A 60,948-nucleotide genomic window follows, 5' to 3' on the forward strand; every position below is an offset into this window, starting at 1 on the left:
AAGCCCTTCAATAAATGCATGAAAGAAGGTTTATGCATGTATGCATGATCACATTCAAGTACGGAGAAAACATGGAGGGTTGAGATTCAAAGTCAAGGAGTCATGGGTGGACACGGTGTCCGGTGAAACTAAGGCTTTGGATAATAGTAACCGGGTTCTACAAAAGGTTCCCAAGTCACAACCTCTCCGACGTATATCATGGTGCCACGAGACAAACACTCGCTCCATGATTATCCGTAAGAAGGTTTAACTTGAGTGTAGTATCGCGTAACGACTAAAACTCGAGACAAACACTCGATTTAGCCTCCGCACTACATCCTAGAAAATGGCCATGGATGGGTTCGGTTATCTACAGTTCATAGCGTCATAGAACAATTGGAAGCAAAGTGCCTAAACGCGACAACACGCGCCGACAACATCACTCCCAAAATGCCTCAACTATGTGGGATTGATCGCATAATCCAATACACGAGGCAACCCTCGGAATGAATTGTCGATTATATCCCCCCTAAATCCTAAGTTCACTCAGCTCGGGTGTAGGACTTTTGATATTCTCACCCCTACACGTTTGCAAGAATTTAAACATTTATTCACATAAGAAAGCAAAAAGAAGCAAGTAAAAACAAAAGCGCAAGTGTGAAAATAAAGACTAAGCATAACTCTCGAATGTCCCCAGTGAAGTCGCCAACTGTTTTATCTTGGTTTTTCGGGTGTCAAACATTGATTAAGTTTGAACCTTTTTAACCTTTGATATCTCATTTTTTCTTGGGAAGGGAAAAATAAGAAAAACCCTTGAGAATCGAGGTCCGGGAGTTGTTTTCGTTATGGGAAGGTGTTAGGCACCCATAACAACTATAGTATCCTATAGGAACCGTCTTTACTTTCTACGCGCGCGCTTTATTTTTAAATGCTATTTGAAAGTGTTATTTACACCTAAGGGTTTTGCTAGGTTAAGAATTGGAGGGAGAAGAATGTGTTTGAATTTTGTTTTATTGGAATTGGAGAAGTTTTGACTTCTTGCCTACATACCCTTTTAAGGGATCAAAATCCATGTAGTTCTCTTCCAAAAAATGTTTTTTGTTTTTTGTTGGTTGATTTTAATTTTGAAAATGGAATTTTGAAGAATAAGAGGGAGAGGCCTCAAGGGCATAAGATTTGGAAAAAGTGAGGTTGGTCAATTTATTTACAAAACTTTAGTCAAAGTATTTAGCAATTGTTTTATCATTTATTAAGAAAATAAAAGGGAAAATTCAATGGGATTTTGATCCCAAGGTTTCTTTAGAAAAATTATTTGAGTGAAGTTGTTCACATTTTTTTTGAAAAGAGGATTTTTCTAAGTATTAAGATTCCTAAGCATACATCTAAAGCATACACTCCCTAAGCATACATCTAAAGCATACATGTGATGTGTGTGCATGTGTCGGTGAGTGTCGGTGTACATCTTTAGAGTCCATTGTCCTTTACATAGGCCCTAGTTTACATTCTATGGTCTTGCAAGAAATTAAAGCACAAGGAAAATTACAAAATCCTTAAGTCTTTACATGCTAAGTCTTGGCAAAATTTAAAGTGCAAGAGACAAAAGCTAAGAACATAAGATGGAGGATGAGATGCTTATGGAATGAATGAAACATGAAGTAGAAGATTAGTAGCACAAGGTGTAATATGGTGAAAAACATAAGCAAGTAAACATCACAAAAAGACTTCAAAATACACCAAAAACAAAGGTAAAATATACCTAAAATTTAGTCACAAAAGCAAAGCCAATACATGGCTTCTAATCCTCACATCATGATGATTTTCAAAGGTTTTATTTCAATCATAATCATGAGAATTAGGAGAAAGTATCAAGCCAAGAATTATGACACATTCATAGACACATTTTACACTTTATTTTCATAAACAATATCCACCTAACTTGTAACACAAGAAATTAACAAATTGCATTCACAAACAGTAAAAAAAGACACAAATCAGAGGTAAACATATCACAAGATTGTATATCAAGTATCAATATCAAATTGACAAAATATCATAGCAAAACATAGCAAGAATTCACAAGAATTTAGCAAAGAAAGCAAACAAATCACAAGAGACATCCTGTATACTTTTTATCAATTTTTAACATGTAAAACATTCACAAAAATATCAAGAAACGCATCAAAAGCACATAGGAAATTTTTAGGAATTTTATCATGCATTTTGAGACAAACAAGGGTGTAGTTAACAAGAAACAGTGTCAAAATAGCAAAAAAAAAAAGAGCAAAACGAAATTTAACAGCAAAATAAGGCCAAGGCCCAAGCATATGGGTTCTGGATCACAGGGAGGTTCTGGAGCGTTGGATTGATCCATACGGATCAAAACCTAGATCTATCGGTGGAGGATGAAGGGAAGGTGAACCAAAGCTGAACCAGACCGGTTCAAGTGTCTATAAAACCCTAAGCCTACCAGTTCAATTCATTTCCTTCGTTCACTTCTCTCTCTAACTCCTCTCCTAGTGAGAGAAGCTCTCACCTCTCTCTTCTTCTCCGACGAACACAACGGCGGAGGTACGGTGGTCCGCCGGCGGCGCCACCGTACCTGAACGTTTTCTGAAAAAAATTACATCGTTGTGTTCGTCTTTGTCTCCTCTTTATGGTTCTGAAAGTAGTTTTTTGAAACGAAGCTTAGATAGGAGCAGATCTATACTTGAACCTTTCTGTTTCAACGTTTTCGAATCTTTTCAAAGCTTCTTGAAACGAAACCCTAATCTAACCTATTTTTCACATTGATTACGAATATGAACTTAGATTTTGCAAATAAACGGTGAATCTTCATAGATCTACATTTTAGGGTTCGGTTTTCATTTTTTGCAAAGTTTTTTGAAAGAACAAGTCCTGAGACTTGTTTATCTACCTTGATTCACCGTTTATCTGTTCCTATGAACCTTCGTTGAGCCTTTGGGATGAAAATGAGAAGGTTTTTTTGTGATTACCTGAATTTTGAATTGGAGATTCGAACAAAAGATCCGTAAAAGCTTCTGGTAAGTTTGAACCGAAAATAAATCTGTGTTCTTCTCTTCTTCTTCTTCACTGGTTCAATTCTGGCTTCGATCCCTCTTCTTCTCTCTCAAACTCTCTGTGATCGTACGAATTCACACCTCCGGTGGAGAATTTGTGCTTGAATTACAGAGGAGCATCGTTCAATGATGAAGATTCATCTTTGAATCACTGAGAATGGTGAAGAAATAGCTTCAATTTGGTTCAATTTTGCTTCTGGAAAAGTTAGGGTTTCAATGTGTTCTTCGTGTTCTTGAGCTTTTCTGAATTTTTGATCTAACTGCCAAGAGAGAGAAACTCTGACTTTGTTAATGAGGTGGCGTGAATGATTTGTGATTGGTACTGTGCATTGATGAGTTGGCTTGTATTTATAAGCCAAGTGTGACATCTGAACCAATGAGCTTGTGACATGTGTACTTGGACTAAATGGCTCGGCCTAAACCTGGACCTGTTGACTTGAGGACCTTTCTGCCATTATTGAAACTAAAGGGACTAATCTGCAATTTAGTAAAAGGACTCAAAGACAAACTTTAAAACAACAAGGGACTGGACTGCAATTTGACAAACTGGACTAAAATGCAATTTTTAAACTTTGAAGGACTGAAATGCAATTTTGAAAAAAAGACTAAAAACAAAGACTGGAAACTTAAAGGGCTAAAATGCAAATAACAAGAAATAGGGACTAAAATGAAAATAACACTAAAATTGAATTAAAATTGGTAATTTGAAAATAACGTAAAGTGAAACAAAAAATAAAATCAACAAAATGACTAAAATGAACCAACTACCAAATGAGGTACTTCAAAGTAACCTCTCTCTGTCAAAATTTTATGTGAAATGACCAAAATGCCCCTAGGGACTAAACTGACTCAAAATGACTCAAATGCAATTTTTGAAATGGATTTTAACATGGAATTAAAGCAAGGATTTATACAAACTAATTGTAAAGACTCAGAGACAATTTTCAAAGATTAAAAGGAGTTTTAACACAGGAAATGACTAAAATGCCCTTTTTCATGAATTTTTGCAAATAAAAATGCAGAAAAATATGCAATTGATCAGAGACAATTTCAAATGACTTGGAATGTAAGAAAACCCTTTTGGATGGCTTGAAATGCAAGAAAACACAGACAAATACACAGTTGAAAATATTTTCAAGACAAAGACAGTAAAGTATGGTAAAATATCAGGGTAAAACAATAGCAAATTGACAATCTCTCGAAAGTCAAAGACACATATCAGAGATGGAAAAACATTTCGAGCAAGTATTTTTAGGTCCAAAATTAGGGTATAACATCTTTATTCCTTTCTCTCTATTATTATATACTTTACAATATCTTACAATGTTAAGGATCAATTTCATAACACGTTATCAGCACGAAAGCTCTAAGAATCAGAGATAATATTGATCCTTACGAAAGCTCTAAGAATCAGAGATAATATTGATCCTTGTATGCTTATATATATGTGTTCCTAATATTGATTTTTAATATCTTGCTTGTATTGATAAGTATGGTTACTGTGTTCATTTTCGTTTTGATGAGTGTCTAACTATATACAATATACATTGCTATGATAAGTCTCGGATTCCTATAACCATTTTCTTCTTACCTGATTATATTTGTTTATTTAACTACACACTACCATGTATATAAGGTATAATCATATATATTGCTTATGTAGTGAAATTAAAGGCATTATGAAAGAGTTGTAGATTAATGCATAATTTTCTTTTGTTATTTGATAATAGCATCAACGCATTGTAACTTAATATAATTTGATTATTATTTTGAAATGCATGTAGAATTATCATTTTTCTTAGTTGTTGTTTCAATCGCTCCATCAACGGGACAATTTGATATTACTTGTTGTACTTTTGTGTTTATTTGTTTTTTTTTATTATTGTGTTTATCTCTGCACAATTATATATTTTATCACAATTCCTTATTTAGTCTTGAATCATATGTGAAATTATTTTTCCAGTTTAACTTGATTGTATTTGTTTAGCCAAATTTTCTTTCTTCATAATTATGGTTAACTTGATTGATCTGTATTTATATTTTTGCATATAATTTTTGTTGAGAAATTTCTATAACTTATATGGTTATCATATATTTCTTTGTTTATTCTTCTCAAATTTTGGAAGAAATTGAATTAAGGCATCCCTGAAGGATTGCAAACAACCAAAAGAATTTGCATTGAAGCATCTCTGAAGGATTACAAACAAACATCCTCGAGGATTAGAAACAAACAAAAGTAAATTATCGTTATCATTGTTTGAAGATCATGTGTAATATAATTCCTGAAGAACTAAATATATATGAAGATCAAAGGAATTGTCCCTGAAGGATTGCAAACAATCAATTTTATTTGTTTATGATGGTTTGAGATATATATATATATATATATATATATATATATATATATATATATATATATATATATATATATATATTTCTTGAAGAACTAAATATTTAATTTAATATCAAGCATCCTCGAAGGATGGCAAAAAATATGATCTTACTTGGTGTTGATAGATTTATGGCTGAAAATAAGATATATTTTATCTTTAAAAAAAAGGTATTGAAGAGTTACACGTTAAGAATGTAATGTAGTTCTCGAAGAATTAATTTGCTCAAATAAAGAAGTTTTTTTTTATCATTGTTTATGAAGATTTAAATATAGTTCTAGAAAAACTAAAATTTAATATTAAATCATCCTTGATGGAATGGAAAATTGTGATTTTACTTGCTCATTGTTCATAGAGGTTTGTGGAGTTCTTGACCACAATTCAAATATACAAGATCTATTTGATCTTAGCATAAGTTCTATCAAAATAATTAAAAATAAAATTATTTATGCCTCTTGAATGTTCTCCTGAAGTAGCAACATTGAGAAAATAATATCAAGAAAATTTTGAAATATAAATCACATTTGTGATTGAACATAAGAGTAGTCATTGATTGAAAAGATGAAGTCTCGCATGATAAATTATTGAATCATGCATACTATTTGTTTCGTATAATTTGTGCTCTACATATTATTATTTTTGGGTAGAATGCTCCACATAATTGCTTTTCTAATAAAATAGTAATGGATTTGATATTATTTTTACTTTTGAAACAATTAAGATTTACGTACTATATTGTTTTGAAACGAGAATCTTGTTAATTTACAGAATAACTATAAATTAGATTTGTATTATTGATTCCTTCTAAAAAGTATGCATAAACTATTTCGAGGTTTCGAGCAAGTATTGCTCCTAGAACTTGGATTCACTAAAAAGCACAATAATTTATGTATTTTTTGTTGGATATTGTTTATAAATGAAAGATTTTTTATGCAAAAGAGCAAATATATTGTTATATGGAGTAATAGAATTACACATCGAGAATGCATTATATGATATCCAGAAGAGCATTATATGAAACTAATTTCATAGAAATTTATTACGTTTCAAGCATATCATTCTAATTTGATATAATATTGAAGAAGAAAAAATGTTAAATATCTCCATATTACGAGATATACTCTGAAGAACATAAGTGTAGTGAAAAAAAATTATCTCAGATTTATACTATACTTATATTAGTGCAATGGAAGCACATATTATTATATACCGGAAGTTTACATATTATATTATTAGTGCAATAGAATCACATATTATTGTAAACCAGAAGTTTACAAATCGTTGGCAAGACCGGTTGGGTTATCCCGGATCTATTATGATGTAGAAACTAGTTGGGAAAAAAAATTAGATGTATATTGAAGAGTTAGAAGATTCTTCAATCTAGTAATTATTGTGTGTTACTAGCTCCCAAAGAAAGTTGACAATTTAAAAGATCACATGTATATTCACAATCACAAAAACTATTTATATTCACAATCAGAAAAACTATTTACTGTTTGGTGCCTTTTAATTGATGTTATATGTTGTTTAAAAGAAAAACTTTTTTTTTTAAATTTGATGTTACGATACATACATGTTACTAAAAAGAATATATTTACTGTTTTATAATAAAAAGAATATATTTACTGTTTTATAAACCTAAAAAATATAGATTTGGTAATAATTTTTTCTTAAAAAAAATGTACTTTTTTCAGAGAAGAAATAAAATATATTTTGTTCTCTTGTCACCTATAGACGTGTTGAGATTGATTCAATATTTTCCTCCTAATTTTTGTCGTTAGTTCAATTTTAGTTAAATTCAATTTGTTATTTTTTAATATGTTTAGCCTAATCTGAAAAAATATTTAGCCTGTATTTGTCACCTAAAATTTCTTTCGCGTCGGGACTCATTGCACAGCTGGTTAAAATTGACGTGAGTATACTTGACATTATCAATATGGACTAGGCATGACAATGGGGTGGGGTGGGGACGGGTTTTACCTTCCCCATCCTCATCCCTTACTCACATATACTTACCTGCTACCCTACCCTTACTCAACGGAAATGAGAAATTGAATCTCATCCCCGTATCCAATGGGTTCGGGTATTCTTGCCCCATCCCCGTAGTGAATCAATTTTTTTAAATAAAAAAGAGTTTTTTTAAGCTTCAATGGTAATGTTGTAGTACATTATCCAACAATTTGCACTCATTTTAACTATTTGGCTGCTCCTTTAACTATCAATGAAAGTTCTTATATCTTGACAATTATCAAACCAAATAACAAGGCATATTATTATCAACCCCCTCAGCAAACAAAAAATGACCTTTCTACATTCGGGTAGGGTTTGGGTATGGGTTCGGGGTGGATACATATATCCCTGTTACCCATCCCGTATCCGTATTTTAAAATCGGGAAAAACCCAAACTCATACCCAAACACAGTCAAATCGGGGTTGGTTTGGGCGGGTATCCATGGGCACGGGTTTTGTTGTCGTGCCTAATATGAACTGAGATCATAATCAATCTAAATATATATATAATGTTTTATTGATATTGTCATTAGATAAAAATATAATGCGTCATTGATATTTAAAATAAGATATAATTAGATAACTAAAAATTTCAAATAATATGAAATTTAATATATGAGATTACATGAGTATTTTTTAGGATAATCTTTCATGAACATCATTCTCTCCATACACACATTGTACCACCCCGTGTGAAAGTGTGTGAGAGACAATAAGTGTGAGTTTTTTGTGTATGTGGGGACCACATAGACACATGTCACAATTGTGTATGGGTATACAAGTGGTACATGCCACCTAAGGTGGTCTATGTATCACCACTCTATTTTTTATAGACAAATGTACGTGGTTAATTTGTTGGGGAGAGAATTCGTTAGCATAGAAAGGAAAGAGTATTGATTTTTTTTTTTTTTTTGACAGAGATTGATTAATGCATCATGTGGAGAGTGATTTGTATGAAACTCAGTTTTGAGCATCATGGACCTTTTAGTGAGTCTATTTGATAAGGTACGATCACATCTCTAGTAAAGTTTCTTTTGTTGAGTCGTCTCTCTCACCTTAGTTTTCATGTCTTATTGACTTGTTCAACTGGATTGTTTCCAGCTTTTAATCAGTTGCTTTTTGTTTTTTTTTTTCCTTTCTTAATCTCCCTTATACTCCATTTGTTATTTATATAAATTCATTTAGCCTTTAAAAAGAAAATGAAGTAGACCTTTATACTTTGTTTTTTACCGTTTGTACTTCCTTGATAATGTTTCCTTGTTGCCTTATAAAATAAAAACTCTTTTCCTTCTCCAAAAGTTGCGGTTCTGGAGGCTGAAACAAGCTAAGCCTTTTAAGCTTTGTAAAGCTTTTAAGCTAGATAAAGTTATACAAATCTTTAAAGTAATAAAGTCATTATAACCTCAATATTTTATAGTAACTTTTGCTCGATTGATTAACACTACATATACACATACACTCATGCATTTTTTCAAAGTTAGTAACATAAAAGATTAGAGTAAGAATTTTGTTCCAAGAGAGGAAGCAGCATGCTTCCAATACTGTCAAAAATTCGTAGAAAAAAAGCATGTGCTTCAAACCAAACAGAAACAACCAAATATTCCAAAATAGGGAAGGCAAACCTATATATTATATCGTCAGGCTATATTTCCTTTTAGATTTTTATTATTGATATTAAATAAATATAGCTTAATTTGATTACCCTACTATAGGCTACACGTAATTAAATTTCTTTATGTGTTGTCTAATTTTTACTCTCTCCGTTCCATAATATTTGACACAGTGACCATATAACGCATGTCAATGCATAATTTTGAGATTAAATATCTTGAATAATATATTAGAAAAAATTATGAAAATTTGATATTTTGAAAATACTCATCGAGACAAATCTAACGACATCTTATATGATATTATTTATCTTTGTATATTAGTAGAAAAATATGGTCAAAGTAAGTTAGGTCAAAATTACACATTTTCAAATGGGTCATCTATTGCGGGACGGATGGAGTATTTGTTATCTTTCAGTTCAAAGTTGGAACCCAATACTCAAACTCAAAGTGCATGCATGCCAGGCTCAAGTGTATATGTCTCATGCTAAACACCAAAAGGGAAAAATAATAATTTGTTGTTGTTCAATAAATTTAATACATAAGTGAGTGGATATAAAGGTAGAAACAAACGCAATATTTTTATTTGAACATAAACTATTTTTTATAAGCATAACACACCCATAGATGAAATTATAAGATACACATGTCGACTCCCAAACATGCCTAAAAGTATATTTCGAAGATGGAAAAACATCTCCCCACCAAGTTGATTAATTTAGCACTGTTATTATCAATAGAACCATTAATTTAAAAGAAACTTCCAACCAAAAAATAATAATAATTAAGGGACGTTTAGACACAACTGGCACTCGCTAGTCGCTAGAATGCTTCAAATTAAGTACTATAATAGATAGATACGTTGAAAATGAAGAGGGCTACTTAACAATCAATTCCATTCCATGCATTGAGATTAATTAATTATTCTTAATTTGTTAATGTGTACTACTACCATATGTATGACATTAAGGAAATTATTTTGTTTGCATCTCTTGAGGGTGTATACACCTTAAAACAAATAGATGAAAGAAAAAAAGAAAGTGATAGATGCAATGTGTGTTTGGTTCAGCTTTGAATATAATTGATTCTGACAGAATTGATTCTGATAGAATTGATTCTGACAGAATTGATTCTGAGAGAATTGATTTATGTTTGGATACAATTATGTAGAATTGATTAAACAAACTGATTTATGTTTGGATACAATTATGTAGAATTGCTTTTGAATGTATAATTACTAAAATAGACATAGCTAAAGGAGAATTGATAAAGAAGGAGAATTGATAAAGGGCAATAAAGGAAAATAATAGGTTGTAATAATAAAATATAATATTTACTGTTTATAATTGATTCTAAAAAAGCTAGAAGCTAGGATTTGTAGCTTCATGGAGAATTGCTTTTGGAGGATAAAAGCAATTCTGAAAAGCCAAACCAAACACGTTGTTTTTGGCTATAATTGCTTTTGACACTGTAGAGAATTGCTTTTGGCTGGGCAGAAGCTGAACCAAACAGGTCCGCAATAGATATGATAATTTGATGATGTGATAAAGAGGATAGAGATAAAGAGAAAATGAGGTGTTGAACGTGTATAGCAAAATAAAATATGTATATTTATCATTGTTGTCACATTAACTAGTTTATATTATTATACATAAGCATCTTGTCAGTTGTTATAGATCACAAATAGATTAATATATATCATATGGTTATTAGACTAATTAAGATGCTCCTAAGCCTAACAAACGGTACTGTAGGCTGTAGCAGACAAGAAATTAGACAATATTTTTGTCATTTTAGTGGGGCCCATGTTACTTCAGTGTGGATTTCTTAATTGTTGTTGGAAAATAATTCATACTCATAGTAACTATTAGTAGACATGCAGCACAGGACGTTTGTGGCTTGTTGTGGTTGTTTTTATGCGTAAATAATACAATTAAAGCATATATATGTTTATATACACAACAAGTAGTGTGTCTTCTTCTGCATGTGTATGTGAACTGAACATGTATTATATCTTCATGATATTAGAAAATGTAAATAAATAAATAAAGCTGCGATGTCGATCGAAATCTACATTAGAGGCCAATGACTAGATACAAAGAACTACTTATTCTATTAATATGAAATCATAATGAATAAACCAAATATTATTTTTGACGGTAAAGATTAATTATGTTAACAGTGTTTGTCTCACATCACATTTGAATTGACATCACCTTAGGATCTCCGACAACATTTCTTAGATAGTTCTTATATGTTCAAAAAATGTGTCTTTAACAAGTTTCACCATTATTGGAAGAGATTGTCGTGGAAGAAACTTTCAATGCAATTGCTTAACGAATCAACTCGTTTAAATTGCAATATCTTGAGTAAATTAATGGTGGAAACATCATTAGGTTTTAAAAGTTACACCTTTAAGTAAGTAAAACAAGAATAAGCTTCTTTAAAATAATTCACACTATAAAGTCCACTTAAACTATTAATAATTAATGGGGTTGCACCATTAGAAGTGTTCAAGTTTCAAACTCCTAATTAGTTAATTTCTCCCACTAAAACGTATCATTCACTGAATCAATTATGAATAGGACAAGTATTTAATTAAGATTATACTTTAAACTACATTTATTTCTATATATATATGAACTCGATGACAAAATCAAGGGAACTAATAAATTTATTATAGTATTAAATTTATTAATAACTAATACTACTTTTTCAATAAAATATTACACATCTTTCCATTTTTTTATAATGATATTCACTATTTTATTAAAAATGACAAGCGTTTACCTTTATATTTTTTTGGGTCTATAGTATAATTAACCCTTTCAAACGTACAAGTTTTTTTTTCTTATTAACACCTTTCAAAAACGTACAAATTGTTTCCTTCAACAACAAAAAAAAGTACAAATTGTTGTACCGCAAAGGCGGATACACAACCGTACAAAATCTCCAAAAAATTAAATTCATATATCATTGATCACATAATAGTCATTTTGATCAAGCAAACATACAAAAAATTAGTGGGTCAGTCTAGCTAGTAACCATACTTGTCTTGTAGAAAGGTGCTGAGGATTAAATTCATTCATGTTTTAAAATGAAAAGAAGTGGCAATATTTTTTGGGATAATGGAATCCATAGTTGTACCTAATTAACCTCTTCGCCAAATCCTTTGCCAATAATTTAAAAGACTACCCAACAAGAAAATAGATCTAAATTTGGATATAGGTAGTATTGATTGATTTTGTGTATTAAGTATGAAGAGTATTGATTTTATTGCAAGGCACAAATCCGAAATATCAGTAGATGGAATACCATTGACTATGTGTGATCAATGGCAACCCACACACTTAAGGCACATACATATAGTCTAGACTAGACTCTAGAGAATAGTTTGGTACGTAGCAATTGTATTCTAGCCTTTTTTTAATTTTTAGGGGAATTGTATTGTTGTAGCCTTGTTAGGAGGAAATCTGAGTTATATGCTTTTTACGTCCCTACATGCAAAAGCTGTCTAATAGAAATTCAACCCAATGATCGCAGAAATGATAATGATTAGGTAAAATCCACACTAAATTACAACCATTATTAGTTAAAAGTGGATGTGCATGGTAAGGGCTATTAAAGATTGGTATTGGTTATATATTAATAGGCCGGTTGATTTTAGAGTCGGAGGCTTGGTTTACAGAAGCCAATTGCTAGTAGTTATGATTAGCCGTTACCATATGGAAGCAAAGGGTGCTGTGGACGTGTGGTTAATTAATTTCGATAGGCGTCCTATAGAGATTAATCTCTTCGAAGTAACTAATATCTATGTAAGTGATTGACCTCATAAACATGTGTGGTTGATTAATTTAAAAGAGTGATAGGAATACTAGCTTAATATGAATTTTTTAACAAAACATGAATTTAATATGAATTTTTTCACACCAAAAACATCCAAATTCATATTTAATTCATGTTTTGTTAAAAAATTCTATTTTTAGAGATTGTCATGATATTCTACCCATTTCTAAAAAATCTCATTAAAATATTGTTTACACTTATTTTTGGTAATACAAACAATATTATCCAAAAGACTAAATTAAAGTCTTTTTTGGGTTCTTTGGGTTTAGTGATTTATGGTCTCTTTCCTTATGTGTTTGTTGCGAATAAATCAAATTGTTCTTATTAGTGTTAGAATTGCTTCCAACGGCTTTAATAAAACAAGTTATCAAATGACAACTTAAAAGAAATAACACTTAAATGAGCATTCAAAAGAAGAAGAAAGAAAATGAAAGGAAAAGTGTAGAATGTAGTAAAGAAAAGGGAAAATAAAGCATTAATAAAGCAATTAAATTACAGGGAATCCGTCTACATGTCCACTCTTAAACCTGTTTGCTCCTATGACGTGGGTGTTACAGAGTTTTCAGAAATCAAGAATCCGCCTCTTGTTCTTATTATATAGACTGATTTATATATATATACCTTGCATGAAAAACTACCACTAAATCCTACGGTCTAAATTAAAAGTAGCAATAACTTCCTATACTTAGAGCCTTACACTTGGTATAATTACAAGACACTAGAAAATGACTTTCATGCACTCCAAATGTAACTTCAAATTATTTCTCCTTGTCTCTGGTCGAAAACCATTTGCATGCAACACATTAAAGCATTTGGCCAAAAATGCGGTATGTCGAAATATATATGCTCTTGGTCGAAATCTCTTTGCACTTTGCAACATGTCAAAATATTTTCTTTTTGGTATTAACAAATATATGATGGTTAGACATGAGTTTACTAAAAATTAGGGACTAATTTTATAGATGAAAAATTTTGGAGGACCAAAAACCTAAAAAATATTTTTGGAGAACTAAAATCAAATGTTGTTATATTTAGAAAAACCATTTACTTATTTAACCCAAATAAAAATGACACTTAGGTAATTTTGTCATATCATTGCTAAATCAAACCAAATACAATTTGTACTAATCTTTAAAAAAAAAAAAAAGAACTTGTACTAAAGTTGTGTTGGTTAGTCTCTCAATTTTCTGCAAACACACTCGTAATCATTAACTGACACGTGTATTATTTTGTTTAATTTAATCTTAATATCATTAGTTAGATAAAAAAATTGCAATCTCAAGCAAGACAGCAATTAAGCTGTCATGCGTACGTATATGTTGGCCGGTTACCTCGCAGAGATGCTGAAGTCTTGGTTTGGTTCACTAGCTAGGGTTCTGTTGGGATATTATTTATATATATACGATATGATATGATGTACTACAAGATTAATTTTAAGCAAATGCATGCATGCTGCTGAGTCTACTACACGATGGAGTTGGTAAGATATATCAAATTTCGGCTCGGTTAATTCAAATTAAATCTCACTCTTGATTACCCTAATTGGGCTCACAATCACCTAGATATATAGAGTGAAGAATCAATGAAATGTTTGGAATTGGCTCAATATTAGTTGTATCTAGCTGAACTTACCGGAAAATTTGTCTGTATCAGGTTATATATTGAACGGAAACAAACAAATTAGGTTTAATTTCAAGGATTTGAGATTTTGTTGTTTCCTCTATAGTACTTATTAATTATATATGCATAATCTATAGTTGCATGCATGGTCGTCTATATATAAATTAATTAATAGCAAATCTCGTATATGTAGTATATCTTAATCATCACTGTTACCATTTTTCTATTGGTGTATAACAGCTCATCCAGTCATCCTTATGTCATGGCTTATGAGATAGGACCATGGTATTTGAACACTCAATTTTTTTATACATTCATTCAACACTTCATTTTATTTTTATATGTCTCTTCCTATTCATCATCAAATTATCACATTTATCATATGAGTCTCTTTTTCTCTTCATTTCAAGGTCTATACACTCGCATGTGGTGTACACTAAACATTTTCATCGATATATATTTGCTCAAAAAAAAAATATATATAATAAAAAAATTGAACATTGCCAGAAAAAAGGACGTAGATTAAACCAAAACACAACATGTATTAATTATGGAAAATGCGACTTTTCAAGAAAAATAGCTTCAAGAATTTTTCAAGACACAGTTGGCAAATTTTAATTGGATGATTTATTTGTCCACTTCCTATTTTTCAGCCACACCTCCTTGAATTGTGGCAAATAGTGCATTGTGATTGGCTACTCTTTATTCTTGAAGAATTCTTGATGTTATTTTTCTAGAGATATAGCATTGCTCATTAATTATATTTGAGATTTGAGATACATTGATCTAAGTTTTTCTATCAATTAGTACTTAAATCAAACTTATGATTGAATTGTTTTCCAGGATTTTGGGATCTAGTCGGTACAATTTTCTCTTTGAATAATTAGTGTGACAACTACATTGCCTCTAACACTTTGGGGATAACTCCACACATATATATTACCACATTAATTAAAAAGCACAAGATGTGCCCGGCTAGCTAGAGACCTCTATGACAGGGAGTACTAATTAAAAAGTATAACCGATGCAGATAAGGTTTATTTACGAAATGAATTCCAATATTAATGCATTCAATATTTAATTTCCTAGAGTTGTAATTTGGGATATCGTACGTTGAAGATTGGATTATTATGATTTTAAGTGTATTGTAAATCATAATTTAGAAATTTAAACACAAAATGTCTAATCTTTCTATTAGAGACCAACTTCCTATTTCAATGACATATTATAATGTTGGGTCTAATAAATATTATAATTGATAAGAAAATTTATCGATAATCGGAGCATTAGTTCCATCAAGAAAGAAAGAAAAAAAAACGGAGCATTAATTACTTTAGCATCATCACTATATAAGGTGTATTCCATACATATTGTAATGGCTCATCAATTTCTATCTATCTATTCTGAAATCAATATTTCTCTCGTTTTATTTTGTCTTTTGTTGGATATTGAAGTGAATTCCCTCTTAATTTGTCCAATAGCTAGCTGTCAATATTTTTGCATAGAATAAAGTGAAGGGTGCCTCCAAAATAACAACTTATTATAATTGAAAGTCATTAGGGCTTTATTCTCATTTCACTAACTAGTTACTGTGTCGGTGTGAAATGTGAACCAGTACTGTGAAGGGTGAATGCAGAAAAGCTAAAATTTGATAGAGTTGATTATACAGGACAATAACTTATTATCGCTTTCATCATGTTATATCACACCTTTGTGGGTCCTAAAATCTGGAGATCTGCAGCAGTTCTTATGCACCATTGATAGAGAGATCCAAGAAGGATATATGTAATTTTTGACACGATAGTACATTAGTTATGGAAAGAGAACAAAGGGGGGAAAAAATAGTGAAGTGAGAGTGAAAAAGTTAAGAAAATAATTGAAGGTTATGTTAACTAATGTCATTAGTTACGGAAACACTATATGATTACACAAGTTTTAAAAAAAAAATTATTATACTTATTTTTTAACTAGTGTCCTAATATTTTTCAAAAAACTATTTTTAACTAGTATCCTAATATTTTTCAAAAAACTATGATTCGGCAAATGACTTCATTTTATTTTTCTTGCAAAAGAGGGCATAAGCTCAAAGAAAGAGAAAAGTAATTGTAAAACTAAACGAACACTCTTAGGCATACAAGTCCCTAAAAACATCATCAAACAACAAGCATTGAAACTCTCTAGTCAGAGACTCCATAATAGAACAAGTCAAGGAACTCGAATAAAAACTATAATCAACAAGTCAAGTCAACACTTATGTTTCCCTCACGCTAAATACATTATTGAGTAATAATGTATTGATTTAGATTGTTTATTACTAACGTGTATATATCCTTCAAGGCTACAACACTTGAATTTTCAACTTTTACGTTTCGGTTACCTTAAATTCTAAACAATGTGTGGTAGACATCTCAATATGTGTATACATCTTGAGAGAAAAAGAGATGATAAATCAATGATGTGATGAGAAGAGAAAGATAGAAGAAAAAAAATGAGTTGTTGAATGAGTGTTAGAGAATGTGGATGTCTAAATATCATTATTGTAAATTTATCTTAAATATAATTTTAAAAAAGTTTAGAGAACACTCATACACTCAATTAACGCCTTGAGAGAGAAAAAAGTAGAGAGGGTAGTGTAATAGATGTGATATGTTACTGACATGATAAGAAGGGAGAAAATGAGATGTTGAATATGTGTTGAAAAATTTGGGATGTCCAAATATAATTCTTGATAATTTCAACGCCTTGAAATCAAATATTTTGGAAGTGAAAATGTTAGCTAAAGGTTGTCTAAACAATGATATGTATACACCATATATTTATCTACACTCATTTAACATCTCATATTTTTACTATCTCTTTTATTATTACATCATCAACTTATCACATCTATCACATCATTCGTTCTTATCTCTTTCTTCTTCAAGATGTATACAATCAATATAACATGTGTCCACCAAACATTGTTACAATCAGTGGCGTCTCCAGGACCCTGGGTCAGGAGGTTCAAAATTTTAAACTTTAATTTATAATAATATAATAATATATATATATATATATATATATATATATATATATATATATATATCCAAAAAATTACATTGTATTCAATTTACAATGTACTCAAAAAAAGCTCCATCCATTCTTTGAGGAAAATTATGTTGATTAGGTTGGCATGGTATGATTTTACAATTTACATGAAACATGTTGAGAACTAGATCCTTGCTCATGGGATGATTTTTGTCTTTTAAAAAAATTCTCCATAACTTCTACAACAACCAACACAATAACAAACTTATTGAATGAAAGAGTAAAACATTTTCACCTAGTGTTGCTACTCCTTTCTTACTATCCATCCCCATTAGAGTAAAACAATGTTTTACTACTCTTTTCTTATCATAAATTACAATAGCTCAACAAGAAAGCAAATGAGTTGGATATAGAATCACAGTCTTTTATAGATAAATACTTCCACGTTTCTTGGCATATACTACAAGGTAATATACTATAAGGCAATTGTTAAGTGATCATGATTCAGGACATGTCTATTGTTTTAGTTCCAGTTTCAACATTCTGAGATTAGAAACACATATTATGTACTTGTAAGAGATTAGAAACATATATTGTGTATTGTAGTAAGGTTTCAATTGAAAGAAATCTCTTTCAAAGGCATCTTGATCGTCAATTTTTACACTAAGGACAACAGCATGTTATCCCCTGGAAATTTTCAACATGAAAAAAAAAAAAAATTCAGACAGAACTAATAGCTAGCAACTTTTTCCTCTTCACCTCATAAGCAAGATTGAGTGTCAAATTGTCCCTTTAAAACAATTCTCCAATCAATTTAACAACACAAACATATCATTAGGACCCTCAATTGCACATTCAATCAACCAATTTATCACAATTGAAGCTATGTCAAAAAATCCCAAATTTCAAAACCCTAAACCAAAGATTTTTAATTGATTACCTTGGTAATTCAGTGTTTTGAAGGTTTCTGAATGTCCCTTTCTGGTTGCACGATGGCGGAGGACGGCGAAATAGGGTGGAGCCCGTGGTGATTTGCTGCAACAGGTTTTTGAGATGGAGAAAGAGAACACAAACGTGACTGTAGTTTGTAGATGTAGGTCGCGAAAGTGAAGATGGAATGGGATAGGTGGTAGCGCGACGGAGTTTGGTGGTGGTTCGGCCACCGGAGTTGATGAGAGTGGTGGTAGTGGAGGAAGAAGGGTTTCCTAAGCGAAGAGAGGATAGTTTAGAGAGATTTTTTTTTTTGAGAGGAGTTTAGAGAGAAGTTGAAATGTGTAAATGAGTGAAGTGAGAGTTTGGGTCTTTGGCAGCTGGTGCAAAAAAAAAAAATATGAGGAGGTTCAAGATGCAAAAAGCATGCAAAAAGCATAGGGATATATGTGAAAAAAATAAATTTTGAGGGTTGGCGGGTGCATCCCCTCGGCACTACGTGGCACCGCCTACAATCTACATATATATATATATATATATATATATATATATATATATATATATATATATATATATATATATATATGGGTTATGATAGAAGACACCTTTTGTGAAGGTGTCTTTTATCAAGTTACTCTATGAGCTTTTGCGAAAAGACACCAACTTACTTTTATGAAGGTGTCTTTTAGCAAAGTTATAACTAAAAAGTGAAAATCACACCTTAAGGTGTTGCTTGATAAAAGACACCACCAAAGGGTGTCTTGTAACATAACCCTATATATATATATATATATATATATATATATATATATATATATATATATATATGGCATATCAAGTGAGAGGACTTTTAAAATGAGAGGATGAGAGGAAAGAATTTGGACTGTTGGATCTAAATCAACGCTTCAGATTTAATTGCACTTTAAAAAGGGTCATGTACTGCAACCTTCACCTTTCCTTTCCTCTTCTCAATTTGTCGTTCTCTCTCACGATAACCTCATGCCACCAGTTTTATAGAAAGAACAAAGAAAGGAAAGATCCGAGGCCTTCACCGTCGCCGTGACAGTTTCCAGATCTTTTGTTGTCACCGCCGTAACTGGTTCTCATATCTGTTGTTGTCACCGCCGTAATAGGTTCTCAAATCTGTTGTTTTCTCCGTAATCCTTTGTTTCATTTTAATGATTAAATTTTTATTCTGAAAAAACAAACTCACAAGATTCTTAAACGTGAGTGTGACTCAAGTGTAGATATGCAGGTGGATGTCTTTTAATTGAATTTTGTAAACCCAGTGAAAGCATGTTTTAATTTTCCCCTGACCTGCTTTCAAAAAAATAAAATGAAAATTAGGAATTTTGATTAAGATGATTGTGATAGTGAATTTCTGTTTAGACCAATTTGTGAAATTAAAACCATTAGAAGAAGAAGAAGAAACACAGAAAGAGATTCCTGATAAGAGGGAGAGAACAACGACAAAGGGGAGAAGAGAAAGGAAAGGTGAAGGTTGCGGTACATGACATTTTTTAAAGTGCAATTAAATCTGAAGCGTTGATTTAGATCCAACGGTCCAAATTCATTCCTCTCATCCTCTCATTTTAAAAGTCCTCTCACTTGATATGTCTTATATATATATATATATATATATATATATATATATATATATATATATATATATATATATATATATATAGGGTTTTGCTAGACACCTTTTATAAGGTGTTTTCTAGCAAGTTATTCTATGAGCATTTGTTAAAAGACACCAACTAATTTTTATGAAGGTGTCTTTTAGCAAAGTTATAACTAAAAAGTAGAAATCACACCTTTAGGTGTGACTTGCTAAAAGACACCTCCTTGGGTGGCTTCTAGCAAAACCCACACACACACACACACACACACAGATATATATATATATATATATATATATATATATATATATATATATATATATATATATATATATATATATATATATATATATATATAGGGTTATGATGGAAGACACCCTTTGGTGGTGTCTTTTATCAAGTCACACCTTAAGGTGTGATTTTCACTTTTTAGTTATAATTTTGCTAAAAGACACCTTTCTAAAAGTAAGTTGGTGTCTTTTCGCAAATGCTCATAGAGTAACTTGATAAAAGACACCTTCATAAAAGGTGTCTTCTATCATAACCCATATATATATGTTATTTGAACGATCATTTTCTGACAACTTTTGTGATAATTTTCGTCAAAAAGAACTTTACTCAAATCTATCATTACCCTGTTAAGTATAGGCAAAATCAAATTCTGGCTCTCGTCTAAATCTATCATTACCCTGTTAAGTATAGGCAAAATCAACTTCGATCATTTTCGTCAAAAAGAACTTTACTCAAATTCTTTGGACCGCCCAGGCGCCCACAATGCTTACCTACCTTCTTTACGTCTCCATCCAAAATACCTTTAAATAATTATCATGATTCTTATAGTGAAAAGATCATTTGCATCCAATCAAATTCTTCTCAAGGCTTTTGGTGCATGTCTCCAGGTAATAGGAAGCTTACCCTTGCAAGTTTCTAAGACATGCATGATTGATGATTACACAGTATAATAAGGTTCTTAATAAATTATATGCACATATCACTCACACTACTATTAGCACATGTGGCACAAAACAAAAAACATGGTTGGTAACTTGCTAATTTACGTACCTAACATTACTTATAAATTGTGCTCTATAGCTATGGAACTAGCTAGCTAATAGCTATATTTGTGTTACTATCAAAATTTAGTGCGAAGAGAACAAAACTATAGGAATAGGAATGAAACAAATTAATTATGAGATTATTAATGAAATTACCCTTCAACTAAGGGAAATGTATAGTTATTATCTACCCTTTAATTTGAAGAAATTAATATATAATTATTTATTCATATAAATATATACCCCAGTCCCCAAACCAACATATATGTTCCATTATATAAGTGTTCCATTATATAAGTGTGACAGCTTCACACATTATTGAATTTTTAGGCCATATATGTATCATATCTGATATGCTAGCTATTACCTTGTGTTGGATTGGACATAAAGATAACTAGAACTAATTTGGCATCATGGATGATTGGATATTGAATAGCAACATGATGGATTCTGGATCCATCCATTAATATTCCCTCTTTGTAATGCAGCTGCACTACCCTACTAAATTAAGTTAGGGTTCCGTTATCAACTGATCAGCAAGGGCACTGCAGAGGAACAACCATCAAAACAATGGGCTGCCAAGAAACAAAGGAAGAACAAAAACTACTTTGTGCATGTGGAAAGCAGTTTAGACTACGGATATGGAACAACATTAATCAAGACAAACAAACACGTTCTCTCCTTTTCTTTCCTTTTGACATTGACATTGACAAGGATGTTTCAGAAAGTTTATTGAGATGTCGTTGAATTTATAGAAACAACCATACCAATGGCAATGCCAACAAGATAGATATACATGTATAATTTTAAAAACAAAACAAAAATCAATAGCTATACATGTACACCATTGATTTTAAATATGTATAGAACCACGTCCAATTGGCAAGAAGACACATGACCGTATAGAAGCTACAAAATATAGCTTCACAAAATCACGGTCAGACCTTACAAACGCAAATCCAAACAGGCTATTAGTGTGTTAGGGGGACTTTGGTGCGCTGGTTCGAGGTTGTTTGACTAAGGATCTAACGATCTACAACCGACTACACGGTAAAGTCAATAAAAGGATTCACTTTTGTATATACTAGGTAAATTCACGCATTATCGCACAAATTTATTATATATATATATATATATATATATCATTGTTATATGTTAACTTTTAACAAAATATGAAATTGATAATTTTTTTTTTGGTACAATATAATATTTTTTTTATTAATTAAAAAAAATGTAACATTAGGCTTAAATGATTAAGTTGAAATTAAATAACATAAATAGTAGAAATCATATTTGTCAAAAAAAAAAAAAACTAGACACTTTGTATCTATCTATCTATATAATTAATTTGAATGAAATGAGTATGGTTATCATATTTTGGTTTTGAATAGGTACATCAATTGTCATGATTAATGGAATATCGGATTGTTCTACTTTGTTAGGGAGATTAGTCACTTTAGTCCCTGAATAGGAAAGGAGTCGTCACTTTAGTCCTTGAATGCAGATAAATTGCAAAATAGCCCCTGAATATAGACCATGTTAGTCATTTTAGTCCTTGAATGCAGACTACGTTAGTCAATTTAGTCCCTGAATGTAGACTCCGTTAGTCACTTTAGTCCCTGAAATTGACCAACAGAGTCTACATTTATGGACTGTTTTGCAATTTCTCTACATTCAGGGACTAAAGTGACTACTCTTTTCCCATTCAGGGACTAATGTGACTAATTCTCCCTCTTTTATTGAAGGAAGATTGGGTTGTTCTACTTAATTTTTTAACGGGTTGTAAATGAAGTAATTAACAGCTTCAATACATCCATTATAGTGCAAGTTAAATTATACTCCCTTGGTCCCTAGTTTCTTAGTTTATCATCATAATTATTCTGATAATAATTGTTGCTTTGAACCTAAACAAAATTCCAAACTACGTGCGTAAGGCTAGAAAAAGAAAAGGCCTAGAGGAAGCATTTTGCGATACTCATGTCCATTTCATGTTGCACCTTTACTGCTAATTAAGGGGTCCATAATGAAGTTGACAATTCAATTATATCTTACACTTTCTATTCCCATCTTATTGATTTCTCGCGCGTCTTATACATACAGTTCAGACTATAGAATCCGAAGGACGTAAATATCTCGAAAAAACCTTCAAAACATGTCAAAACATTTTGAATTTTAGAATCTGAATAGGGCGTGCGGGAAACTCATAGATGGAAAAAAAACAATAGCCTTATATTTTACTTTTCTTTCACAGCTCAACACTTTCATTCAGCTGCATGCATATTGTTCATTAAAGTAAAAGGCATTTCGTGATTACAAATAGGAGTAAGGGTAACCCTTAGGATTTAATTTGTGCATACTAGTATAAGGGTAACCAGCTTCTTCTTTTTTTGTCGAAGAAACCGGCTTATCACGCAGTGATAGGCAGAGAACCACTTGAACAAAGCCTAAGTTACATTGGAGATGCAATAATCAATTGTTACACCCTATATAACAACTAGATCACAAGTTATCAAGCATTTTTCCTCCAAAAAAAAAAAATTATCAAGCATTCAGCAAACATTATGTCATCAATAATCAAATAGCGTAATTATTCACTCTAAGTTAAAGATCAACTTGTCAAAAAAAAGTTAAAATCAAGAACTTGTAAGAAAAAAGTTCAAGATCAAGAAAATAAAAATGAAATGAACGTATTTTATTGTTGTGATCATGATGGGCTTGATCTAGCAAAAGTGCGTGGCCCATTTATGACATTTATCAAGTGAAATTGCTTAAAAACATACTTCATCGACAGCTAACTACCGTTGGACACTTTTTAGAGCGGTTTAATCACTTTTTAAGTTGTTTCAACCAATCATAAAAATGTTCAATGATAGTTAACTTTCGCTGAAATGACGAACGGCAATTAATTGTCACTAGGCAAACGGTAATTGAAAAAAAGAGCAATTTGAAAAGAAAAGTGAGATGAACAATTTCCTTTATCAAGATGAGCCTTATCAAGATGAGCCTAGTTGCAGGCAATTCAGCCAGCCCACATCCCTTGTGGCTCATAAGCAATTCATCTTCCAAGTAAGCATTGAGGTTAGACAGTAATTTAGCTTTAAGACAGAAAATGTTAATGGATAAATTTGATATTTTTTTCAAAAAAAAAAAATTGATAATGAATAGATCGGATTGTTCTACTTAATTTTTAAAGGATTGTAAATGAAGTAATTAATAGCTTTAATCCATCCATAATAGTGCAAGTTGAATTATATTTAATCCTTTCATATACTAGATATAGGATGTTATTATTGCCAAATTGCATTGTTCCTTTTGTAAGATCTCCTTCGAATTTCAATTGTATCAATTAGTTTTTAATTAATATACTCCTAATTGTTTTATAAAGGTCATGAGTTCAATTCTTAAGTGTGACATTATTTAGAAATAATTTTTTAAGTAATTTTCTATAGCCACTTAAAGCTCGATATATGACAGCCAAATAAATGACATGTCAGTTTCATGTCATCATTCCCGTTAAAAAATTAGATGGCAATTTTTTTTTTTTGGTGGTGGTCGGGGTTCGAACCCCGAACCTTGCATATTTTTATGCATCGTCCATACCAACTGAGCTAAGCTCACGAGGACAAATTAGATGGCAATTGAACAAAGACCAAAATTGTATGATTTAAAATAAAGAGGAACTAAAATTGTGAGATAAAAATGTGAAGATTGAAATTGCGGATTGTTCATAATAGGGGATCAAATTGTATTCAAGGCATATATTAGGCTAACATCGTGTAGTATTGTGTTGGAAAATATGCATGCTTTAAGACACTAATTTTGCTTTAAAGCATCTATAATTATCTTCAACGACAAACTTCAAACTTCAGATGCTTCACCACACATAGCTTGGATTATGCCCAAAACGAAAACTTAGAAAATTACTCTTTGGATGTTATTTATCTTTGAACGATATGGTGATAAGAGAATTTTTTTTCTGCCCCTATCACACAAAAAAAATGATATATCTGCCCCTAGTTGAAAATTATTGTTGTAAATGCCCTTGTTCTTCATTTGAAATGGCGAGCATCACATTTTTTCAACCCTCCTCTGCAAGCTTGCAGGCTTTCTCAGAACAACTCTGTGTGTTCCTAATTTCATTTGGCGAGTATGAATATTTAAGGTATTTTTCTTGTTCTTTCTTTCAAATGGCGAGCATGGTAAAAAAAAATTTCCCATGTTCCACACATGAAATGGCGAGCATGCCATTGTTGTTTTTTTTTCAATTTTTTTTATGCTTGCCCTTTGAAATGGCGAGCAAACAAAGACCATTTTTAAAAAAAAATGCGAAGGTTGCGAGATTTAAAATAAACGAGCCACAAGGCACCCATCTAATTTGGTAATTCAACAGTTCTCTTGCTCAAAGAAGTGCTGCCAACAAATCAATTAGTATAAGTTAAGTTAGAACAGATTTAAAAAACCACAAAAATAATAAATAAATTGTTCAGAGAAAAACGAACATGCACTTTCAGTGTAAACTAGTTTGGCACTGACATCAATTGAAAACCAGTATTTTGCTATTATTTTTAAATCGAAGATACAAAATGGGCTTACGTGTCAATATCATGAGTTCTTTATTGGATTTCAGTGCAACATTATTTTATAAACTGAATATTTCTCCATAAAACTCAATCGTTAAAGCATTTAATGAATTCACATACCAGAGACTGCACGGTGCAGAGAATCAGATGGCTGAAAGATATAAGATTTTTTTCTTTTCTCGCAACCATTCAACGAAATTATCCAGGATTAAAGGCCACGCAAGTTCGGGATCATAGTCACTAAGCGAAGGAAAACTTATCTGTTAAAAAAAGTTATAAATTGAAATGAAGTGGTTAACAATTTATCGGAAACAAAAGAAAAACAGTAAAGAATACAACATGTGTGTTCATCTTCTTATGTGCTTCTGTAAAAAGCAAACAGTGCCATAAGAGATGAATGCATAGGTAGCCAGAGATTAATTAAACAAGATATGAATACTACGGATTAATATATATCACTTCATTGATTCTATAAGTATCATCATAAAAGCAATCTATAACTAGCAGAAAAAGATTGTTTACCTCGTTGCAAAACCGGAAAAATCCCATTTCAAAGGCCTTTGTTTGCTCGCCATTTCAAAGGGCAAAGCATAAAAAAAATTGAAAAAAAAAAAAAGCAATGGCATGCTCGCCATTTCATGTGTGGAACATGGGAAAAAAAAATTTTACCATGCTCGCCATTTGAAAGAAAGAACAAGAAAAATACCTTAAATATTCATGCTCGCCAAATGAAATTAGGAACACACAGAGTTGTTCTGAGAAAGCCTGCAAGCTTGCAGAGAAGGGTTGAAAAAATGTGATGCTCGCCATTTCAAATGAAGAACAAGGGCATTTACAACAATAATTTTCAACTAGGGGCAGATATATCATTTTTTTTTGTGATAGGGGCAGAAAAAAAAATTCTGTGATAAGACTACCTTGGTTTGACAGTAATTTTCAAAAAAAAATTTAGAGCATAGCATAATTGAAAGCATAATGGTTTTTGATACCCCATCATTCTTACAAATACTTAACCTCTTCCAGGACATCCACCTAATATCTTTAGATTGGGTTCTATTATTTCCCCACCAATAAGCATTAAGCATCTTTTCAATATCTTCAACAACATATGCATGAATGAGGGAATAAATTGGAGAAAAAATTAATAAAAATTTTTCTACTGCCTTTAGATAAACATGTGTTGCTCCACGAATCGATTTTCTTTCTGATCCTATCTTTGATAAATTTAATGGTGCCTTTTCTATCTCTGCCAATCATAGAAGGGAAGTCAGGGTATTTTCATGTCTCCCAAAACTTGTTGGACGCCCAGTATATTAGCTATGGAATTTTTCGAAGGGATTGCTTCATTTTGGCTACGATAATTTTTTTACTTTTGAAGATTAATGGATTATCTAGAAGCGCCTTAATAAGTTGAGAGAATATTTGCCATCAATGTTGCTTCATCCTGTTAACCTGTAAATTTAACAGGCTCATTTAATATGGTCGACGTTTGTTTGACCTTTTTACTTTGCAGGAATCGAAGAGCTTTCTCATTTCAATTAAAGAATCTCGACGAAACATCAAGCCTAAGGCGCGTAGTCGGAGTTTCGACGAAACAAGGCTGAAAGAGCAATCTCGCATCGAAGTCAAGCAAAAGAGTGGGAAAGCACGATTTCAAGCATTGAAACGGTTTCCATGTAGTGGAGACGTGGGATAGGCAGTTATCCAAGATGGAGGAAGTGCTGATCATGGAGTTAGTGGTTCACCATCTAGGTTTTAGTATAAATTAGAGTTTCCAAGCCGGAAATTGTAACATCCCGATTTTCGCTAGATTTATTTTATTATTTATTTATGTGTGTTATATGTGCTCTTATGTGATTATTTGTCTCTGTGTGTATTTTTGGTTGGGAATTGTAGAATTCGGTGTTAGAAGGGTATTTTGGTCATTTTGAAAGTAGGGGTAATTTTGTAATTTTGTTGAAGATTATTTTTAGAGCTTAGTAAGAGTTGTTATTTTACTAAGTGCTAGAGAGTTGTCGTAATTTATTTTATTACCGGTAAGTGATCGTTAGTATTACATTTTACCGTTAAGTGAGTAATAACATTTTGGTTAGAATAGAAATGGGTTAGGCCCATTAAGGTGTTGTGAGTTAAGCCCAAATAGGTGAACCTATATAAGCTCTAGTTGGTAGAGAAAATAGGGTTTACCAACATTTTCATTTTCAATTAAGAAGAGATAGAGAGAGAATAAGGGTTTGAAGAGAAAGATCTAGAGAAAGCTAGAGGGAGGTCAAGCTTCAAGGATTTGAACTAGGTTTGGAGCTAAAGTGAAACCCTAGTGTTAATTTTGAAGATTTGAGGTAAGGAGGTTAGACTTTAATCATAATTAATAGTTGTAGATTCTACCATAATTCCTTAATTAAGTGGTTAATTTGATTTTAGGTGTAGAAATTCGTGCTTAATTGTGATGATATGATTATATGCATGAATTGAATGTTAATTGTGTTGTTGTTGTTGAATTTGTATGTTAAAATGGGTAGATATGAACATGAAGAGTTTTTGTATGAATTGATGATGAATGATGTTGTGGTTGTTGAATTGTGAATTAATTCATGTTCAAATGTTGTTGTTGTTGTTGTTGTTAGATATGTTGTTGTTGGATTGATGCATTGGGTATCATGAATGTGGTGAATTGGTGATGAAATTGTTGTTGTTGTTGAAAGTTGAGAATGTTTGGTGAATTGGTGAATTATTGATGAATTGATGTTGTAATCTCAAAAGTTGTTGATGTTTAAGTGTTTTATAGTGTATATGACATGTAAACACGTTTTGGGTTAAGTTTTGGGGTTTGGGAGAATCAAAATGGGGATTTTGGATGAAAATGGGTTGGAACCCGTCACTGATTTTTGACAGTCTGAAGGAGGACGCTTAAGCGTGCTCACCACGCTTAAGCGAGCAGCAAGCGTGCTGCCAGCGTACTGAAAGCGTGCGGCGGACGCTTAAGCGTACTACCCTCTGTACATCCACTTTTGATTTTTCGTTTCGTGCACTTGGGAACCAATCCGGGCTGTCTAAAATGTTTCTTTTGACTTGTTTAACCTCTGTTTGTACATCTAATCCTACTGGAACTTCACTTGGATCAAATTGGACTTGATTTTGTAAAATTCACTTAACTTTTGAAAAATGGTCCAAAACGCCGATTTTCCGAAAACTCGTTTTTCTCCGGGAATTGAAGTAGGGTTAAAGTTGTATAATGTTTATATGATTTCTAAAAATGGTTGTGATTGGTTTCATCAAGTCTTAACATGTTTTGCTTGGAAAATGGAAATTTTCTTGAAAAATGATAAAGAGAGACGAACTTTGGAAATTTCATGATTTCGTCGTGTTTAGCCGGTGAAACGTAATTGTATACTCTACTGCACTTATATGTGGTCTAGGGGTATACTTAGTTGAGGCATTGAATCTTGTTTACTTGATTTTGGTTCGAAAGCTTCAATTATTTTATAATGGTGAAGTTAGAGACGAACTTTGATGAAAATGGTTTTATGAGCCGAATGCTTTATACACCCTTTATGAATAGTTTGATATGATTGTAAGATGATGTTTGAATGATTGTTGTGTGAGGAGTATGACGTTTGTTATCATGTGTTGTATTGAATGGAGTTGTTGAACTTTATGATGAAGTTGAATGTTGATGATAGCCGTTGAATATAGCCGTTGAATTGTTGTGAACATATGCATAGTGGATTGAGTCATATGTTCATGCATCATGTGTTGTGTCGGATGTTATATCCATATTGCCGTTGACTATAGCCGTTGATAATGATGTTTTTGTTGCATCATGGGTGACCTTGAGAAGATATGGTACCACATGCATGTATGTGTCGAGTTTAGGCATACCACATTGCATAAGTCTTGATTATTGTATTGAATGATGATGATGAGTGTGCTAAATGATTATACACTTGCAATAGTTGAAGTTGTTATATGAATGTGGATGTGGAGGTTAAATGTCCATGATGAGTAATTGAGAATTGAACTATTTATTTATGTTAAGTTAATTATATTGATTATGATTAATGTAATGCTAACCTCCAGTGGTTTTGACCGCCTACCTGTCTGTATGGATGGGTAGACGCTGTGCAGGAGTAGTCCTCTTGCGGTGAGTGATTGGATAGCTGGAGTTAGCCTCCACTTTCATTTTGGAGTTTAGTTTAGGGCTCTGATTAGGTCGAGTCGGTGTCCTTTTATTTTGTTGGATTGGATTTTATTTATGTTGAGATGTACTCTTTGTTGAGACTTTGGAGGATTTTATGTTGGTGTTGATTATTGACCATGGCAGATGTATTGTTTCTGATTTGGAGATGTATGATTATATCCGCTGTGACTGATGAGATATTATATATATATATGTGTGTGTGTGTGTTCGACTGTTGTTATTTGATGAGACGTAGCATTTATTTCTTGAATATTTGTTATATTCGCGTGTTTTATAGCTTTAATAGAAATAGGGCGTTACAGAAATTGGGTCGCTAATCATATACAGAATTCTACAACACTCAAACTACCGGCGTCTAGGGAAACAAGTTATACAGAATTTATGTAAACTGATTTGTAGACCACCCCTTTTATTTTAATGCAATGCATTTTACCTTTTCTTTGAGTTTACGTGCCTAAACTTACTTTTTATCTTTTCTTTTATCTGCTTTGTTTTAAGCTTTTAATTGCAATCTCAAACCTGTTGAGAGTCAGTGCCTTTTACTATCAAACCCGTTCTGCTCTCTAAGCAACCTGAGTGCATTTCGTGGCCTATTTTCAAACTCTTTTCCGATAAAAACCTTTGCACATCGGTCTTGAGATTTCTAGTTCGTTCTCGCTTGTAATAATCAGAACTAGCCCCTGTTTACCAAAATCACAGGCAAACACATCCTCAGTGGCTCTAAAGAATAAGAAACAATCACTCGCAAAAAGTAAATGAGATAAAATTGGTGTGTTTTTATAAATTTTAACACTGTTTATATCGCCTCTACTCTCGGCTCGCATGATGAGATCCGATAATCCTTCAACACACAAGATGAACAAGTATCGGGATAACATACCTCCTTGCCTCAGCCCTCACCCATATATAATTGGGACTACTTTATCTCCATTTACAATAATTGAATAATCCCCAATCTTAACGCAGAGCATAATCTAATCGATCCATTGCTGGAAGATACCAGTATTTATCATCTCATCACGCAAATAAGCCTAATTAATTCTATCAAAGCTTTTCTAATATCAAGTTTGAGAGCTATTCTACCTTTTCTCTCATAGTTTTCAATTCTATGAAATGGACTACTTTAATCGCATCCAAAGCATTATCAAGAATAAATCTATCAGTTACAAAAGCAGGTTGATTTTTTTAGATGCATTGATGAAGGACCTTCTTAACTGGTTTGTTAAGACATTTGCCACTGTTTTATACAAAACATTACACAAATCAATAGGATGTCAATCTTTCATTGAGTTTTGAGTGTCATCTTTTGAAATCAGGGGAATATTTGTTGAGTTGAGCTTAGCAGGGAAACTTCCAGAAAGTAGCCCATCACACCCGGCCATGAAAATCTCTTGACCACAAAGTTGCCAAAAGTGTTGGTAAAGTTCCAAATTGAATCCATATGGTCCCGATCACTTATCTGGTTTCATTGAAAATTTGGTTTCTTTAAACTGACCTATATTGAATGATGAGACCAACATTGCATTATCACCACCCCTAATCGCCATTGTCATTAGAATGGTTGCTAGAGTAGTCATGAGAAATAACTTTTAAACCTTTTGTTGATCTACACACATTCCCATTGGCATCTTCCAAGTTTGTAATGTTATTAACACCTCGCCTAGAAGTAACAACAACATGGAGGAATTTGGTGTTAAGATCCCCATCCTCGTACTAGAAAGTTTTGGCTCTTTGTCTCCAAAAAAGTTCAGCTTTTACCAATAGAGCATCTAATCTTCATCTCAATTATCAAAGAATTAAAATAGTTGATATTTGAAGATGTGACATGGGTATGAGCTATTTCTAACTATTTCTTACATTTGCCAATCTTCTTCGTCGTGTTGTAATAATTCTCCTTACTCCATTTAGATAAACCAATGGCACATTTTTGTAATTTATAAGAGATAATCGAGTCTCCATATGCTTGCCACCGTTGTTCAACAAAATGGCAGAATTCAGGTTCTACTGGTCAAGTGTTTTCAAACATGAAATATTTTTTCACAAAATTTAGAACATTCTTCGGCTCACAAGATAAAAATAAAGGATAATGATAGGGAGCAGTAATAGTTAAGCTTTGTCCTTTCCTAAGCTCTTCAAGTAAGTGAAAGGATACCCCCTCCATATCAAATCAATCAAACTAGCATTTGTTAGTGCCTCACGAAAACCATTAATGAGCAAATTTGGTATATCCGCCTTGCCTCTTTTTTCATTGAAAGAAAGAATATCATTGAAATCACCAATAATACAACATGGTAGGCTTGATTCATTTGCTAGTCGATGCAACAAATTCCAAGAGTCACATCTACGACTACCTTCTTGGTAACCATAGAAACATGTTAACCGCCACATTCCTTGTACTGAATCAACAATTTCCATATCGATGTGATGTGATTTAAGGAAAAATGGAAATGTTGCAATTCAAAGTCTTATTCCATAAAAATGCCACTACCCTACACCTCTTCCTACTTTATCCGCCACAAAACAAAAAATGATAACACAAATAATAGCGTAAACTTTCTATTTTATTAATATTAGTCATAGTCTCAAATAGTATAATTCCTTCCAGTTTGAGGTCCGAACAAGATACATAAAATTGAGAATTGTACTCGGACTACCTAAACCGGGATAATTTTAATTAATACAATTCAATTCTTCCGGCTATTAGATCGCACTAAGGAATATGGGTGTCTACCAAAAAGTTCTTGTGTTAATTTGTAGAAATACAGGTATCTACCAAAATAAAAATTGTAGAAATATGTTTACGGAAACTTAGCTCAGTTAGTAGAGACAACGTTTAATATATACAGAAGTCGGGGTTCGAACTTGGAACACCTCAATTCTCCACATTTAAAATATGTGAGCTCTAGTCACTAAGCTACTCGGAAAAAAGAGAATTGTAGAAATATGAGTGGCTGCTATAAGTAGCGAAGTGCTATTGTGCTATTTTCACCTCAAATATTTCATTGCTTCTCGAAGAAAAAGCTGACAAAGATGAAATAAGTATGGTCATGGTCATATTTAGACCTATTCAACTATATAAATTACTATATTTTCCATGAGTGACCAAGGACTCAAAGGTATATATTTTGAATGGTTAGATCAATCATATTCAGAAAGTCAATAAGATATTGTATGCTCTCAGCTTCGCAACAATTAAAAACTTTGTAACTTTTCCGACTATATTTTAGGGAGTAATGATATTTTGACATCCATTTGATGACAACTTTCTTGACAACCTTGTTTTTCTCACTTTTTATTGGTCAAAAACAATGGAGAGAGAAAAAGGAAGAGAGAGAATAACAACATCATGTGAATATGAGAGAGAAAGTTGTCCAAAAATTGTCAAAAAGTGGTTGTCAAAATATCATTTCTCTTTTTTAGGTTCTGTTTAATGTACATAAGAAAATTAGTTTTGTATTATGTAAGAACATATTTTTTATTATATTAATAAGTCATAGCATATCATCCTTCAGAAAGAAAAAAAAAACATAGCATATCAAATTCGATTTGATAATAAAATTTATTGATCCAATATAAAAAATTGTGTAAGATGCAAAAAAAATCTGCACTAGGTGTAAGTTACAATATTTGTCTCATTTGTGACCATTGAATTGATATTTTTGGTGCTACTTTCCCCGCCTATTTAAACTTGGAATTTTGTTTGACTTTGCAACGATTATAGCAAGTCTTTAATTACTTTTTCAAACAAATACATTTTTGATTCCACAAAAAAATTACTCTTGATTAAGATTCTTTAAATTAATAATAATATTAATTAAGATAAATCTTAGAATTTGCGGTTACATTAATACAATTTCACAAAACCGACTTGTGAAATGAGAATTGTCCTTCCTTCAAAAAAAAAATTAGAATTGTCCTGATTTATAAACACCTATTGAAACCATATCACTTTTAATATGAGATTATTAAAACACACACCCTCGCGTTCAAGATTAGACATTTGAATCGTGACTTGATATCAAGTGGATCAGTAGATCTTACATATGCTATAATATCGTCGTAGAATTTATGATTTACAACAAAAATCTTTAATTTACAACAATAACAAATGAAAGTTCAAAAGTATGACTACACATGATGGAGAAAGAAAATAAATTTTGAGCACTTAGCTAAAATGTTTTTTTTACTGGAAAACAAAAAAAACTTTCATTCAAATTGGTGTAGTATCTTGAAAACAACACAAATTCAAAATTGCAAAAACTGAAAATGATAAATTTATGAACTAAATCACAATATTCAAGTTAATAACATAAAACGGTAAAATGCATGCAAATGTGATAAAATCAAACTGATTAGAATACTCATGTGTTCATATATGTGATGTTGATGTATAAATCATTGATTGAATAATCTATAATGAATTGAAACTAATCTGTCAATACAGATCAACCAAACACTGCAACAAAGTAAAAAAATATGTCGCTCTAAAATGACGAATAAAACAATGCCGCATTCAAACGATTGGACAATCAATTGTATCATTTTTTAGACATTCTAGTAATTTTGTATTAGTTCAAAAATATAAGATATATTTTGCGAAACATACGGTTAGAAGAGTTGGATTCTATGCTACACATCTCTCTCTCTTTCTCTTATTTCCTAATTTTTTTATGATATTTATTCATTCACGTATTTCTTTTTATTTTATCTCCTGTACTCAGGGGCGGATCTTCTTAGGGACCTGCAGGTGCCATGGTACCCCCCAACTTTTCTATATATATTAGATTAGGCATAATCTTACCACAACTACTTAGTTGGCGCAGTGGAAATGATCTTTGTTTTTCTTACTTAGGTCGCGGGTTCGACCCTTCCATCCTCTATTTCTGTTATATTTTTACTATTTTGTTCAAAAAAAAGCTCCTATGTACATGTTTTCCATTATATAGACTAGTGAAAAGACAGGCACGTGTTTGAAAATTATAAACAGTTTTTTTAATGAAATTTTAATTATGATTAAAACTAAAAATATAAATGTTTTTTGTTTTCAAATTATAACAAATCAAACTAACCATGATTATCTATTTCAATGAAACCAACAATATAACAAAAAATTCTTTCAAAAAAAAAACAATATAACAAAAAATATAATCTAATTTTTTTTTTAATGAAACCAACAAAAATCTTTATTATAGAGAAAGTTGTTGTCTAAGGGTTTAATTGGGATAATGAAAAAGTAAGTATATATAAACTCATTTAGTTTGTTATACTTTTTAAATGATAAAGAAAAAAATTGAACATTTGTGTTTGTTACATTTGTTTTAATATTTAAATTTATTCTTATCTATTTGTTACATGTGTTATTTGTATTGAAAATTAAGGGTATTTTTGAAAAGAAAAATACAGCTGAAAAGTGTTGGAAGTTGTAGTTTTCTTTATATATAATATAGATAGATTCTATAGCACCAAATAATATATATTATAGTAGTGATTAATATATTTGGCAAAAATGAAAATGACATGTTGGATTGAATATTTAAAAACGTTAAACATAATAAGTAGTAGTAGTAGTATTTTTATTAACTCATAAAAGATCTCTTGAAAACATTTTGGAGTTATTTCTATGGAACATCTTGGATTGTTTTTATAGTAACAAATCATCTTCGAGTTATTTGAGCAAAAAGAAACGTGGGACTAAGAAAATACTCCAAATTAAGATGCACTTATACATACACATTACCTCATCAATAAACACACAGTCATTCTTTTTGTAACGAGATTGGTCAATCTTATTCAGAAGTTTCCGCAACATTATGTTGGTCCACGTTATACACCGTCTCTGACCAAACAACACAAGAGATCAATGTTATTGTAAAGTAGACCCCACTTCCACTTGACTTTATGAGCTTACCCCTGTTACACGACACCTTCCTTATTCAACTCTTCTTCTAAACAGAAACAAACACTCGTTTCATTTATAAACTCCAACCCTTCACTAATTCAAACTCATTCACCTTCCCATACAACAGAGTTCACTCACTATGGATAACTCATATCAAAATGACAAAACTATCCTTGTGTGTTTTTTCTTGTTCTTCCTCTTTTTCTCCGGCGTCCCCTTCGCCGGAGCACAATCCAACGAAAACACAAACGACTCTTATTACAACCGTGTAAGCCCTTCCATGGCTATAATAATCGTAATTCTCATCGCTGCTCTCTTTCTCATGGGTTTCTTCTCAATCTACATCCGTCGATGCGGCGATTCACCTTCCAACAGCATACGCAACATGGCAGGAGGTTTAGCTGGACGTTCACGACGCGCAGCGCGTGGTCTTGACGCATCGGTGATCGCGACGTTCCCGATCTTTGAATACTCAGCTGTGAAGATTCATAAAATCGGAAAAGGCGCGTTGGAGTGTGCTGTTTGTTTGAACGAGTTTGAAGAGAGTGAAACGCTGCGTTTGATTCCAAAGTGTGATCATGTTTTTCACCCTGAGTGTATTGATGAATGGCTCGGTTCTCATACCACTTGTCCGGTTTGCAGAGCTAATTTGGTTCCTCAACCGGGTGAATCGGTTCACGGTATCCCGTCGATTAATACCGAACCACAAGATATTGAAGCTCAAAACGAAGCTGTTGAATCGGTTCATGAACATCAAAACGCGGACGGTTCTGTAAAAGTCGAGCCAACTGAACCAGAAGTGTTGACTGTAAGCCAGACGCTGAACCGGAACCGTACAAGAGGTTCACAGTCTGGTAGGCTTCGTTGGTTTTCGAGGTCTCACTCGACCGGTCATTCGGTGGTTCAACCGGGTGAGAACACTGAACGGTTCACTTTGAGGCTACCGGTTGAAGTGAGGAAACAAATACTACTACAGAACCCGGAATTACATAGAGCTAGAAGCTTGGTTGTGTTGCCGAGAGAAACTAGTTCACGGAGGGGTTATCGAACCGGTGGTGGTGAAGGAAGTAGTAGAGGGAAGTCTGTAAGGCGGTTGGACCGGGGTTTATTATCAGACCGGTGGGTTTTTACGATGGCGCCACCTTTCCTTGTAAGAGCGTCGTCGATGAGGTCACCAAGGGTGGCTAGTAGCTCTGGTGAAGGTACATCTGCTTCAGCAGCTACGGCGGCGGTTGTTGACTCCCCGCGGCCACCGGTTTAATTGTCTGTTTCAGCCATTCCCTCTTTACAATTTCATTGTATTTATTTAAATTTTTTTATATCACGAATTAGTGTTTATTTTTCACGAATTAGTTTGTAGTGTAATATGTGTATAATGCAGCACATTATTGTCTTTAGGAAAATGCTAGATATCAAGAATGAATTTTCTTGATGAATTCAAGAATGACATGGCAGAATAATCACCCTTAGATTTTAATCTTATTTATTAAAGTTTCATAAAAAAAAAATACATAACACCCACCACCCCATGATTTCCGGCCAGACTGAGATTTTATTGGCTAACATTAATTTCGGGACAATTTCTTGATAAAATCTTTCTTGATAAATAGCATTGCTCTTGTCTTTAAGATTAATCTAGTCACTCCTTCAAAAAAGAATAATTAATCTAGTCACGATATACTGACAATTTCATGATCATTAGTTGATCTAGTACATAGTAGAATTGAAAAATAGAATGCCACGGAAATTACGAACATTCAATTAAAAAAAAAAAGTAGATGTGTTTATTGGTGCTTCCCTCCATCCATGTAGCACTAACACTCTGTATCCACATAGAAAGAAAATAGAAATGGGATGTTGATGCATGTTGTTCTTTATGGGCATTTTTTTTAGGGAGCTTCTATGAAGAAGTCGGACAATTGACTTTTTCGGTGCAGTCGTTTAATTCAACCAATCAGATTTCAAGTGATGACACGTCACATGTAGAACAAATTCTAATATGGACCACTTGCTCCATAAGTTCCACCATAGACAAGTTTCTTTTATGATCTTAACGGTTAGATTTACTTGGTCTCTATGTTATTGTGGTACATCATCTACACATGATTTTTCTTATAGTATCAATTATCTCTCCTCTTTATTTCCCTTTCTTTATTTATCCATATTTTCTCTCTTCCATATTTTTATTAAATCAACATCTTCCTGTGTTCTTCATCTTTTTCATTATATCTCCATCAACTTATTCATCATCAACCAGAAAATAAAAAAAAAATGAAATTACATAATAACAAAAAACATTACAGTTAAATACATTTCTATAACAACACTTCCAATTTCAATTCCTCCTTTATTTATTTTTATATTTTTGTTTGTTTTAATTTTAATTTCAAAACGCAATTCAGATTGAAGCCACAATTTCAAGCTTCTACTGCAAAGCAAACGCAAGTAATTGATTCAACTTTTCAGTAACATGTATATTTACCAAATTATCCATAAGTTCTTTTCCAATTTCTACACATAAACATTTTTTTCTTCATTGCTGATGTTTCATAATTTCTCAGATTTGCAAATAAACAAAGAAGAGGAGGAATCTATGTTATTTATCAATTTTGCCTGTTCTGGAATCATTTTGAAATTCTGAATTTTTCTTTCTCTCCCCTTCATAGCTTCAAACGGCGGCTGAAACCCCTAGGGTAGAGAAGAAGAGTTATTGCGCTCCAATCCACAACCCGTTTGTTTTCCTTTATTAAACAAGCTCATAACTTAAGCACAAAAAAAACAATTTTTTTAACAAAATTTTTTTGTTAATTATTCGACATTTAAACATTTGTTAATTGTATGACATTTAAACGAAACTAGCAACAAACCCGTGCTAAGCACGGTCGAAGTGGTGGGCTATGCATCAAAGCGCATTGCAATGCTATATGAATTGAGAATATAAGAAGAAGAAAACTAATGATAAAGTCGACGTTAATGATAAAAGGGCAAATTACTTTGACTTCCCTTAAGATTTTCTTAAATAACACAAGCATCCCTTCTCATTTTCCAAACACATCAATCTCCCTTCATTTTATTCATTTCAATAACTTTGTAAATATACGATTTAATTTTAGTCATTTTTGTTTGTTTATATCTGTTTTTTCTTTTCACAATTAAGTTAAATGAGGTTTTTTTTTTCTTGGTTTGTTTGTATCTGTTTTCTCTTTTCACATTTAAGTTAAATGAGGGGTTTTTATTTTCTCACAATGGAGAAACAATAACAACATTTATTTTTACCACCAAATAGAATCAAACATCGGCAATTACTGAATAGATCAAAAGAGAATATAGAAATGAGAAGAATTTTGGTGGATGGACATTATGGTTGATCAATAAAAAGGAAATAATCTTCGATATATCCGTTTTATTACATTAAAGTTTAAAAATTAAACCACCTTGACTGAGTAACAATGAGTTGAGAAAAAACAGCTAAGTGAAAAATGGAAAGAAAAATGGGCGAAAATTAAATGAGTTCATACTCGTATGAAGAAGTTAATTGCTCAAAATAAATGGAATTAACAAATTTTAAACCGTGTTATATTATAAGAGAAGTGCTTGTCAATTTGATAAAATAAAAAAAGGGAGATTAGTGTTTAGGTATAAAACAGAGCAGGTGTTTGTGTTATTTAAGAAGACCTTCAGAAAGGTTAGTGTAATTTTCCTATTATAAAATCATTGAAGTAGTTGTTTTTAAATATTATGAAATGGTAAACTAAAAATATGTAGAAATATTTAATATAGTAAAGATTTCATTATTGATAAAGATGTCGTTATGAGTCTCGTGTATGAATTGTACAACAATATTATTTAGTGACTAATTTATCATGTTTTCAGTGTTTTTTATAGTCATCTTTCTAAAAGATATAATAATTAATAATCTACAGCAAAAAAAAATTTATAATATGACATGGTGACCCGACTTCTTTGATTCCTTGTTGTTTCTAAATATGTTGAGATCTGCTGGTTTCAATGTGTCTTGTTTATCTACACTCTGGTTTTTCAAGCTCGAAAGAGCTTTTATGAATGCTTATTTGTTTAGGCAGCAGTTGGCACTTAAATTTGATTCTAAATTTGTTTAGTGAATTTTTGTTATGATAGATTTAGGTCGATCCACTTGGTCTGATTTATTATGTTATATCCCCATTTTTTGTTGTACCTGAGTCAGGTCTAATGTCCTCAGACTCTTTATCCATTTCTTTTTTATTTAATATAATTTTTCTTTTGACTAAAAAAAAGATAGAGAAAAAACAAAGACAAAGAAAAAACAAAGACAAATTATATTTAGAAAAGAAGCAATCTTGCAAATGTGTAATTTTTTGAAAAGTAGGTATATGCCTTGTAATAAATATTTTGTAATATTTTTTAATTGTTTATATATTTAAAAGTTGAATTGTAGGAAAATTTGTTTTAATTAGGATTAAGATTAAGTTTGTTTGTTCTTTAAAAAGGATGAAGTTAGTGTGTTTTATCGAGTGAGTTTGTTTTAATTTGATTTTAAGAGAAAAAAATTGGGGGAAGTTGAAGCAAAAGACACAAAAGGATATAATTTCGAAACATGTCAAAAAAGTAAGAAGGGGCAATACTGTATTTTTGGTAGATATTATGTTTCATAATTTTTTTTTCGTACAAATTTTCATGATTAGAGAATAGAAGATTGTAATTTTTTTTTAACTCTTTAGATATTTAGAAGTTGAATTATAGGAAAACTTGTTTTGATTGAGATTAAGATTAAGTGTGTTGTTTAAAAAAAGATTAAGTTAGTGTTTTTATCAACTGAGTTTGGTTTAATTTGTTTTCAGGAAAGAAATTATAGGGGAAAGTTAAAGCAAAAGACCAAAAATGATATAATTTTGATGACGTGTCAAAAAATTAAGAAAGGATAAGATTGTATTTTTGGTAGACATTAAGTTTCATAATTAGATAATAGATTAAACCCATATTCTTTAAAACAAAATATGAAACTAAACTCATATTAATGAACAAAAATCTAATGCATACGGTTTTATAAATTGATATTATTTTATAATAAATTTGTGATCCAATGAAAATAAAAAAACTCATCTATGATTTTAGATAAATTCAAATAGTCATCTAAAATAAGAATGAGATATTTAGTTTTAAATACAATTAAATGATAATTTGGTCATTACACATTCAAAATCAATTTTGATTCAAAATATCCAAACAACATCAATTCATAATAATCACTTTTAAGTAAGTGTATCCAAACATAAATCAATTCACATTCAACTCACTTTTAATCAAAATCAATTCTCTCAAACTCAATTCTATCAAAATCAATTCTCGCCGCCGCCAAACCAAACACACACATAGTCTTTGACCCATTTTGTCTTTGGTACCTGCCGCATCTGTCCAATGATATGTTAGCGTAGGGCTTTGAGGTTAGAGAGGGTTTGTTGTTTGTGGTTGATTTTACATTGGTGTTCAAATCAAAACCTCCTTTTGGGATTCTCGTTATCATGTTATGCTATAATTTAGATTTTATTTTTCCTATTCATAACCCTTATGATATGATATTAAAACGGACCCAAAGAGTCTAGGTGACAAACAAAAACAAATATAATCAATCAGATCGTTGAACTATGACCTTAATATAGTAAGAAGGAATTAGGAACTGGAATTTTTCAGATCGGTATCTGATTGGTAAGTCGATCTGACAAACTATCCCTTCAGAATCCTAGTCAACTGGGAAGTACGTTTGTCCGACGACTGAAAAAAGTCTAGCTGACAAACGGAAACAAATATAATCAATCAGACCATTGAATATGACTTTAATAGAGTAAGAAGGAAGTAGAAACTGGAATTTTTCAGATCGGAATCTGATTGGTAAGTCGATCTGACAAACTATCCCTTCAGAAACCTAGTCAATTAGGAAGTACGCTTGTCCGACGACTGAAACGAGTCTATGTCACAAACGGAAACAAATATAATCAATCAGACCGTTGAATATTAGCTTAATAGAGTAAGAAGGAAGTAGGAACTTGAATCTGATAGGTAAGTCGATCTAACAAACTATCCCTTCATAAACATAGTCAACATGAATGACATTGGAATCGTTAATCGGCGATCAAGATAGATTTCTTGATTGTTTTTAATTGGTGTAGTTCTTATAAATATGAATGAACGAAAATATTATTTTAGCAAGTTGTTTGATCAATAAATTGGCTGCAGTATATAGGGCAAACGTAACAATCCTTTATCAATAAATTTGCTGCAGTTCATTGGTAATAATGATTTTGTTGTACCTGAGGTCCCAGATTCGATCCTTGTGTATAGAAAAACTCACATGTAAATTTATCAAAATGTAAATTTATTTTAATCAGCAAATTTTGTAAATTTATCAAAATGTAAATTTATTTTAATCAGCAAATTTTTAATTAAAGCAAAATAAAAACAACGTAAATTTATCAAAATGTAAATTTATTTTAATCAGCAAATTTTGTAAATTTATCAAAATGTAAATTTATTTTAATCAGCAATTTATCAAAATGTAAATTTATTTTAATCAGCAAATTTTGTAAATTTATCAAAATGTAAATTTATTTTAATCAGCAAATTTTTAATTAAAGCAAAATAAAAACAACGTAAATTTATCAAAATGTAAATTTATTTTAATCAGCAAATTTTGTAAATTTATCAAAATGTAAATTTATTTTAATCAGCAAATTTTTTATTAAAGCAAAATAAAAACAACCAAAGGTTCGAACTCACATGTAAATTTATCTTAATCAGCGTATTTTTTATTAAAGAAAAACAAAAATAAAAACAACCAAAGGTTCGAACTCGCAACCTTAAACTTAAACCATTTAAAAATAAATTAAACCGCTACGATGCATTAAATTAGTTAATTATATTTTCGTTCTTTCATATTTATAAGATTATATACGATTAAAAAAAGACATCATCTTCAACCTCTAGCCGGGTCAATTTAACCCTCTACAGACCCGCGAAACCTGAAATTAAACCCGACGATTTATACCAATTTAAACGTCGAAAACGATGATTATGGAGGTGTTCATCAAAGAATAGTCAGAAATTAGGAAATTTTTTACCCTATACCCTTACATCTATACCTTCACCCTTACATTTTACAGAAATTACCTATCTTACCCTTGTCTATAAACCTACAAACCTCATTATTTTCATTTGTCACAAACCACCGTTTCCAGTTCAGATCTGGTCTACCGGAAAACATATTGCAAAGGTTGTCGATTCATAGCAGGCATCGAAAAACGTATATGATGTTTTCCAGTTTGCTGTCGTTATTAGCATTATCAGGTTGGATCTGCATGTCGATTCATATAACACGCACTAGAAGACTCCATTAAATTCAATATATAACATTTGAATCAATCATCCTTTTTATTTTCCAATGAGATCAAAACAGTGCAACTATAGTTGAGATCCAAATGTGAATCAATTATGTAATTAGTTATTTTATAAATATATCGTTTAATCCCCCAGCCCCCCTTAATTTTTTAGTTTGCTTTCAATTTTGTTTCTGGAAATTTAAAACAAACCGGAATTAAATTTTAAAGTTTTCCAGAAATAAAATTTGAATAAGAAATGTTAGGGGTGTATTCACGATGAATTTAGAAATATTGTAAGTGAAGGTAAAAAATGAAGTGTAAAAAAATTAAATAATAAAAAGGGTAAAATTGGAATCATATGTAATATGTAGGGGGGAAGGTGTAGATGCAAGAGTATAGGGTAAAATTTCCCATAAATTGTCATGCAAAACAATAAACAAATAAATAAATTGGAATAAATTTGTTGTTGAAAAAAGGAGAAGAAAGAAAGAAATATAGTGTGAAGGGCAACATAATAACACTAGTGAGGTGCTTAATCTGATGGTTAAAAAAAATCTAATAAAGCTAATCTATGGTGTAACATATTGAGCAAATTGTATACCATCAACATGACATGACATCATTTAAAAACGTGGCGCATTATTATTGGATCGTAGGATAACTTCACCGAAAAAGTTAATTGAATGACTTCACCATAGAATTTTCCTTTTTTTATGGGCAAGGATGTTGATGCATGTTTTTGGCCAGAGAGGGAATCCTATTAATTAGGAGTTAATTAATCTATATTTAATGAAGGAAGACTTTCATTTTTTTTAGACAAAATGAAAGAAGAGATAGGAGCAACTTCATCAAACTCTTTTACACCTTTTCGTTCCAATCGTTGTTCTCTTTTATAAAAAAGTTAGAGAATAATTTTTGTTAGCTTTATGTGTTGGATCAAGTAAACAAGTCTCATATCTCTAACCATTTTAGTTATCTCACTTTGATAACATGATTTTTCTTCAATTAGGATTACAACATTATATATACATATATTAATGACTAAATTACACATGAATAGAAGACAAGCGGACAACTAGCTGCGTCGTTGGACCTTTCAGATGGTAAAATTGATCATCGTAACACAATATTCATGCACCTAGGAGACATGACATTATTATGCATAACCCTCTGAACTGTGTAGAAGGTCAAACACTTATCGTGCTAGAAAACTAAAAGTGTCAAAAGCAAATTGTATAAAAGCATGTTGATTGTCATACTACACTTTTAGGGTTACATGTCTTACCGTAAAAGCTCCGACCTCTAATCCCACAAATGGTAAAACTCTAAGTATCTAATAGTTGTTAATCATGAGGGAGGGAGTATCTAGTGGGGTTCATGTAAATAACCAAATTAGGGTTAACCTAACAAAATTTGAGAGCCCAAACATTAAAAAAAGTTGCCATAAAATGATTAAGAACAGAAAGAGAAACATATATTCTTCAAAAAAAAAAAGAAAAAAAAAAGAAAGAGAAACATATATTTTATACTAAATAGATTTGATCGTGACCTAAACTTGTGTTTTAAAAGGAGAATCTATCTTTACCTTAAAATACAAATAAAAAATTTGGAAAGTTATTTCATTTTTTGGGTGTGGAATAATGTTTTCTATTGAAGCGAATTACTTGAGGTAAAGTTTATCTCTTTTTCTTTTATGAAAATAATTTAGAGTTATCCACATTTAAAATTTAGAGTTATCCACATTTAAACTTTGTCTTTTTACTATTAGACTAAACCAAAAGCTAGGTACAATTTGACTTTATTAATGTACAACAAAAATAAGTTTATTCCAGGGGGGCTCTTCATATGTATACGTGTGAGGTCGTTAAAGGACATTAAATCAATATGTTGTTTCTTTATATTGCAATATTTGTTTATCTATATTTTTTTTCCTGTTACCCTTCTCTCACACCATGAAGTTGCATGCATTGGACATGAATGTTTTTATTCCCAACGAAAATGCAAAAAAAAAAAAAAAAAAAAAAGTATCATGCAAAATTGTTGGTTCAAAACAAACTTGCATGAATAAATAGTGCTTAGAATATTTATTTTCATTGTCTTTTTTCCTCCCCAGTCCCCACCTAGAATCTACCTCGACTGTGTTGATCCTGTGCCTTTAGTGTGTCCCCATTTTTATGTGGAGCGAAATTGGCATGTTTGTTGTTAGAAAAGGAATCAGGTGCTTTGAGCAATAACGCTATTGCTAAGGAGACAAGTAAGACTCCACCACAGAATAGTTAAACTTAACAAACAATTTTTATTTTTTTGAACTATTATTAAATTAATTAATATATACTCAGAATTTTTTTGGTCACCACTCACCTCATAGCTTGCGCAAAACGCTAACTAGAATTTTGCAGCAGAATATATTGACGGTCATGTATAGCAACTTATTAATTACTAATAATGTTTCTAGAATAGTATGGTCAATAGCAAAATTCTCATAATTATTGGTGATGACATCATGACATATGGCTGCTTTTAATTAAGAATATATTATACGGCTCTTTTAGTTCCACTTTGAAGCTTTTCAAATATTTCAGTCCCAACATCTCAACTAGCCCAGGCCACCTACCTGAAGGGGATAAAAATTCAATAATGGTTGTTATAGGTCCCAACCAAGTGAGACGCTGCAAGACAGAATATACTTTTTTTCGACTTTAAAGTCTCTTAATTGTTCGGTAGATATTGGGATGGAAACAAATTCTAACATAAGCAAACACTAGTATTTATTTATGTTACATAAGCAAGCATTAGTATATTGCAATGCTTAAAATATACAAATTAGTTGGCCTGGTGAAGGGTGGTGGTTATTTTTAATTAATTGGCCAGCAGGTTTCGTTGTGGACATATACCAAAGAACTTGAAAATCTATATTATTAAGGACTTTCTTTGTTCTTGATGTTTGATTTATGTTGTGTTTACTATATCAATTTGCTTTCCAAAATGATGCAAGCCGTCAAGGACAAGGATTCCTTTTAATTCAAAGTTTCCAACTAATAATTTCCACCTTTTTATTAGGTATTCATAAATAACACGACATAAACTTGCACAAAACCATTTAGGTGTAGGATGGTTTAGCTTAAAGTTTTGTTTGGGCTGTTTTTTTCTTTGCACATACCTAAATTCATTAGTGATTTGATGTGCATTTGTACAACACGTAGATCCCCAATTAAATTATTAATTTCTGCCATTTAGCCATCCACCTATTGCATTTGTTATCCGTTTCATGTATCTTTCATTAGCCACCAACCAACTAGATTATATGGCTCAGCATTATGCATAATATATTCAAGATAATTTAACATTTTGGGTTAATTCAACATCGTCCAATATAGTAAAGGAAGAGGGAAATCAATGTTATATATGTTGACTGAATTCTTCTTTATAAATCATTGGAAAACATTTTAAGTTTGTATTAGACTTTCTTCTTTTGTCTTATATTCTTGATTACGAGCGTCTATGATAGTGTAGTTAGGAAGTGTGTTTTGTTGATTGTAATGGCGGTGCAAATATGTGATATAAGATACTCACTTTGAAAAGAAGATTGTTGGATTCAAATATAAGTGGTTGGTTTGACATCGATTATGAACGAGGAAAATGTTATATTTATAAGAGAGATACAGTATCTCAATTTCTTGATACCAGATCATTACCTCATTGTTACTCCTTACCCTTTTACCAAACTCCTCAATGATCAATATGTTGATCAGATACATTACTTTTTTTTAATCATTATAAAACATTAATCATTAAACAATTGAATCTTTTGTTAATTATATTATGAATTCAAACTCAAATCACATCAATAAACTTAGAAGTATGGAGCAAGTGTCAATGACAACCAACAACTAAACAATCTTAAGCGACAACAATAGATGTAGATCTAATTTAGCAAAGTGTAAAGCGCAATTATAAAAGAAACAATATAAAGAGAGTAAAGAGTAGAGGAACAACACACTAAGAATTTGTTTACCCAGTTTTGGCCGACGATGATCTACAATTGGGAGATGAAGCATCTCCCCAATCCACTATCAAAGATCATTATAAAGAGATACAAAGAATTACAAGAAATTAGCTTCAATAAGCTTTCTAAGAGAAAACTTAATTTCTACCATTTTCCAACTTTATTCCCTTGATCAAGAGAGTTACACAGGTGACAAAAAAAATTAGCTTCCAATGTTCTCCAAAAACATCACTTAAATTTCCCTCATTTACCCTTTTACAATCACTCGATAATTTTCACTCTCCCAAGGTGTTTATTAAGTCTTTCCCAACTATATAATCTCGGCTTAAGTGCAATTTTGCCCCCCTATTTTGGCTGAATCGGAATTTTACCCCCCTATTTTAAAACTCGGAATTTTACCCCCTCAATTTAATGTTTTTCGGAATTTTACCCCCCCTATTTTGAAACTCAGAATTTTAACACCCCAATTTAATGTTTTTTGGAATTTTACCCCCCACCACATTTGATGTTATTATCCACCTAATTAATTATTTAAATTAAATAATTTTTAGTTACAAAAAATAAATAACTTTTTAATAAAATAGAAAAAACTTTATAAAATACCTTAAAATGCAGAAAAAATTCTAAAAAAAATACTAGAAAATAAAGATAAAATGTAGGAATTGCAATAAATGAATAATTTTTTAAAAAAATCAAAAAAACTTTAAAAAACACCTTAAAATGCAGAAAAATACTAGAAATAAAGATAAAATGTAGGAAATAAACCAGAATAAACGAAAAAAATTCCATTAAAAATACATGGAAAATTCCATTAAAAAAATGTAGAAAAAATTCTAAAAAAAATGTAGGAAAATTCCATGTATTTTTTTTTTCTGTTTATACTGTTTTTCCATATATTTTTAATGGAATTTTTTTCGTTTATTCTGGTTTATTTCCTACATTTTATCTTTATTTTCTAGTATTTTTTCTGCATTTTAATGTATTTTTTTAAAGTTTTTTCGATTTTTTTTTAAAAATTATTTATTTATTGTAATTCCTACATTTTATCTTTATTTTCTAGTATTTTTTTTAGAATTTTTTCTATATTTTAAGGTATTTTTTAAAGTTTTTTCTATTTTTTTTAAAAAGTTATTTATTTTTTGTAACTAAAAATTATTTAATTTAAATAATTAATTAGGTGGATAATAACATCAAATGTGGTGGGGGTAAAATTCCGAAAAACATTAAATTGCGGGGGTAAAATTGGGTAAAATTCCGAAAAACATTAAATTGGGGGGGGGGGGGGGGGGGGGGAATTCCGAGTTTTAAAATAGGGGGGGTAAAATTCCGATTCAGCCAAAATAGGGGGGGCAAAATTGCACTTAAGCCTATAATCTCTCACGAAAAGGCATCAATCATTTACCCTTGGCATATACATTTTCTAAGAGTTTTCTCCTTTTGGTTCCATAAGATTCACTCAAGTAGCACACAAATCTCTCACACTATCATGTGTTTCATAAGCCTTGAATCCCACCCAAAAGCCACAAACCCTAGCCTATACATTTTCTAAGAGTTTATTCTTTTAGTCCAATGAGATGAGATTACACAAAAAGAACAAGTTTTGGTCTTTTATACACTTCAAAAGTTGGAAAAAAGACCACATGGTTATCTTGTGCGTCTAGTGCAAACCCCTATGCACTTAGCGCGTACTACTCAACAACTAATACAATTCATATTGTATTGGCATGCACACCTAGCACACCACACCTTACGCCTAACATGTGATGAAAAAACCATCACATCATTAAGCCTATGTACGACTTTGATAAAACAGTGGCAATAAATGATCATTACTCTGGATGATATGTCATATCTTTTGCAATTATTCATGGTAGGCTGATGAACCATTGAGTGCGAATGTCCGAAGAAAAGGGGGTTGCTTTGCTTAATAAGTTGTTGGTGTGGACATTGAAGCTGCTTATGATGAGTGTGATAAATTGAAGCTGATAATCAAGAAGGTTAAGATCATTTGCTTGGATGGGATGAAAATGAGTATCGTGTACGACGATCTACATGGTACTCTGTAGTATATTACTGAAGAAACAAAATTGGCACTCAATATTGAGTCGCACATCGGAGGAGGTGTTCCGATGATTTAATATATATTTTTATTTTTTTATTTCTCATTAATGATGTATATCGTAAGTCCGTAGCAAATGTCATTTTGACTGTATATAAATATTTTCACTTTTGAATATTGAATGAATTTTTGAGTGTAGAATGTTGAATGGGTTGTGTTTGAATGTTTTTAAGTTTGTTTGAGTGTGTTATGGCAATGCATTGTGTCACATTCTCCTTCCATTTTGCATTATGCGTTCTGCTTTTGAATTTTTGAAGGGCTTGTGAGCAATTGAAGGGGCCTAATAAGCAATTTCCTCAACATTGAGTTTCGTTCTTCTTTCAAGAAAGCCCAAACTTGAACCAAACCATAACAAAGTCCATTTCGCACTTAGCATCAACAACTCAACCCTCCTGCGTTTCCATTGTTCGCGCGAAGAATAGCAAGATGGAGAATGAAGCAGAAGAGCAAAACAATTCAACAAACAAGAAAAGTTCCACTGTGATACGAATCCCTTCATATCAAGAAGTAATTGAATCTTCACAAACAAAATCCACTCCACCGTCTCTATTCGTTCCGTCTCAAACTTTTTCCCAAGCGTTTGCGTTCGTCAAATCCTCAGAGTTTTACTCTCCACCTCCTTCACTTCCAAAGTATTCGCACTTCTCATTTCTTCTTCTAATTCGTACATTTTTTAATCATATTCGTAATTTTCGTATTCGTAATTTTGATTAGGGAAAATGCTCCATCGAACGCTTCATCTTCAACACCGTCAACATCATCTCCTGCAACTACTAATGTTCCTGCAGCTTCATCAAAATTACCAAATTCAAATTCTCAACCTACTCAAAATCGTAATGCAATTCTTGTCAGCAATAGACAGGTCAATTTCATTTTATAATACTTTAATAATATTGTATATGCTTCTTAATCTTATGCATATTGATTTGTTAGGGATTTGTTAGGGTTTTTATGATATTGTACTTTGTGCGAAAGTGATTTTTTTTTTTTTTTTTTTATCAGAAGGGGAATCCATTGCTGAAACATATTAGGAATGTTAGATGGACATTTGCTGATGTTATTTGTGATTTTTTGCTTGGACAAAGCTCATGTGCTCTCTATCTCAGGTTATTTTTTCTTTACAAATCTACTTCAAGTTGTTGTAACTTGTTTGATTTTCTAGTGACGCTATAGTCGTAGCGGAATTTTAACAAACCGGTATTGTTTTGCAATCCCCAGTTGATAACATTGGTTTGCCAGTTTGTGCAGATAGATAACTTGTTCAAGTGAAATGCTTTCTATTATCTAAGCGTGTTTTGTTAGTTATTATGTAGTTGGCAAAAAGATTGGGATGCTTGAATTTTTTATAGCATTTGGTAGACATATAAAGAAAGGGGAAAACAAGATATATAAGTTTTCATCTAATGTGCAATAAACATATTAATAGTAGAATAGAACAGGATAGGAGGTAAGATACGAGTACATTTTGGTTCCACTAAAAATAATAGAATAAAAAAAAACAAAATAGAAAAAGCTCTCCCTTTCCGTTCTCTTTATGCGGCAAAAACTACCTTCATATCAAATTGCGAGTAATTGGTGGATCTCTTGGTGCATGCTCTTCCTCCATTACTAAGGGGTATATGTGCCATAATTAGATATTTGATATGATTGCATAATAATATTCATATCAGCATTTCAATTTGTTAGGAAAAATTTATAGAAGAATGCATAAAAATAGGATATTTGACCAATTAAATTTTGGCTGACCATACATGAGAGATAATGGACGATTATTATTTGTACGTGTTACATACTGCCACAATGGATTCTTGCGTTTCTTGTCAAACTTATCTCGTAACAATAAGCATCTTCTAATTCATATTAAGTATCTCAATTAAGTGAATCAACTATGTTAGGTACTCATGTGGAACTTTCTGGTTTATCTTTGAGCTTCTTGTTTTCTACATTATCTGTCTCCTTTTTGTGGTTTTTTAGTTGGACATCCGAGAAGACGTTATTGCTCTGCTAGATGGTTTTAATATAGTTATTTTTATGTATCAACTTGACTAAAGTGGATGATTTTGATGCAGTCTTCGGTATCATCTGCTTCATCCAGACTACTTATACTACAGAATAAGGGAGTTGCAGAAGAATTTCAAACTTCGTGTAGTTTTGTGCCATGTTGATGTGGTGAGGCACCCTGCTATGTACTCAATTTATATTGTCTATTTTAGTTTACCGTTCCCTATGATCTATTTAGAAATTTGTAATTTAAATATAGCCATTATTATATTATACAATGAAGTGACATTTTCTGTGTTTTCTTATTAATGATTGCAGGAGGATGTAGTGAAGCCTCTACTTGAAGTTACAAAAACAGCTCTGCTTCATGATTGTACCCTCTTATGTGGATGGAGGTGTGATTGACTCATTGACACTCCCTTTAATTGTGTGTTTGCATTTTTTTTCCTTAAGTTGTAGAAGCATGAGAGCACTGTTATTATCTTCTATACTCTTAACAGACTTCTTACTTAATTCCTATTCTTTTTTTAAAAGGTCTTACTTAATTCCTATTTGAAAGTATTATATGACTACAAATCAAATATTTTGTTAAAGATGGAAGTTCTTTGTTACGACATAATGAAGAATGTTAATGGGAATAGATATTTTTTAGACTTTTTACTATGTACATCTTTTTTTTTTTTACAATTTACTATGTACATCTTGAAAGGACCAAGGAGAAGAAAAGCTTATTGTGGCTTCTTCTAGAACTTTTGTATATTTAGCATATAACTCATACCATTTAAAGTAGTATGGGTGTGAATTTCAATGTCTTCAGTAGCATCCGGCATTCCTCTTACATGTCTAATTGATTTTGTATCATCCCTTTCTATTGTTTTATAGCCTGGAGGAATGCGGCCGTTACTTGGAGACCATAAAAGTCTACGAAAACAAACCTGCAGATATTATTCAAGGCCAAATGGATACGGACTATCTATCGCGGGTATGCTTGTGTTTTATTCTTCCTATACATTAGTTTACTATGGATGTTGGTACTTTCAGAAACAATATTAAAGTTGCAATTGTTAAGTTGGTTATTTTCTAAGCTTAATCATCAAAGGCACTGATGCTATTTTACTTTCAACTGTAGCTAACACATGCCCTAACAACAGTCCGGCATGTCAACAAGACTGATGTAGTTACCCTTGGTACCAACTTTGGGGTATGCGTTTTGTTTTTTCGCACACATACATATATTGATTGATCTGTTCGCAAAAGATTTTGATCAAATTGGATTCCTGTCCTTTCAGTCTCTATCTAACATAATGGGTGCATCTATGGAGGATCTAGCTCGTTGCCCTGGCATAGGAGAGCGCAAGGTATATTACCAGTGGAATAGGACAATGATTCATAGTTATATTTTTGAGGATGTTGTTGCCTAATTTGGTACCACAGCCCATTGATATAGATCAAAAGAACTCTAAATATTAATATGTTTCCTGATAACAGGTCAAGCGCTTGTTTGACACTTTTCATGAACCGTTCAAGCGTGTGGAATCCATTCGGCAAGCCATTCCAGAGACTTCTGTCCAGAATAAGCCAGCTAGTCAAGATACATCTGTTGTAAACAATACCGAATCTTCCTCTTCTCTTGAAGACAAACATAAGGACGCAGACAGTGCAAGCAAACGTAAGAAGAAAGAACCTGAGTTTACTGTCAAATCTGCCCTCTCCGTAGCTTTTGCCAAATTATCTGAAAGAGCTGGAAAGAGGAACGTCTCGTCAAAATTGAAGGAGAAAGAAGAAACAGTTGTTGTCAGAGAATCAGATGCGGAGACATAAAATTACCGCTTATATTATCAGTGGTTGTTTAATAATTTTTCCTCAAGCAAGATAATTTCATGAGTTCCAGAGGGATAATCTCCATGATTTTACACCAACAGTATTCTGCGAGGAGTGTTATAAGGGAAACAGCTGTACTTACTAATTGAAGGAGTAGTTAGTTGGTTGGTTGTAATTTGACAAGTGGACTTTTAGTTGGCTAGGACAAGTTTAAACTGAATGGGAATGAAGAGAAGGTGGCTTATAGGATTTAACGCTATAGGGAAGATTGGATTTAATTTATGGTTACTGAGAGGGAGGGCCTATCAAAGTTCTTAGGTTGAGAGATATTCTCATCTTCTGTACACTGTTTACCCCGTCGTCTCCTTGATTCCAAAATCACATTGATTCCGAATTGAGGGGAAGAGCTTCATCAATAATAGTTTCTGTTGTATATCAAACAAAAAAAATATTTCCATTGTTTGTTTGTTTCTATTAGTGTTAACCAATTTTCTGAACCAGTTACGAACTCCTCTTGCCCAGCCCCTATATATATCTAGGGTAATTTTGGGTTGTGCAGGTTTACAAGAGGACATTTGCTTAAAAAGACAGTTAGACCCAGATTTCAGTAAGGGTTCTGGAAGTTATAATCTTACTACAAGTTACAATATACTAATAAATTACTACATAATATTCGACTAAGCAAAAAAATTATAAAAAAATGTATCTCCATATGATCTATCTCCTAGGAATTTACTGCTCACGTTTCGTGTATATTACATCTTTACACATTATCAAGATGCTATTAGAAAAGTAGTTTCTCCTTTGCATCAAGAAATATCACACAGATTGATATGTAGGGCATTTCACTACAAATAGACTATTATAGGTAACAATTCCCCTGAGTTTTGGTTTGTGTGGTAGGATGAGTATAATTTTCTTGCATATTTTTATGACAGAAGTATCCGCTGATATGACCTGCTGTGATTTCTGTTGTGCTTACATGCTTTTTTGGAATCCCTCGCCTTCAGCGGTATACAACAAGTCCAAACAGGTCAGCATTATTCCGTTAAACTCCTTACATCTATCTGTCTGTATGTTATATTAGTATTTATCTTCATAGAAATATGAAGGAGCTTTCGATATAGCTGCCATTTCACCCTATGCTAGTGCCTAAAATTTAGCACTTCTCCTACAGCCAGAAAGAAAGAAGCGGGATCAATTGATCACCTTCGTTGCCTTTAAGTTGAAGCTTTATGTTGTAGGTCGTTTTTCATTAACCAAAAGTTATTCAGTTTGATTTGAAGTATGTTATTGAGTTTGGTTTCAGGCAGTGATTTCTTGGACTACAAAATTTGTCGGTAAACAAAACTCTTAATGATTCGATATTAATTTCATTATAATACAGAAGAAATGTTCTCCTTAATTTTAGAAAGTTCACATTCCTCTTAATTTTGTAACATATCTTAGCAAGTTTATCATAACAAAACCAATCCAAGAAAGATGTTAATATTATGGATATTTATACCATTATATAAAGGGAACTCCAAACCAAGTTAACTAATAATAGCTACAAATTTTGGTCAAACCTTTTCCTGGACAAATTTACCCTCAATAACAGTTTTTTTCCAATTTGAAATTGAAATTTACTCTATAATTTAAGGGAACTCCGAAACAAACTACTAGTCATGAATGTTAAAACTAAAATTTAGATATTACGAAATTGAAAGAAGCAAATTAAATTAAAACACATTATACAATAATATATATATATACACACACACACAACCAAACACAATAGAAAAAGCGGATAGACAAGCATGTCAGTGCCCGTCTTTCCGCCAATTAAAATAACATAAACATCTAGAACAAAGTGCGTCTATGAATAATGCAAATGGTTATATCCTTATTGGCCCTTTAGGCTTATATGAATTGTCTCGGTTTTTCTCCTTTTTCACCTCTTCACCATTCAGTAGAGGTGAAGGAATGCTGCATATCTAAGTTGCCAATTGTGGATGTCCCATCAAGTATGATATTGCAATTTTGCACCACATCTGTCCATGAACCATTTCAGTCCAATAAGGCAAAGTAGTTTTTTCTAGTCTGCTTGTGCTTTTCTCAAACAGGACTTCGAAGATACTGCACACCTAATAAATTGGTATTTGTTTCTGAAATCTTAGGGAACTGGAAAGAGAATGGGCTCTCACAAGTGGTATCAATGATTGTACAACGTCTGTCATGAGTGGCCTGTAATCAGCCTCTGGCTGTATGCACATTGCTGCGATGGCAGCTACCTGTAAAACCCCGTAGCAACAGAAAGTAAATGGTAAGTTAATTGATGGTAAAAATATTACCAGTCCAAATCACTAAGTCATAATTATGAGAATAATAAGAGAAGAACGGGGACTGAATAAAATCAAGTTTGACCTGAACTAAAGCCTTCTTTGAGTACTGCCCGTGTAGAACTGGGTCAACCATTTCCACAACTTTTTCTCTGTTTGTCAATCTTGGAAGAGCCTGATGAATGACAAATATCTAATGTCACAAAATGAAATATGACAGTATTACAAGCTCAATTAGGTCCTTCAGGATCATTATTATTTTTTTCTTTGGTTATATATAAACAAACTGATCTTGAATAGTTTCAAAGTAATATTTTCTAACCCAAGAGACGAGGACGTGTTCTCCAGTGGGCCGCTTAATATCAACGGGTACACGTCCTGTTAGCAATTCGAGAAGAACTACACCGTAGCTGTAAACATCCGACTTTGTAGTAAGCTTACCCGTGGAGGCGTACCTACATTATATCCAAATTAAACAGACAAATTAAATTTATGCAATATATTATTAAGTTGATTTTTTAAAAGCAATTTCTAGGTTTCTTTGGGACATGTAAAAGAATCCTAGCTAGGAATTCAATTTGTCTGTGGTCGGCAATCCTCAACATTCATACAATAGGTACATCGGTGGCCGTTTAAAATATGAACCGTCCGAGTTTGATTCAACGGCCACAGATGTATCAAGTGCGTGAATGTGGGGGTTGGCAGACCATCCAAATTCCCTAGCTAGCTAGTTTTTAAAATATAACAGCCTGCTTGATAGAGACTGGTGTGTGACCACGTGCATGAGTTCTTTGTTTGAGATTGCAAGTTATGAACTGGTAGTGGGTAACGATAGATGTAATGGGGTACTCTACTCATATTACTCACTCTGGTGCTAAATATCCAGTGGTCCCCAACACACGGGTAGAAACCTGGCCATTTTTCTTCTCTGATCCCATCTTAGCCAATCCAAAATCTGCCACCTTTGCACGGAAATTCTGATCCAGTAAAACATTATAAGTCTTGAAGTCTCTATGTATCACGGGTGAGACAGCATGTTCATGCAGGAACTCCAAGGCCCTGGCACAATCAAGGGCTATCCTCATCCTGGACCACCAATCCAATGGCTGAGTTTTATCGTTGAGGGAATGAAGATGGTGTTGGAGTGTACCATTTGGCATGTATTCAAAAATCAATAACCTGTGGTGTTGATCAGCACAATAGCCAAGTAACTCCACCAAATAAGGAGAACGCAATTGGCTTAGGAGATCGACCTGCCATAAATGTCATTTAGTCCTCACACCCATGTGCTAGATTTTAATAAAGCTCACAATATGAGTTGGCAATTAGGAAGGACTAATGTAATGTAAAGATAAAATAAAATAATGTGCATTTCAATTCTCATGGTCCCAATTTTGATTGCAAAACGCCAGAGAATTCTGTGCAAGAGTTAATAGAAAATACTATATTACTGTCAGTATTTCAAAGTTATAGGAATATAAATTATTATGATTTTCATTTAATGTTACTGTCTAATTCATATGATAACATTCGTATACTGTTAATTAAAATAGTTTTTTTTCTTCTTCTAAAGATGTTAGATATATAAACTTAAGAATAATTCATAGTACATCCCTAACAAATACATTGCTCTGGTCACACGTGATGCCATAAATTAAGATAGGAGCAAGAGTGTACATTAAGGATGTCATATGATAGGTTGCGCAAGTCCATCCTCACATTAAAATAAACTGTTAGTGTTAGTTAACGACTTGTCATTTGTTTTCTATTTTCTTTGTCAACATATAGAAGTTTCAGTTTTGATAAAAGACAAAAACATTGTTCTCTGTACAAACAGTGAGTTAACAAGAAAAGGAGATATTGAGAGAGAGCAGGTAACAAACAAGAGATGTTAAATCATTGCATACCAAAAACAAAGAGATATATTAATAATATATCACTCACCTCTATTCTGAATGCACGCTCTCCTTGCTTACCCTCACTGTGAAGCAACTTAATGGCTGCCAAAGTGCCATCACTTAAGACTCCTTTATACATCAAACCATTGATTCCTCCATTACCAATCTCATTTGCTTCATTGAAACCATTAGTAGCAACTTCTAGCTCCTTATAAGTGAAAACTTGCACTCCTCGAAATTTAGGTGTTGGTGGTGTCCTGCTCAAATTTCCTCCATAAAGACACCCACCTTTAACATCTGAAATCAATGTTTCACACCAACTATTTATTAGCTTCAAAAGCCTCAGTCATCTAAACTTACTATAAAAAATTTAATTGACGACGAAAATTTAAAGATTTCTTTTTTTTAAAACTTTGCTAAATATTTAATGACATGAATTTCAAATTTCCTGGTCTCTTTTTGATATGGAATACATCTAATGATACTATCTATATATTGTAAAGACACTCTTCTGACCATACCTCCATACTCACTTATAATTCAGATAGAAGAAGTTCATACAAATTTGCATATATAGTATCTGTTTGGCCAAGTAAGAACATGGTTGCAATTAATTGATATGAACATACCTGGGCTAGAATCACAGGACAAGATTGTTGGAGCAATGTGTCTTCTGCTTGTATCATGAAGCACTCTACTCTCGCAATCATCTTTGCAAACCCCATTTTTGCTAGAAGACTTTTGGCGACGGATCAAGCATACAACCAAAAAAATGGTAAACAGGAGCATAATTAAGGCAACCATTGTGATGATTATGATAATGGTTTTGAAGGGAAAATGTCCAACATGGTTATGGTAATCTTTTTCTGAATGTAAGTGATGGTAATGGTGTATGAAAGTATGGTTCTTTGTAGAAATAGTTGGTGGACCTGCAGGTACAGTGGTACTTGAATTAACTTCCATTGGTGACCACAAAGAAGGTTGAGATATTGGAAGGCACAGAAGAAAGAGTAAGGGAGAGAGGTTTTGTTTATAGTAGTAAACAAAACAATGAGGATTGCAAGGGGAAGTATTTGCTAGTTTTGAGCCTAAGAGGACATGACATTTGTTTCTATCTTTCTCGTGAATATTTAATCTGTGGTTTTAGACTTTTTGGTGTGTACTTCATTCGTCCATTCTTTTGTTGTTATTTTCTATAGAATTGTCTCTTTCTCAGTATTAGAAAATCCTGGAAGCATTTGCACGGGTTTTTCAATCATGCCCTCCCTTCAATTATTCCCCTAATTTCATGTAAAGTTTCACGGTATATAATTTTATTTCGGTTTTAGTACACTGGAAAGTCTTACTTTTTTATGGAAATCAAGGCAAAGTGTAATTTATAAACATTCATTGTACTCATTCCATGTCCCGCCTTTTAACTAAGGACAAAATTGCGAGGAGTTGCACAAGATCCAAATTAGACAATACCTCAGAAAAGCGATGTAGTTGGCTTTAAATCCGAATCTTAGCACTAGGAGTGTCTTAGCCACACACAAAGGCCGAAGACCCTTAGTTTCTTAGCCTAGACTAACGGCTATTGTTCGGATACTCCAAAATGTCTCATGTTACATGGGCGTCGAGGCCAATAATAGTTTACCGAGTCACTTCGGACTTGAACTGGGTATCAAAGTGTATACAAGGAATATAAATAAATTTGCTCTTCTCACAACCAAAAATTGATCATTCTCATACAAACTAACGAAAATACCCTTGCGTAACTTAAGTCACATTCGCCTTATATCAACGTGAGTTAAGTCATGCAGCCTTATACCACCGTTAATGTCTCACGTTACATGGGTTGTACTAGTATAACATTTTCATAAGTATGCTTTGGTGAAAGTAGAATGGATTTGTAGCATGTCTTTTCTCATTCTTTGTTTGGAGAAAGAAAACAAAAAGGTAATTGTGCTTTTGGTAGGGTGAAGATAAGTCAATTTATATATTCTATATATAGTGCTTGGAGGGGTCAACCCTGTTGGACCAATTTAACTTGTGAGAGTGAAGTAAGGGGATGAGATGAGTTTACTAGGTAACTGTGCCTTGCATCTACCAGCAATTTGGTATTTCTACCAACCAGACACTTCCATGCATATCTACTAGGAATTTAGCATTTCCACCAGACACTTCCAATAATAATGCCCTCAAGTCACATGCATAACTCAAAATGGCAGAAGTCAATTCTTAATCGTGTGCATGCTTTCTTTTTTTTATATCATTTTCTATTATGTGTAACCATTCGTTTTGGTTTGTGTTAATAATTTTCATTTGGTTCTGAAAGGTTAATTAGATAAAGAAGGGACAAAAATAAGTACTTGCATTTGGATACTGATATCAACTATAAACTCAGTAAGAAACTTAAACAAAGTCATATATTATAACTAATTCTTTGTCTTGCTCGTTTTTATTTCAGCTGTGATTTGATTGGATTGCTCAAATATATATATATATATATATATATATATATATATATATATATATATATATATATATATATATATATATATATAATGGTATTCACACATGAATGAATCAGAACCGATAAATAGAAAAAATTGTATTTATGTATAATTATTAATGTTGTAATTACCTGACCTCAAAGTGAATTTGATAGGTTTTGTAACTTCCTGGTCAGGAGTAAATTAGTATATTTGGAATTGAATTAAGGTCACCTATTAAGGCCTAGTATAAGCTACATTATCAAAATGTAGGGTATCACTATACAAACGGTCAATTGTCACGGCCACGTTACCATTTCAGCATCGATGTTGAGTTGACACCATGATTCTTAAGATGGCTTGCTCTATTTATTTACCGTTTTGCACCTTAAGTCATCACCAATCACCATAACACATAGCTCAAATGCCCCTCATATCATATCATATGTCTTAAGTTGTTAACATCCCTTAAAAAAAAGTCTTAGGTTAAAATCTCTTCTATATTGGTGTTGCTTTGGGATCTTGAAGTGTGTTCTTCCACAAAGTTTCATATCTCATATCTTCTGATGTCGATTTGGATGAAACGACGTATCAATATATAAATATCTAAGTCTGCCAACTCCAATTAATGAATCACTATACACATCAATGTTTGTCCTTGGTCGTGTTAAAGCATAGCTGCGTGAAAATGAGGGAATTATTACTACTAGTCCTACTACTTCCAGTGCCAACAAGAAGAAAAGTGACACATCCCTGACTTTCACGAAAGACTACCAATCATATGTCTCGAAATCACATGTCTTTCAGTCGTCCCAAAACTTAAGTTTGTCAAAAGGCCACAACAGACAACATATTCTCTTTCAAAGTTTTAAAGCATTGCAAATTTGTTGTTACTAGTAGCATGAGTTATTATGACTCGTTTCCACAAATTTGGACCTCATGATTTCTTTTTATCATCCATTTAGGCATCATAATTATGCTAAATAAGAAAATTATAGAAGTAAGAGGAGAGAAAATGGATTTTCCCATCAAAACTTGCTGCAAAAATTAGTGGTCAATTGGGGTGTCTTTTTCATCTACCACACCCACTTTCTA

General features: G+C 32.1%; 3 protein-coding genes and 2 long non-coding RNA genes across 5 annotated transcripts; 3 read left to right on the forward strand and 2 right to left on the reverse strand.

Annotated features, from left to right (window-relative positions):
• Positions 1-25,522: 25,522 nt before the first annotated feature.
• LOC146957205 (uncharacterized) lies at positions 25,523-26,017 on the reverse strand. The gene is made up of 2 exons (XR_015018061.1): positions 25,867-26,017; positions 25,523-25,576 (listed from the first exon to the last, which is right to left on the reverse strand). It is a non-coding gene; the product is annotated as an uncharacterized LOC146957205 (long non-coding RNA).
• A 9,932-nt stretch (positions 26,018-35,949) lies between these two features.
• LOC146957206 (E3 ubiquitin-protein ligase ATL6-like) lies at positions 35,950-37,192 on the forward strand. The gene has a single exon (XM_085741173.1). It carries the CDS (start codon positions 35,983-35,985, stop codon positions 37,102-37,104), a length of 1,122 nt encoding a protein of 373 aa, XP_085597299.1. The 5' UTR covers positions 35,950-35,982; the 3' UTR covers positions 37,105-37,192.
• A 12,526-nt stretch (positions 37,193-49,718) lies between these two features.
• On the forward strand, positions 49,719-53,660 carry ERCC1 (nucleotide repair protein). Its single transcript, XM_085734743.1, has 9 exons — positions 49,719-49,970; positions 50,053-50,200; positions 50,341-50,444; positions 51,408-51,507; positions 51,658-51,734; positions 52,222-52,321; positions 52,469-52,540; positions 52,629-52,697; positions 52,828-53,660. The coding sequence occupies exons 1-9, from the start codon at positions 49,765-49,767 to the stop codon at positions 53,158-53,160; spliced, it is 1,209 nt and encodes a 402-aa protein (XP_085590869.1). The 5' UTR covers positions 49,719-49,764; the 3' UTR covers positions 53,161-53,660.
• Positions 53,661-53,856: 196 nt separating this feature from the next.
• Positions 53,857-56,937, forward strand: LOC146957208 (uncharacterized). Its single transcript, XR_015022408.1, has 2 exons — positions 53,857-54,193; positions 55,320-56,937. It is a non-coding gene; the product is annotated as an uncharacterized LOC146957208 (long non-coding RNA).
• LOC146957209 (Protein kinase superfamily protein) lies at positions 54,855-58,440 on the reverse strand. The gene is made up of 6 exons (XM_085734736.1): positions 58,009-58,440; positions 57,426-57,676; positions 56,349-56,734; positions 55,804-55,936; positions 55,567-55,656; positions 54,855-55,433 (listed from the first exon to the last, which is right to left on the reverse strand). Exons 1-6 carry the CDS (start codon positions 58,340-58,342, stop codon positions 55,287-55,289), a joined length of 1,341 nt encoding a protein of 446 aa, XP_085590862.1. The 5' UTR covers positions 58,343-58,440; the 3' UTR covers positions 54,855-55,286.
• Positions 58,441-60,948: the final 2,508 nt, after the last annotated feature.

This window comes from Medicago sativa, chromosome 1 (genome assembly GCF_051527215.1).
Source record: "Medicago sativa cultivar Bolivia chromosome 1, Bolivia_mono, whole genome shotgun sequence".
Taxonomy (NCBI): domain Eukaryota; kingdom Viridiplantae; phylum Streptophyta; class Magnoliopsida; order Fabales; family Fabaceae; genus Medicago; species Medicago sativa.

Coding starts and splice junctions, on each gene's coding strand:
- ERCC1 (XM_085734743.1), top strand. CDS start 49,765: ATGGAGAATGAAGCAGAAGAGCAAAACAATTCAACAAACAAGAAAAGT. Junction 49,971..50,052: donor CCACCTCCTTCACTTCCAAA/GTATTCGCACTT, acceptor AATTTTGATTAG/GGAAAATGCTCCATCGAACG. Junction 50,445..51,407: donor TCATGTGCTCTCTATCTCAG/GTTATTTTTTCT, acceptor ATTTTGATGCAG/TCTTCGGTATCATCTGCTTC.
- LOC146957206 (XM_085741173.1), top strand. CDS start 35,983: ATGGATAACTCATATCAAAATGACAAAACTATCCTTGTGTGTTTTTTC.
- LOC146957209 (XM_085734736.1), bottom strand. CDS start 58,342: ATGGAAGTTAATTCAAGTACCACTGTACCTGCAGGTCCACCAACTATT. Junction 57,677..58,008: donor GTCCTGTGATTCTAGCCCAG/GTATGTTCATAT, acceptor CATTGATTTCAG/ATGTTAAAGGTGGGTGTCTT. Junction 55,657..55,803: donor AACACGTCCTCGTCTCTTGG/GTTAGAAAATAT, acceptor GTCATTCATCAG/GCTCTTCCAAGATTGACAAA.